The sequence below is a fragment of the Monodelphis domestica genome, chromosome 3, assembly GCF_027887165.1.
Source record: "Monodelphis domestica isolate mMonDom1 chromosome 3, mMonDom1.pri, whole genome shotgun sequence".
Taxonomy (NCBI): domain Eukaryota; kingdom Metazoa; phylum Chordata; class Mammalia; order Didelphimorphia; family Didelphidae; genus Monodelphis; species Monodelphis domestica.
This window is the reverse complement of record NC_077229.1, coordinates 343,826,695-343,898,783: the sequence shown is the minus strand read 5'-3', so window position 1 is coordinate 343,898,783 and position 72,089 is coordinate 343,826,695. Positions and strand designations below refer to the sequence as shown.

Sequence of the window (72,089 nt, the reverse complement as noted above, 5' to 3'; positions counted from 1 at the left end):
ACGAGGCCCTGGTTTCTTTCCACATCCACTTCTTTTTATAGTATTTCCTTCCTCTCCAGGGACCTCTCTGTGAAGAGAGCTTGGACCTGTGTGTGGTCTCTCTCAAAGCTGAAAACCCAATGAATAAGGATCTTTCCTCTCCCAAGCTCTCAACAACCCCAAATAGAACATTTAGTAATTTCCACTGATGGAAATTAGAATAATATTTTGCAATTTGATTTGAGATTTGAATTACATTTCAGTCAGTTGATGCTTTTTGTATGAGAAATGAGAAGGAAAGTAAAGAAATAATCTCTAATTCTATTACCTATTTATGAAAATATGTAAATGTTATGGAATTGAGTAGAAAAGACTTTGACTATTGGAGTACTTCCATGCCAAGAAGAGATACATCTAACATTATCTTTGATGTATCCATCTATTCAACTCTTAAAGATTTCTTAAAGAAGAAAATGTTTAGGGTGACTTCTCACTTCTTTCACTAATATATAATATTCTTTGGAATTGTCTTCTAAGTACCAAGGAACAAGACGCCTACCTATTAATGTCATTCTTCCCTCTTTTACATCCCGAAAACTCACTATTAGTGTCATTCCTTTAGATTAAGCCCTAAAATTTGTGTTTGGGGAAAAGGTAAGGATCCAAGGCTTATTGTTAAAAACACATACACAAGGTATAAATATTTAGCTCTTGGTCATCATAATACAGACAATTTCTTTTATGAGTACAGTTTCCTGCCACCTTGTAAAGCAGAAAAAAAAAACTGGGCCTCATATAATGGAATATAAAAGAACAGTAACTCAAAGGGAAAGCAAAAACTATAAGCCCTGGCTTGTCAGTGAGGGAAAAGGAAAGGCCAGTGGGACCAAGATTCAGTCCAGTGTTTTCTGGCCCCTTTCTCCCTCCAGTCTTTGTTCTTCCTTGCTCTGACATCTTTTCTCATATTCCCTTAAGGAAAGTGGGGCAATTAAGGATAAGGCAAGAAGAATAACAGACATTAAAAAAAATACTCTGATGACTTCAGTTTTGATTAATAAAGGTCATCCAACTTTTAAGTTTTAGTTTTCCCTGCCTCCACAGATGTGTATATTCAGAACCCTCTTACATGTTTTTCAAAGTTAAAACAGTTCAGAGATGTAGTGGATAGAGCATCCGTAGCAGGACTTAGATTCAAATCTGGCCTCTGATACTTCTTAGCACCCTGGGCAATCAATTTGCCTAGCCCTTGCTGCTCTTATCTTAGAATTGATACTAAGAAGTTAAAGGTTAAAAAAAAAAAAGATCAACAGGGGTTGTGCAGGGGCAACTGAGTTGCTCAGTGAATGGAGAGCAGGTCTAGAGATGGGAACTCCTGGGTTCAAATCTAGCCTCAGACACTTCTCAGCTGTGTGACCCTGAGCAAGTCACGTAACCTCCATTGCCTAGCACTCACCATTCTTCTGCCTTGGAACCAATACACAAAAAGTAATGTTTTAAAAATAAATAAAAAATAAAATCTACAATGTGGGTTTGTTATTTTTGTGATGTTTGTTTGGATTTGACTTTTTTGCTTGCCATCCTAAGCACTGGGTGGTGAGCAGAGTGTGTCCTGACCCATCACAACTGTACTTCCTGATATTCTTTAACTGCGTAGAGGCCTCTATCCCTAACTCACTTGGGATGTGACGATCTGGCTTTGTAGAGGGTAAAGAACATTTGTTCTTTACTTCCTTTGGTAGAGGCATACATACCTTTGCTATTTGTGCTGATGTTTCTCTTTTTGTTTCCAAGAAGATCATGTTCAGGGCAAACGAGATGCTAGGGGGCTAGAACACCACATTGCATGGCTTTTCTTTGCAAAGCTTTTTCAGAAGGGTGATGGCGAACATAGCATCTCCTTCAGAAAGAATATCCATGATAGAACCTTGACCAATCGCACAGGGGGATGCATGTGAAACACACGGCGTGGCAGCAGGATGCTTCGCACACAGAAGGAGCTCAACATACATTTCATTTTACACTTGGTTTCTCTGTGTATTCCACACTGGCCAACTTTCAGCCAATGGAAGAGACAAACACCTTGAAGGGAATGTTCCCTTGGTGGACTCTCAAAAACCCTGTAGATGTTTCCAAAGGTAGTTTTACAATAAGTCAAACATGCATGCAGTATTTGAAAACTGTCTATCAGATTTTATAGGATTATAGGTACTCTGTGTATTGTTAATTGTATAAGTTTCAATTATCTCGTGTTCAGTAATGATGATAGATTTGGTAACTACTAAGTTATTATTATATTATATATATTACATATTATTATATATCATATATAATATAATATTATTATAGATATTATATAATATATAAATTATATACTAAGTATATAATTATACATAGGTTTTACTGCTAAATTTTATTGTAGAAATTATTCTAATTCATGGTAAGGGATGAATTTGGCCAGTTTGGTATTAACCTGAAAGGTTATCTCCTACCTACCTTCTTATAAGAGTAATACCATAGTGATAATCTAAACTATTTATTTTATATGTTTAAATAATTTATAATGTGCTAGGTGAAATGCAAATTCTATCCACATGATATTAACTGCAGTAATTAAAATAGTTTGAAATTGTGGAACATTTCATTAATGAGCTGAGATCTAGAACAAAGTGAATTAATGTTTGAGAGAGTTTTAAGAGTAATTGTTAGAAAACCTTCTCATGATTTCATTGTTATTTTAATTCAGAAGGTAATAAGTATACATTTGATTTTTTTCTGGGAACTTCCTTACAATGGTTAATTGTAAGATCTTGCCAGTTCCTGCTTGCAAATTGTGGCATTCTGAGGTCTCATGGTTTGGTCAACTTAAGCCTTCCAGTCATCAGGAAAGATTTTGGGATTCAAGATTGAATTGTCATCTATGGAATTTTGATTTGATATCCTGATGAGTTTGTTAACAATGTGTTCTTATAAATGAAAATAAGACTTGATGAATGTTTTTCTTATTTTGAAAACAGTTAACCAGCCTGCTTATCAGAGATGTGATTAAGGCCATAAAGATAGTTACCAAGCAAGCCTTGTTATCAGCAGAGAGAGGGAATAGTTTGTTTTGAGATCAACAAGCAACTTACAATCCAATAAACAGATGAGAGACAAACTCAAATTAGTGGTGGCCTAATTAGATGCAATAATTTAATAATCCATAATATCAAAAACTTATTATCATCTTTATAGAAAGAAGAAGCAATTAAGCACAAAGATTTTTCACAATCAAGGAAAAGTGCTCGCAAACTCCTTTGCATATATAAAATACTAGCATTAAAAAGGAGGAAGTTTTCAGGGTCAATTTAAGATTTAACATTTGTCAGCTAGTTTGGAATACTATTGAAATATATACTAAGAATGTAGAAGAGAATGAGAGGACTTGGGATTAGAAAAGAAAGAAACAGGTTATTAAGGAACTTTAATCAAAGTCCATTTGAAAATTGAGGTTTTAAATTAAAGTCCATTAGGGGAAATGTAATGTGCAAGGTCTAAGCAACTAGGAACTAGAGGGGGTACAGAAAACTGAAGAAAGTTATAATCTGTTTACAATACTTGAGTAAATTTAGGGTTTGAAAGTAAAAGGTGTGAATATTTTGATACTAATAAGTTTAAGACACAATTATGAAATCATTCTCCCAACTTCCAGCATGGCAGTTTTTATAGATAAACAACTAGGAAATGAAGCCATCCTTAATCATAGGAAGAAAATAAAGATTTCAGATAATGTTAGTGGAAGTTTAACTTCCTGACAAATTATCAACCCTTTTCCTGATTCAATGAAAAAGGGGAGAAGGTGTATGAAAAGGGAAACAACCAAAATATTTATGCTTGTATTAGAGTTTTAATTTGATTATTTCTGTAAGGTAAATGAATCTCCTAAACATTCTGTAATTGTTTAATTGTAATTCAAGAACTGTCTTGCTTCTTAAGTACAAAAATAGAAACTTTTAATAGAGAAAGGAGGGGCAAGCCCAAGGCCCTTAGGAACTTCCAGATAGATGCATCAGAGTGTTATGGGAAAAATCTTATCAGTTAGGTTCATTATTGAGTGGTAAGACACTAAGAACTGGAAAAAAATATTGGAAAAAGAGAAAAGAAAAATTGACAATTGCTCTGTGGAATAACTAAAGGGAAAAAAAACACTTGCAGATTTTCCTTTATCTCTAACTTTTTGGTCTGTGTAAGCAAAGTCACCAGCCCTACAAAACAAAAATCTACTGGGTTATGGAATTTCAAAACAATGGAATTGGATTACTGAGAATGTACAAATCTGTTGATGATACATCAGTGATTTTGAATAATTGATCTTTATACCAGGATGGGTTATAACTTAGGAAGAAGAGAAGAAAATCAAATGAAAGTTTTGAAATGAAACTTCTTCTTTGTATATGAATCCTGACAAATTTCCAGCTGTAAGCTGTGATTGGCAAGATTTGCCATTTGAGGGAATACAACTAATTTTATCTTGAGTTTTGAACTCAGGTATGCTTGTCTTGTAGATTATTGATCAGTAACCCCCCCCCCCACATTCAAGAATAAATAAAAAAAACAATGAGGTACTCAAATGGAATATGATCCAGAACTGTTACAGATGGAGTTCTTGGAGAGATAATCTCCATCTTGCCTCTCAGCCATATTATTCTCTCTCCTAATAAATTTCTCTATTTTATAAGATTCATGCAGTGAGCTTGTAATTCCTTGCATGAGTTAGCTCACCCAAACCAGGTCAGACTTTCTCCCCTGCAACAGACCCAAATGGGGTGGGGGGTGTCACTACTAATTTAGGATTACCAGAGGCTAGCTATTGTGAAGGGTGCTAGCTAGCTCCAGAGTGGCATTTGGGAACAATGGTTTGATAGAACCAAGAACATATCCAAGAACAGAGATGTAGAACTTAATGCTCATGATTAAAAAAAGTACCAAAAAGAAGGTGTGCCAGTCATTACACATTATTTACGGAATCACTGGACTGCCTTGAATTGCAAAGAAAGGGGGAATAAAATGAAGTTGTTGCTGTTAACATTGCTTCATTCCCATTTGCTCTTGGTTTGAGGTCCAGGAGAGAAGGAAGGGAATTTCCTTTGTGCCTATGTTTCTGGTGTGGTGAAAAAAGTTCTGAAGCAAAGTTGGAAGAAAGATAATGGAGTCTAATGTTCTTAATAATACTGCTTGCATAATCTTGGACAAATTATCGAAGTTGCTCTAAAACTTAGGCTTTCCTGATGTGACTTCTAAGAACTCTGACTTCCACACCCCAATGAGACATAGGCATAAGATTTTATTGGGGCTTATCAGGGATCTAGTTGTGGTGTTTAGGCTTCAATGACTCACACTTAGTGTTCCAGGGCAGGGCAATGTCCCTCAATCATTGCAGGGAAGGCTGGATGTGATGTTTAGTGAAGACTCCTAGGCAACCATTAAATGAAGGACAGGTTCATAACTCTGAAAGGGACATCAGAGGTCAACTAGTTCTACTCTCTCACTCCATTTTGCAATTGAAGAAATTGAAGATTGGGGAGATTTAAGTGAATTTGGGTGATAGGATAAAAAAATCTATGGCAATAAAGGATATCAAAGGTTATCTTGCCCAACCCCTTCATTTGATAGGTTTTGCAGATGAGGAAGGTAAGGCCTAGAGAAAGATTATAGACTTGGAAGGAACTTCAGAGACCATCTGGTCCAACAGACTCTTTTTTACAGATAGGGTAAATCCAGGCATATTGATTTACCCAAAGATTACTAAGTGCCAAGGTAGCTAGAGGGTATAGTGGATAGAGCTTGGAATCAGGAAGATCTGAATTTAAATATAGCAACAGATACTAGCTGTGTGGTCATTGGCAAGACACTTAACCCTATTTTCCTCAGTTCCTCATCTGTAAAATGAGGATAAAATGGAAAAGGAAATGGCAAACCACTGCAGTATCTTTGCAAAACAAAAAAAACAAAATAAAACAAACAAACAAACAAAAATAAAAACATTCCATGGTCATAGTCCATGAAGTCATGTTGAGTGGAACACAACTGAACAAGTGTCAGAGGCAGGATTTGAACCTAGGTTTTTTTACTCCAGAGCCAATGCTTTTCTGATGTGGATAGTATGTAAGATAAACTCTATATACTTTATAGAAATCATTATGTCATATAATTAGTCACAGGATTTAGAATTCAGATATATGTTAAAAATCATCTTGTCTAATATGTTTATTTTGCAGATGGGGAACAGGACCTGTAAAACTTAACTATATATATATTTTCAAATGTAGATCCTCCCCATGGTCAAGTGAGCTACTGTTGCTTTAATATGACCCTTGAATAAAAATGTAATTATAATAGGTATCATAATGGGAGTATAAAAATAGAGAAAAGATTTAAAAATCACACAATTATTACATGTCTATAAGATACAGAAGGTTCTATGTTTGGCAGAGAAAAAAATAATGTAAAATCTAAGCTATCATGTCTATAAAAATAAAGTAGAGCTAAAATATTGAGTTATGTTTTGTATGATGTTTGGAAAGAAATGGTTGAAAATAATAGGTTAAAATGTCTAGATTTTGCTTGAATTTCAATCCTGTGTTTTTCAGTGAATGAGAAGCTCTCTCTTCTGCTGTCCACACACCAAAAAACTCATTCTATTATATAATGCAAAAAACCCCATATCTATGCCCACTTAATACAAAAATAAAAATTATTTTCTTATTTTACATTTTTATTCTTGTTTTCCTTTTAATACTAATATAGCATTCAGACCTCTAGAATAGACATTCACATAGTATAGTTATTTCTAAATCAAAGCCAAGTGAAAGGTAAATCAATTATAATTTGTTTCAGTTGCTGTTAAATACAGTATTTTTGAAAGCCAAATGTAACTGTCTCTTGATTTATTTCATTAAACTCTGTCAATTTTCAGAAATAATTTCATCCATGTTTACAGATAGTCCTTTAAATTTGAGAGAAAGAAAACATTTTTCCTATTTCTAATGATGCCTGTATTACAAACTTATGACTACTGGCAGCCTTACATGGAAATTCCATGCACCAACAATATGTGAAATGAAGTTGAATTTGAGGTAGAAGTTGAACAATGTAGTCCATAACTTCTTCACAGAACTTGACATTCCCAGCCACCATCACATCTTTCTAGTTTCTTTGTACATGACAGCCTCAAGTTGTGTAAAATTAGTTATACAAAATTATGTACAAAAAAACAAGACAGGTAGGCTTTTGACATGTTAAAAGAGAATGTATGGTTTTCCTTGATAGATGTCAACATTTATGTTAATAGTAGCCATAAGGAGGCCATTGATTATAACTATAATTTCCATACTGATGATGGTAATAAGGTTCTTGTCAGTGCTGCTGATAATTATTACCCCAGGGTCTTCCATGCCACTGATTAGATCTGTTGTAACTGGGCTAACCCTGCCTGCCATCACTTGCTCGAAATTGTCTTGTTATCTTGCAACCTATTGCCTCTGTTTTTTGGATCACCACTAGATCAACTGTTCCATTCTGACAATCAGAGGGGAGTCTATGGGGCATTTCAAGTATTCTAGGTACTCTGTCTCATTTTCTGTGAATCGGTTGGAAAATATCAATTCAAAATTTGGAACAGCATCAAGAATGTCAGCCATTTTGAAATCTTCCCCCAATGTCTTAGAGTTGTTCCACTGTTGACTTTTTTTGTTGGAAAAAAAAAATCGAAGTCCTCAAGAATCAATCTCTTTCTCAAAGCATGGCTCAGTTTATCCCTGTGCAGTCCTTCAGCACCAAAGAGCCTGCGCCTGTGCCTCCTCTCTTCAAGGTCTGCGTTCTGGGGCCACCAACCTAGCCCAAGTTGTGTTTTAAAGCAAAAGGGGAACTTAGGTTAAGGACAGCATTTTGGGGAATTGGGTACAGACTTTGGGATGGAAGATGGCGTATCCTATGTGAGGAATGGAGAGGACATTTTGCCTACTTCACAAAATCCAGAAGAGGAAGTAATGTACAGTGTGGCTGGAAAGATGAATTAAGGTCAAGTCATTTAGGACTTTTTGAGCTTAACAGAGGAGTTAATATTTGATCCTCCAGGTCAGCTAGTGTTTACTGAATAAGGGAATCATATGGTGGGATGTGAATTTAAAGAAGAATATTTCATGTAGAATGAACTGGAATGATGAGTAAAAGGTTCATATGGTCAGATTCAAGTTGAAGGAAAATTACCCTGTCAGGAGCATGTAGGAAAATTGGAGTGATAAGAGACCCGGACGTAAGAGGATTTAAGAAGCCCTTTAATATTCTAAATGAAAAGTAATTTGGTCTAGAACTTGGGTGTTAAATGGATGACCCGAGAGAATGGTTATGATGCAGGGATCCTTGTTAAGGTAGAAATGGTAAGATTTCACAACTGTTTGGGTAGGTGAGGTAAGGAAGAATAAGGACTTGAGGCTACTACTGAGGTTTTCAATTTGAGAACCTGGAAAAATGGTGGCGCCTTTAAACAGAAACAGGGAAACTTGGTAAATAGGAGAATTTATGGGGAAAGAATGAATTCGGTTGCAGACATGTTGAATTGAAGATAATCTATAGACCATTGTTTGCAAACTTTAAGGTTCTGTAGAAACGGAAGCTATTGTTATCAAAGTGTTTTATAAATATTATCTCATTTTCTCCTAACAACAGCCTTGGAAGGCAGGTGAAATGAAGCTGAAATACTGATAAGGTGTATCAAAAGGTCACTTGATGAACGGATCAGTGAGTGGAGCTGTGTGAGAATGATTTTTTGGTCCATAATGTTAATCATTACCTGATGGTTCCAAAAGAAGAATCTTAACCCTTCACATTCTGATATTTTCTAAAGTTTAAATAAAATGAAACACAAATAAACTACTCTTCTCAAAGTGTCACATGACAAAATAGTGAAATTGGGCTTGGTGAGTTAAGGGACCCAATACAGTTTTTACTTAATGTAATATAGATCATATGATATGTGGAACAATGGAAAGAGCACTGGCTTTGGAGGCTCAGTACAGGAATTCAAGTCTTGATTCTTCTAATTATTACCTTTCTGACGTTAGGTAACTCAGTTACTTTTAACCTTTTATTTCCCACATCTATAAAAAGATGGTGGAGTGGACTAGACCATTTTGAAGGTTCCCTCTGTCACTGATATTCAGTTGAAATTCAAAACTATTCCTATGGCCAAAACTAGTCTTAGGACAAATGGCTTTCTTAATTTTTTTTTTCTTTTTCAATGATCAAGTACCCATTTCCCCTTCGTACCTCCACTCCTTTACCTATACTAAGACAAAAAGAGAGTAAAATAACATTCATAGTTATGCAAAACAAATTTCTATATTAGCTGTTTCCAGAAATGCATATAACATTCTGGACATTCAGTCTATCACCTTTGTATCAGGAAGCGGGTAACACAGTTCTCAATGTTTCCTCTGGAGTCAAGGTTGGTCATTGTGTAGATCAGAGTTCTTAAGTTTTTCAGAGTTGTTCTCTTTACAGTGTTGAGGTTCTTGAATAAATGATTCTCCTAGCTCTAATCATTTCACTCTTCATACAAGTCTTCTAAACTTTCTCTGAAACCACTTCTTTTATCATTTCTTAAGACATCATAGTATTTGTCATGTTTATATACCATAATTTGTTCCCTAAATGATTAATTAAATGATCCATAATTCCCCAAATGATAAGCATCCTAATTTTACTTTCCAGTTGTTTGCCCACATAAAAAAGAATTGTTCTGAGTATTTTTACATATATGCGCTCTTTTCTTCTTTCTTTGATCTCTTTAGGGTAAAATAATCTGCTCTTAAAACAAAATAGGATCCAGTGAGATAAACTGTGGTGCCCTCTTCAGGTACATGTTCATGAGTAAGACTGGGGTATAGGAGAAACCTTGAAAAAACTCCTAAATCCACTTGTCATTTAATTGAAAAGCTCATTTGAAACATACATACACACACACAGACACACAGACACACACACATACACATTTAACAGGAAAATTCTATCGAAATGGAATAAGAGATTGTCTGGATCTAGAAAACTTTTCATGGGACACAGCTTAATTTTAATATGTTTCAATTCTGTTATGTCACCATAATGAGCAATGTTCAGACATTTTCTGAATTTTTTAGACTCTATATATTGAGTGAATTATTTTAATTGCTTTCCTCTCACCTTGTAAGTTCTAAATATTCCCATCCATAGCATGAACAAAACTATTTTTTTTCCTTTTAGTCTATGATAATATTTATCTTGGGACCTATTCACAACCTTAATGTGGAATCTGTGTCCAGTTTTCCCAATAGCTCTTACTCCTACCTTATAATAGCTAAGGTAACCACTAAGAATAGATCATTAGATCAGTTTATAACTAGAAAGAACCTTCAAGAACATTGCATCTAACAATCTCCTTTTCTAGATGAAAGGAACACAGAAATCGAGTGGCTTGCCCAGTGTCACTTACTTAGTGGGATATGAAGCCATTTTCCAAGTCCACTGTTACATCCACTATACCTCCTTGTCCACTTCTCAGGATTGCTATTGGTACTGTGCTCTGTGAAGGAAATAGAAAAGTTATTGTTTAGTCATTTCTCTCTTGTACTATGTGTTGTTACCCCATTTGTGGTTTTCTTGGCAAAGATACTTGGCTACTTTGCCATTTCTTTCTCCAGTCCATTTTGCAGATGAGGAAGGTGAGGCAAACAGGGGTAAGTGACCTGCTCAGGGCCACACAGTGATGAAGTGTCTGAGACCAAATTTGAATTCAGGAAGGTCAGTCTTTCTGACTCCAAGCCTAGCGCTCTACCCTTTGGGCCACCTAGTTGCTCCTTAAGGTTCTTAATAAATGTGTAATGATAATGTAAAGGGATTTACAAAAATAACCAATTCAACTTTTCTAATTTCCTTGAAAGGTAAAATTTCAGAGGTCCTATATACAAACTCTATCAGTCTAATGAGGAGTCTTATCTTTGTCATTGCTATCTATTTAAAGGAAGTGGAATGAACAGTCTGAGAAAACTAACATAAGGGAACAGTCGTTTAAAATCCAAAAGGCAGGGAGAAATGCTCAGGCACATTGTTAACATTATGACAACAACTAACACCTGTGCAGCGCTTTAAAATTTATAAAATACTTTTTGTACTTCATCGTGTCTGTTCTTCATAATAACCCTGTGAGGTAGGTAAGAACAGGGACTGTTACCTTCACTTTATAATCTAGGCAACCAAGGCACTAGGAGGTTAAATGATCTGTCCCAAGTCACCCAATTCCTGAGTATGCAACGCAGAATTAAAAATCTGGGTCTTTCTTTTCTTTGTGTCCTACATATTCCATGCCACAAAGTTAAAAAGGAAAGTGTAAATACATTATATTTATTAAAAATATGGCTGATGGTTAAAACACATATTGCTTAAGAATACACATCAGTGCAGATCAGATATTTTCCTACACACAGTAGAAACAAATATACCCAGTAGTGTTTTGCTCAGCTTTTCTTATGCTTACTAGGGAAAAAATGGAAAAGTGAACTACTGAGGGGAAAGTATCATTTTTATCTTTATAGTTTTTCTTTTTCAAATCTAGTCACAGGATCACATACGGTTAGAAGAGGAAGGATCCATCTAATTCAAAGATCTAGGAAACCACAACCCAAGGGCCAAATCTAGCCTTCTGCCTTTTTTGCCCACGTTCTAGGAACTATGAATGGTTCTTACATTTTAAAAATGAAGTTATAATTCAAAACTTTAGGGTATTAATCCAAGAAATTTGGTTCTTAGTCTAAAGTAGGTTTAACCTGGGTTATGATACTAGATTTCTTAATCCTTCTAGAATTTTATTACCAATATTATCTCTAGGTTCTGGGCCCTTGACTCAGACAACAACATTCCTTTTCTCTTTTTTAGATGCCTCTTTTTTACCCTTCTTTCAGTGGGCTTTCTTCAGCCCTATCTGCAAGACTTTTCCAAGACTGGGTTCAAATCCGGCTTCGGTACTTTCTAGATGTGTGACCCTGGGCAAGTCACTTACCCCCCACTGCCTAGCTTTTTACCATTCTTCTGTCTTAAAACCTTTACACATTGGTTCTAAGGTAGAAGGTAAAGTTTTTTTTTTAAGAGTACACCAGTAATACTAGTACTATAGATATTTTTTGGATGAAGAAATCAAAGCTATATAGAACTATATGAAAAATTCTCTAAATCATTATTGATTAGGAAAATGCAAATCAAAACAACTCTGACATATCCTCTCAAAACTATAAGATGGGCTAAAATGATAAAAGGGCAAAATGATGAATGTTGGAAGGGGTGTAGAAAAATGGGGACACTAATATATTTTTGGTGGAATTGTGGACTGACTCAACCACTTCGGAGAGCAATCTGGAATTATGTCCAAAGAATTCTAAAACTGAATACCCTTTGACCCAGCAATGCCACTTATGGGAGCAATACAAGAAGACCAGGGTTTTTCATGTCCAGGGGAACCCCAGGATGTAAAACTTCTGGGTATAGCATAAGTTAGGGGCTTTGCATTCAGTAAGCCTGTGGAAATAAGCCCACAACACCCCAGAATGCAAGGTCTCTGGGGAAGCCATTAACTTAGAAGCAGTAGACACGTAGTCTTTCCCCTTAGCTTGAACCCAGCCTATTCTTCTTTCTGAATTATCAGATGTCCTGCCAAAAAACCACTAGGGCAAGAACTTCATTAGAAGTTCTTGCTGGGGAGTAAACAATGAAGTTCTGAACCCAGCTGAGCAATCATACATTGACATATTAATCCACTGCATATAGAAAACGTTTGTCTTTAATCACTGAAGTAACCTATGTTCATTATCCTTACCTTGTGAATCATTACCTGTCATCATTTCTATATGAAAATTACCTAATTTTCTTACCTATGTTATTTTCTCTATAAATATCATCCCTTCTCTCAATAAAATTGCCATTGGTCACTTGATACCTACCCTCCCGAGTCCGTCTGCATTCTTGCCCCTTGGGACCCCCAACTAAATGGTCCCCAGTAGGCTTGACAGCCACTATTAAGTTTATTTTGAAAGATGACTAGGAAACAAAGAAAAAAACACTATATTCTAAAACCTTTAGAGAAGCTTTCTTTGTGGTGGCATAGAATTGGAAATTGAAGGAATGTATATCAACTGAAGAATGGATAGCCAAGTTTTGGCATATAGTGATGATGCAATACTATCGTACCATAAGGATTGGGAGCAGATCAATTTAAAAAATCATGGAAAACCTATATGACATTATGAAGACCCAAGAAACAAGAGGGCAGTATATACAGTAACAAAATTATTGTTTGAAGAATGACTTGTGTGTGTTCACCTCCAGAGAAAGATTTGGTAAATAGAAATAAAGCAAGACATAGTTTGGTATATACATATATCTTTTTGACAAATGATGCCTTCTCTAATAGGGAAAGGGGTGGAGGGAGTTAGGAAATTTTCATGTAATGAATAAATAAATTTAAATTAAAAAAAAAAGAGTACACTAAGGTAGATTTAATTCACCAATATCTTATCCAGGAGTGATGGACAAAGATAATGAAATGTACTAAATGGACACGGCAGCCTTCATGTAACTAAGTTTGAATAATATTGTTTTTAATAAAAGAGGGAAAAATGAATTAGCTTTATACCAAATCATACCAAATCTAAAAGAGGGATAATTCCTTTTATGAGTTATCCTTTAAGAATCTTACAGATAAAGATAAGACTCATTATTTCATTGTTATAAATAACTTTCAGGTGAGGAAATTCCCTTTACCAATGCAGATGGACACCCTCCCTGTAACTTAAAGTTTTAGAAAACTACTTAGAACATTGAGAGATTAAGTGACTTACCCAAGGTTATGTAATAAATGTCTCTAAGATAGATCTTAAAATCAACTTTCATTATTTCAATCCTGGCCTCTTTACCCAAGTTGCTATACCATGTTAGTTTTAAGCATTCTTTTTAGCTTCAAAAAATTATTGAGATAGATCTGTACAGCTTTCAAGAAAGGAACATTGGACTGGGGATTATGTTAAAATAAAATTAGTTTCTCTACTAAAAGTATTATATTTAGACGTTTATTAAAGATTATTAGAAATCAAGGATAAAGAAAAACAAAATAAGAAAGCACGTGTCTAGGAGGGCTGAAAAGCCCATTCACAGCCACTTACTCTACATCTTGAGAGACATATGTGCTTAGAAGAGGAAGCAGAGAGAGCAAGTAGGTGGTACAGTCAGTTTAAATTTTGTTCTCGGCCCAGGTGGATATCTCCATTGATATTATAGGGCATTCTGGGATGTGCCAAAGACTTCTGGAGATTGAAGTCTGAGGTTCAAATCTCCATTTTTAAAATTATGAGGCTTAGATTTTCGTTTCAGTTGCACAATTTATTATGTGACAGTAGATGAGTAACTTAAAATTAATAGGTCTCAATTTCCTGGGCTATAGAAAGGACTATAATTAGTTTCTCTCAAGTAGTTTCAGGGCTAAAATTATTTAATTTACTAATTTTTGTCCTGAACATGTATTGTGGTCACCAGTTATATATCTTTATGTAAATTTTTATGCCTGGAATGCTCTTCACCCCGTTTCTATCCCTTCCAAATCTGACCATGGGAATCCTAGCCAACTTCCAAGGCTTGGCTCAAATGGTACTTCCTTAGGTTCTGCCAGTCATAAGTCACCTATCTCCTTCTTGGCTTCATGATATTTTCTATTACTGTATTATATTAGAGTCCTTTTATAAAAAAGATATTTTACTTTACCAATCACAGGTAATAATAATTTCCCACATGTTTTCTGAAGTTATAAGATCCAAATTATTTCCCTCCTTTCCTTCCTTCCCCCTTCCTGGAGATGGTAAGCAATTTGATCTAGGTTATACACATGTTATCATGCAAAACCAATCTCAATATTGTTCATTGTTGTAAGATAATACTCATGTTAAACCAAACCTCCCCAAATAAAAACCTAAATAAACTAAAGTGAAAAATAGTATAGTTTGATCTCCATACTGACTCCAACAGGTCTTTCTCTGGAGGTGGATAGATAGCATTCTTTGTCATAAGTCCTTCAGAATTATCCTGGATCATTGTATTGCTGAGAGGAGTGAAGTCTTTCACAGTTGATCATCCCACAATATTGCTATCACTTTGTATACTGTTCTGGTTCTGCTTATTTCACTCTGGATCAGTTCATGTAATTCTTTCCAGCTCTTTCTGAAATCATCTTGTTTATCATTCCTTACAGCATAATAGTCACCATTACCATCATCTACCACAATTTGTTCAGCCATTCCTCAATTGATGAACATCCTCTCAATTTCCAATTCTTTGCCATCACAAAAAGGGCTGCTATAAATATTTTTGTAGAAATAGATATTTTTTCTTATTTTATTTTTATCATCAGGGTCTTTTAATTAGGGTTATTTGTATGTTCTTTCCCCTACCATACTGTGAGATTCATGATGAGGCTTTATATATTTTTGTATATTTCACACTGTGGAATAGGAGGAATACTACAAATATGTTGGCAAGAGTTGCTTACATAATGATTATAAATTTGGGAGCAAAATTAGTTCCCTGATTCAGGAATTGAAATGAAACTGACTGAAGCTGAGACAAATCTGCAAAATGATAGAGTAGTTGTTTTCCTCCAATCTCTCCAAGCCAAAAACTTCAGAAAGAGATAATGAACCAGATATAGAGTGACTCAGGCTGCATACGGAAGATAAGACAGAAGCATTGCATAATATAATAAACAGCATGAAATAATATTAGATGTGCCCCATAATATTCATAAATGCAGCTTAAGCTTAAACTTATAACTGTCCTCCCAAATACAACCCTCTTGCTTTTTCTATTGAAAATATTCCAATCTTACTCATCAACTGGGATCATAACCTAACACTCATCCTTCCTCATCCCACAAATGCAATCAATTCTCACTGGATAGATTTTACCTTCACATTCTCATTCATCCTCTCCTCTCCTCTGACAGAACCACCACAGTAATTTAGACCCTCATCACCTCTTGCCTGGACTAATGCAAAAGCCTCTTAATTGGTCTCCCTAAACCAAGTCTGGCCACATCACAAATTTTTTCCCCATATAGCTGAAAAAGTAAATTTCCCTAAAGCACAGATTGGACAATATCAAGCATATGATACACTCAAACTATAAGGACTCCTTATTACCTCTAGGGTCAAATGAAAACATCTGTGTTTAGGATTTAAATCCCTTCACAATCTATCTCCAACCTAATTTTTCAGATTTATTACATTCTGTTTTAATCTCTGCCACACGCTAAGACCCAGCCAAATAAGTGTTCTTGCAAATTTTTACCTATAACATTCTATCTTCCCAATTGCCCTCCCTGTTTATTTCTCTTTTAAAATCCCTAGTTTCCTTCAATGTGTAGCTCAAACTCTATCTCTTATATTAGGCTTTTGCTTATTCTCCTAAATCCAACTTATCATTCCACTCAAAATTTACCTCTTAATTATTTTGTATGCAGCATAGTGGATTACTTCACTTCAAGTCCTGCCTCAGATATGTATTGTCTATGTGATCCTGAGTATGACACTTTTCCATTGTATTCTGTTTCCTCCTCTTTAAAAATGAGGATAATGCTATCTCATTTACATGGCTGTTAGGAAGAGAAAATGAAATCAAATACATAAAATGTTTTACATAAAATAATTACTCAAGTCAGAATGACTTTTTATGGTAGTTTATTTACAAAAAGAGAGAGAGTAAAAGTAAAGGGAACCTGAAAGAGGATAGAGTAAGATATCAAACCAAACCCACTAAGCATTTTTTTCCCTGGCCCCAGGCTCAACCCAGGCATGCCATCATGGAAGTCTGAGTACAAATGCAAGTGTAATTTTTTTCTCTTCATATCTATTACTTTTTAAAAAACATATGGCTAATATAGAAATGTTTGGTAGAATTTGACAGGAATAACACATTGCTTGCCTCTGTAGTGGATGTGATGGGAGTGGGAAGAAGAGAATGTGGAACTCAAATGTTTTGAAGAATGTTAAAAATAAAAAAAAATGAACTGAAATGTTAAAAAAAAGTACAATAACTGGAATATGCCATCAAATAAGTTGGTAGAAAATATCAACACAGCGATGACATCAGAGAAGCTTACAGTGCTATTTCATGTTATGGTTTATTTTAAAGATTAGATGGCACTAAACATAGAAGATGCACTCTTAAGCCACAACTGTAAAAGGTATTATTCTGAAATGTACTCAGATGGGCATTAAAAGAAGTACCACCACAGAGGTCACTCTGGGGATCAAGATAGGGGATGGGGTCTTTGTGCCTGGTCTAGAAATATCAGTTCACACTGCTGTCTAGTGTAGCCAAAAGCTGAGGAGAAGCTGCTTTAATCTGAGTCACTCTCTTCCTGCTTTGCAGGTTCCAGGTCATCTTCTTGGACTCCTAGTCTTTCTCGTATGAGCTCTGCAATGGTTCTCTATATCCTCTTCTCTGGCTTTTCCAGTTTCTTGGCCAAGTCTCTTTTTAAGTCCCAGTCTGGCTTTCTGGGGCCAAGATTGGCTAAATCCACTTTCTCAGTGATGGGCTGGGGCTTTGCTGCTTCCAGCTGCTCTTTCACTTTCTCTTTCACTGAAGATGGTTTAGCCTGAGTCATCTTCCTCTTCTTGAGCTCTTCATCTTCTGGGACATAGTTTTGAAATTTGAGTTTCCTGTGTTTCTCACCTCCTCCTTTGACGTGTTTCTTTTTTGGTTCTTTTTTGGTTTGGTTTTGATTGGTGTCCCGAGTCTGAATGCCATGGAGGCAGCACAGATTTTTATAGCCTTGTTTTTGTCCACTTGGCAAACAAGTTTTTATCTGCATAACATTCTTTAATACATTACTCATATAATTCTTTGCTTATAGTTTTCCTCTTATGAAAGAGGTCAAAAATCTTGTTTTCTGATGATGAATCCTGAAGATTGGCCAAAGAGATTGCACTTTTCTCTTTCCTTCATGAGGTTCAGTTTCAGCTTCTCTCATCTTCTGATCTAATTCATCCAATGTTGGTTCAATAAGTTCCCAGCCATCCAGAGGAGCTTTACGGCTTCTTTTTACCTTTGGCATCTTTGACTACAGGACTGACCACCAGTCTGGCTTCCAACAATATGTTAAGTGTATAATATATACTGGAAAGATGAAAATGAGTGGTTGGCCAATAATTTTATAAAATTATGTTGTAACCAATATTATATTTCCAGAAACTGGGAGAGGAGTCAGCCTTTCACTCACTGCACAAAGTAGACCAGGAGTCAAAGTCCAAGTTGAAATAGAGCTCCAAGCCTCAGGTTTCAGCTAAGCTCCCTCTAAGGCCCTCTCCCTCTCCCTCTTCCTCTCCCTCTTCCTCTCCCTCTCCCTCTCCCTCTCCCTCTCCCTCTCCCTCTCCCTCTCCCTCTCCCTCTCTCTCTCTCTCTCTCTTTCTATTTCTCTCTCTCTAGTCAGGAGAGTATCTCCACAAGAGTGACTCAAGTCCCAGGATCCTTGGCTTTTTATGGTGCTTTCTTGTCCCTGCCCCTCTTCACAGGGGCCAATCACAGTTTTCAAACTGTCTAGCACTGAGTGCTTGAGTGAACCAGTTCTCCCCTTCTGGAGGGGTGGCTATTCGTCAAGAGGGTTCACACCTTTCTGGCTGACTAGGTTTCTGAAGGTGTGAACTCTGCTCAGAGGATGCACAAGTTTGGCACTGACTTAGTAGGGTGCAGCTCTAAGTGACTTGGGACTTCTCCATTACCTTGGTAGCTTGTCACCCAGGACTAGGGAGGGTCTTCAATCTCTTGCTGATTCCCTTCCAAAGTAGACAAAGGAGAGTTGATCCCTTCTTCACAATGTAAGCAGGGCTACCTCAGTTAGGTTAACTCAGAAGAGGCAAAGGGAAGAAAGGATTCCTTTTCACAAGTGTAAATTCAGAGAGACCAAAGTGTTCCCTTTAAAAGTGTCAAACAGGATGGCTCTGTTGGGCCAAGGTTTGCCATTGACCACCCCCCAGGAACTTGATTCAGCTAGAAGAGCACAGGAAGAACCTGGCCTCACTTAGATGCTAAAATACAGACAACTTGGAGTTTTGTACTGGGGTTCACAATGAAATCTTAACTCAACCAAGGAGAATATCTTGACTCAATGTCTGCTCTTTGTAATTTCTGCCCAAAGGACTGGGAAGGTCTATTGTGGCCACATAAGTCTTTTCACCAATTTCAAGTCTTACACATAAGCTGTACATGAAGTCAAACATGTGTATTTCATGAAATGGTAGTTGGGGCATGAGGCTACATATACTAATGCTTAATCTTTATATTTGTAAAGTCTCTCTTGAATTTTTTCTAGAACCAGTGTGATCTTCAGCTGTGGGAGGGATACAGAGAAGGGCTAAAGCAGAGATGACTTGTCAGTGGGTTAGATGAAATACAGCCTAATGTTCTTGCACTGACTGGGGATGGACTGCTGTTTCTTGCTGATATCCTAACCTTTTCTCTGAGACTCCTATAAATGACTTAAAGTATTCTATGCACAGCTCCTGGCATAGAAAGTTACCATGAGTTTGTCTTGGATCATATAAGGAACAGCAATCGGCTTTAATGGTTTTGGGGCCAACAGACATGGGTATAATTGTGGAGCTGCCTGGTGATAGCTGAGATAAAGATTACTCATAGAGCACTAGACCTGCAGACAGTGGGTATTGGGTTCAAATTAGGCCTCAGTTCCTATGTATATGACCCTGGGCATGACATTTTGATTTCAATTACCTGCCCTTTACTCTATTCTGCCTTGGAATAAATCTTTAATATTGATTCTAAAACAGAATCTAAGTGGTTTGTTTGTTTTTAAATCCTGATATCCTCTGGGTATCTTCCCTAGAGTTGATCTTTCAATAAGATATCTTTAATGCTACTTATGGAGATCTAGTAGAGGCCTGAGATCCTATCATTCAAATGGTTCCCTTGGGTCCACTATCTCCTAGACTTTACATGACACTGTGGACCTTCATTGTGTATACTAGAAATGTAAAATAGCCTACTGGGTCTTTTTTCTTTCTGTGACATATTGTTCCCATAGTCTTGTATTAGCCTGGAGCCAGGGGGATGCTGGGAACATAAGTTATGTGGCCCCATGTGTACACAATACCCAATTATAATTTTAAGAAATTATTTTCCTCATTGAGCTTTTGCACCTTTTCCATTTGCCCAATTCTAGATTTTCCTCAGTGAATTTTTGTATCTTTTACCAAGCTATCACCTCTGTAATTTCTTTTCGTAATTTTTTAATTCTGCTTCTCAGGTATTTTTAAAATATCTTTTAAAGTTTTTTTAGAAGTTCTTTTTGGACCTGACACTTTCATACTTTGAGTCTTCACATGTTTGTATTTTGGAATCATTGTCCTCTTCTGAGTTTGAATTTTGATCCTCGCTTTCCCTACAGTAGCTTTCTAACAAGGTTTGTTTTGTTCCCCTCTGTCATTTGCTCATTTTTAGACTATTTCATGATTTTACTAAGATATAGAAGTTAAGCACAGTGTCTGAGGTACAGAGGATACTACTGTGCCATGCTTCTTTTACTGCAATGTGCTTTGACTGTAGTGATTTGACTGGCCTACTGAGGGGAGGCCTACAGCTGTTTAGCCCAGATATTGCCTGATCTAGATTGAGCTGTAATTGCTGTCCCAAATCCTGACTTGCCCAGACACCTTCTGATCTGGATCACACTTCCCTCCTACCACAGTGTGATCTTCACTATTGATCCTCTATTCTGTCTTGCATGGAAAAACTGTTTCACCTCCTCCTTTTGTTGAGTTTGCTGCTCTACAATTCAAATTCTCCGCATTTTTTTTTTGTAGTTGTTTGAAGATTACTTTTGGCACACTAAATGTTCCTTTTCTTACTTCATTAACTTGCCTCCCAAAAGTGGAAGTCCTCAAACACATAGAAGACAATGCTTGAGTCCTAGTAGTTACTGCAAAATCCTGATAGACTGCAGAGGTCATATCTCACTGCTGAATAAGGAGGCAATAATTGTCTTCCAAACTTTCACCCAAATGGGTCCCTGAATTGAAAACTACACAAAAGTGGTTGGTCTCTTCCCTATGGGTATTAATGGCATCTAAGTAAAGGTGACAGCCTGTGCATCATCACCATTCTTTGATTTAGGAGTAGGGCAGAGTTCAGAACCATATAGTTCTGAGAGATGTACCTTGATTAATTTTCATGTGATGCACTAGCATATCTTTTTATTTGTACCAGGACAAGACAAGAACAAACTAGAAATCAGAGTGGAGTATGTTAGATGTGTGGAGGACACAAACATTATATAGTACAATCATCTCAGACAAGCCCGATTGTCTAGGATATCTTCTTTCCTATCCTTTTCATGATGAGATTGCTCTTCAATTCTTTAATTGGTTGTCAATTTTGCATTTTGGAGATGCAAGTGATGGTTAAAAAATAACCTGTGAATGTCTCCCCACCAATATACCCCCCAAAACTTAATATGATACAGACTCAACATGCAGGGGACTGATATCTGGGTGCCTGCTTGCTTTTAGGTTTAGTGAGTAGAGAAATTCCTTCCGTTTTCTTCCTCTTCTAAGTGTTTTCTGATGGGAATTTCTCTGAAGTACACCAATAATTACCTCTTCTCTTCTATAGTATAGCTCTGAGCTTTGTGTTAACTCCAAGAATACCAAAGACAAGAGATTGCATCTTGATGTACAATAGGTGATAGCTTCCATTTTTCTCCCTTTAATTTGTAAATCAGAGATAATAAAGGAGGAAATATGCGATATTTAACTCCTCCTGTGTTATGTTACATTTTTCTATGAATGACCAATACTCTAGTTTGGCTTATGCTTTTCCCAAGATTTTTGGGATGTCAGCATTTCTACCCATGGCCATGTCCCTTGTTGACTTCCCACACTTTTTATAATGTTAATTAATTCCTTTTTTGGCAAAAACACATGTTTCTACTGATATAGCCATGTGATATAGCCAACATTGAAGAGGAAATGTCCTTTGTTATACAGGTTACTTGAATGTGTTCAGTGTGAACACAAATTAGTAGCACATCTCTGATATATGCTGATGAATGTAAACATGGGCACCTCATGGTTGGAAGGATGTTCCAATAATTGCAATGGCAACATCTAGAATACTGTATCCTCTTTTCAGATTTTTGTTCTTCTGTGAAGCTATTGAAGCATTGAAAGCAATTTTCATTGAATATTTTTTGATACCTCTGGATTTCTCTGAATATATATTTCTGTTTTGTGATATACTAAGGATACCTGAGAGCATCATAGGAATTTCACTGAAATTTAGGCCTCTGAATCCCTATGATATATATTAATCACATCTCCAGGAAACTTTTTTTACTTCTGATGACTAGAGGTCTGGTCAGTGAACCCCTTGACACAATAAGCATCTGGTTTGAATTCCTAGTCCTTTACTTTTTCTTAGGCTTACCTAGTTTAAAGCTTCAGAATGCCTTTTTTTCCCCTACTTTAGCCTGAAGGCTATACAGACTTTAATCTTCTATGGAAATGCTAGTTATTAGGAATTTCCCAAGTTCATGTCTATATATAAGTATTTTGGTTTGGATTTTACTCCTTCATTCTGTTTTATCAGCATTTGTCTTTTCTTTAGTCCTCAATACTATCCAAAGCATCTTCAGCAGCATATCTGAATTGTAAAGATTAAAATTTAGGAATATGGGGAGACTGAGGCAGGTAGAAATTAGTTTCTCTCTGCAAGGAGTATTATATTTTTTAGAGGTTTATTAAAGATTAAAGATTAAAGAAAATACAGAATAAGAAAAAACACGTGCCTAGGCCAGAGGCCTAGGCCAGATAACCTCACATCACGGAAGAGATGCATCTGCTCCAAAATGGAAGTCCAAAAGAAAAGCCAAAAACCTTTGCCACCAGCTTAAATCCTTCCTCGATCTCAGTCCACCTCAGAATTCCCGAGAGATTACAAAGCATTTTGGGGAAGTGGAGCAAAGGCTTGTGGGGATTGTAGTCCTGTATTCAAGTCTATTTTTTACATTCCTTCATTGGATCATTTGAAAAAAAATTTTTCCAAAGGATCATGAAAACATAATCAATTTAAAGATTACAATAATTTGAGGATAAGAGAGAGAAAAAAAGAATAAAACCAATAATTGCTGGACGCATTGACAAAAAGCCAGTTAGGGGGCAGTCCCCTTTGGCATGAAAGTATACATACAAATAAATGTTCAATCAACCACACCCAAAGTTCAATTTTGTGCAACTTGTGGTCTGGAGGCTTCTTCATGGTGGCTTCTCCAACAGTTCAGTTCTGGATTCAGAGAGGTAGTATCTTCTTAACCTAAAATTCTTCTTAAAAGGAATTTAAACTTTGCAATTTAAATAATGATATTTTTTACATTTCCCCCGTTAAGAGGGTGATTGACAAATACAGGATCACTTAGGGATGCATGGCTGAGGTATGAGGTATATGAATCAATTGGTAAGAGAAATGAACAAAAACATCAGAAAAATCCAAAAGAAATGAAAAAGTTCTGAATGAAAATATAGACTATCAAAGTCTTATGTGTAAAAATTCCAAGTGAAAGAAAAATAAATCTATAACTGGTCCTTCAATCAGGGCCCAATCAAAATGATCTAAGCAATGATGCATTTACCCAGTCAATAGCCAGAACTACAGAAAGGTTACCATACTATGAGAGGCAGAAAAGAAAGGGACCAGATCATAGGAGCCAAGGTTTTGGGGTTACTGATCTGTGAGTATCTTCAGGGTGAGTGTAGACACAAGGAAAGCCTGTCTAGCAATGATAAACATAGTAACCTTGAGTCTTTACACTAGGTTCAAGACCTTTGTATTGGCCTAGACGTGCATCAATCCATCCTGGATTGGCCTTTCTTTGGCTCTGTGCAATGGCTCTTGTGTGTATATCTTGTCCTAGAATCAGACAGAATCATTAAGCAAAGTCCCATAATTTTTAAAATAATTAGTGGCATCGTTTTTATAGTCTCTAGCTTTTTTGGGCATGCATGAGTGAATGCATCTTAAACTTGTAGTGCTGAAAATTAAAAGGTTAAAGAAAATCTTAATACTGGTGACACGTGCTTCAAATATAAAAAAGAGAGAAAAATATATAAAAAAACTGAAATAGTATATTGCACATGCAAGAAAATATAATAATAAAAGAGCTTAAAAATTTTAAAAATATAGCTTATAATCATTGACTCTTTGTGTCAAGTTAAGAAAATATAAAATACAAGGCTTTCTCACCAAAAATGAGATCCATTTCCTCTTAATATCTGGCCATGATCACTGTGAGTAGAAGGCAAATGAATTGAAAGAGGTAACATTTTTTCATTTTTAAAAATACAGTAGTGCAAATATGTAGTTATCAAAATCCCCAAAATTCTCAATAGCCCCAATCAATTACAATAGCAAACAAACATACTTTCATATTTCACATAAGTTGTATGACATTTAAAAGCCTATGAATTGATGGATATTTGTCACAATTTTTACAAACGTAGCAATCTTTCAACCTTGGTAATAAACATATTTTTAAACAAAGTAAAACTCATCTTGGGTTAAGAAATTAATCAAGAAATCTATATATCATTCTGGTAGAAGTAAAATAGTGAGCTGAAGAGTATAAATAAAGGGATGCTCCTTTTTCTTGGAGGCTTATAGGGATACAAATGCCCTGAGATTAACTGCCCAACTTCCATTCACATATTTAGAAATGTGGGAAGGTTGGGGGTTATAAAATGTATTTCACTTCAGCTACTATTGGCCTTACCTCGCAGTAGCGGTAGGCAAAAATAACCAGAGACTGTTAAAAAAAAATTACAAAAATCATATTTTAAAGAACCCTTAAAATCATTTGAGATATTTAGCACATTAAATTTTCCAAAGGTTGTTATACAATTATAACCAGTTCTGATGAAGTCCATCTATCCTCGGCAAAATAGAAAAAAGCTGTTTTTTCATATATGGGTTTATTCACAATAATATTTGTTCAATAGTTATAGGGGGAAAACAACAGAATTTTTAAAACTAAGTACATTCAAAATAAATTCAATCAACCATCAGTTCAAGGAGAATAATATTGAATCCAGTAATATATGAACTTAAAATCACAAAGTTAAACCTTAAACAAAAAATGCAATAGAATACAGAGATTTTTATAAACCATTGGAGTCTGAAATGCCTTAGAATATAGCCTTTAGTCTTTAAAGTTCCTTAGGTGTGTTTATCCATTTAAATGTCTATTGTCCGAAGGCAGACTAGTAAGGGCTAGGCAATGGGGGTTAAGGGGTCTGCTCAGGGCCCCATAGCTGGGAAGTATCTGAGGCCAGATTTTAACCCAGGACTGCATGTCTTTATGTCTGGCTATCAGTTTGCTGAGCCACCCATTTGACTCCCCAAAGTTGAATCTTTGGGCTGAATCTTTCTTCTGGCATGCAGGTGAAATCAATGAAATTACCAGAAGAGTCAAAAGGTATCCTTTTAAACAGCCCATTGCTATTAAGTTTCTGTTTGAAAAATCTGTTTCTTCTCCTCTCCCTTTTCTCTCTCCCCTGCTCTGATACCTCCTCCTGCCCCAGTCCACGTGGAGTCCAGGCCCCCCACGTGGAGTCAATACCCCCGTCCACTTGGAGGCTTAGCCTAAGGGAAAATTGCCAGTTCTCCTTTCCCTCTCCTCTCTCCCCTCAGCCCACGTGACCAATACTGTTAGCAGCTGGTCAAAATGAGTCCTGAGTGATCTGCTCCAAGGATCTGGGTGATGAGCTGTCTGGGTCGGAGGCCAGATGGGTGAGAGACAGACCGCCGGGGTGGGCAGGGCCTTAATTTACCCCAGTAGAAGCTTGGATCTTGAGCTTGGAAATATAGCTCAAAGCTTTTTTGAATTTCCCTCAGAATCTGGGGTAAAGAAATTCATCTATAAAATATCGTTAATATTCCGTTTCTTTTTAACTGAAGCTGGTTTAGCCTGAGGCACCTTCCACTCCTTGAGCTCTTCATCTTCAGGGACATAGTTCTGAAATTTGAGTTCTAGATGCCTCTCACCTCCTCCTCTTTTGTCTTCTTTGAAGTATTTATTTTTTGGTTCTTCATCTTCCTTATTCTTGTGCCTGCTCTTTTCTCTAAGCACCTTGAGCTTCTCCTTCCTCCTTACAGCATCCTGCTCCAGAAATCCCACAATAGGGATTGGTGTGGCCATCTTGTTTCTCTATTCTTTAGCAATATATTCTTTTTTTTCATTTTTTAAAAAAGTCTTTAATACATCCTTTTTACAACTCAGAAGTCACTCCCTACTTTGCCATATCGATCAGACTTTGGAGGGATGTTGGCACCCAAGTCTTTGCCCCTTGCACAAACAGAACACCCTGGTCAATGTAGACTACAATCCGCCCAAAAGTGTAGAGTTGTTTCCCTTCATGCCTTTTCCCAACAACAGGCAGGAAAACAATGTTATGTTCTTCAGCCTTTGTTTGAATGAGGTCTTTGAAGTTCATAGGCACAGAGCTGGCTGCCATGCCTATGCCCCTCTGAGCCATGTTCTCTGCTTCTCGGCAGTGCTGCATGGCCTCATACTGGAAGCCTTTCCTCCTCTCTGTGTGAGTAAGATAGGCAATGTTCTCCCGAGCTCCTGGCTGCATATATGCCCCGACATTGGAAGAAACAGCCCTGTTCATGATATCAAGTGCTTCATTAAATTTGTCCTTGATAGATGGATGTGCCAAAACCTGGTCTGTAAACATGGACTTCCAGCCCAAATACCATTTGGTGATCTCTTCATAATTTGGACTATTACTGAGCCAGGAGCAGAGAACGTGAAGCCACTGAGGAAAGAAATGCTTCTTGAGGAGTCCTACTAGGCTGGAAACTGAGATCATTCCTTCCCAGTCAATCACCCAATAGAAAGCATCCATGTGCTGCTGGTGAGGGTTAATGATGAATTCATTAAGACACATTCCTAATTTGGGCACAATATTTTTGACCATGAAGGCCTCCCAGGAGCCAGGGGTAAACACATCCTTCCAGGGCTGCAGGATAAGCTTGGCTGAGGAATCCCTGGGATGCCATTTCTGCAGAGCCCTGGATAACTTGTTCCGGATCAGAGAGTACAAAGGCTCTAAGGGAGACTGCATAAGGGGAAGCCAGGGATGTATCCATGAGTGGATGGGAACCATGTCCGTCAGAGGGTTCCAGCTTTCAACCTCCTTTTGCAGTTTGGGGAAGATGAGCTGGTCCAGTATGTGATCCAGGATCCACACAGGAATAATATGGACCCAGCTATCCAAAAAGTCCACCATTGGGTCACAGTTCCTCGGCTGCCACTGAGGTACAGTATTTCGAACAAAAGGCATCCATATTTCCCAGATCATCCTGTGGAAAGCATCTGCTGCAAGATCTTGGCCCCCATGAGACAGGATCTGATCATTGGTCAAAAGGCTTTTCCACTTGGCAATGATGCCAGTGCCATAAGTGCAGTCCTTGAGGGGATCCCAGGCCTTGAAGTAATCTTTCACGAGTGGGTAGACAATAGCCACGGCCAGGTCCACGCGGTCAGACATGCGGTATTCCTCATAGTACTTCTCTTGGAGAGTCTCAAATATTCTGGCACACTCATCCAGTGTGAGAGGATCGCTGCAGTCTGGCTGCGTCCTTCTCTCACACTCCTCCACCATCTCCAGGACCTTCCTGAGGTTGGTGATCACTGTCTCTTCATGGGACAGAACCTCAGACATTTTCCCCAGCTCGTGGGACAGATTGTGGACCTTGTCTGACTCCTCCTGCAGCTGCCGGTCATTCTGAATGATCTCCTGCTCAGTGATATCAATGAGCAACTGGAGGTTGTGCTCCAGCTCAGGCAGGGCAAAGGCCTGTGGCTTGGCATCTTTGCCAGACAGTGGCAGCTGCTGCTGCTGAAGTCCATCCTCTGGTATGTTGTGCTTGTGGCTAATTTGGCTGTAACCGTAATAGACCTTTTGTTCCCGGCCTGTCATGTCGATAACCTTAACCTGGGAAAGCTCCTTCTGGGGAGCAGAGAGTTTCTTTCCAATTCTACCCTTTGCCTTCAATTCTTCAACTGTCTGAGAGGAGTATTTTGGTTTCTTCCTGCCCCCACTCAGGTCTTTCCACCCCTGGCTGAGCTCCTTCTGAACCTCCTCTTCTTGGGAGTCAAGCCCAGGGAAATCTTGCACTGACTGAGCGGTCCCTTCTGAGCCAGAGGCTCCCCCAGCAGCCTGGCCTTTTCTCCCCTTAGCTTCAATTGGATGAATGATACCTTGTGCCTTCTTCCCAAGCCCCTTCCCTGGAACATAACCCATCTTCTGCAAAAGCTTCTGCCCAATTCCTTTGGTGTGCCTTTCCCAGCTGCCCAAGCCTGTGAAAGATTTGGCTCCTCCCACCCAGCCTTTCTGGCTGGGTTTAAAATTGCCACCTGTTTGTAACTTCTTTGGGCCAAAATCTTTAGGAAAATCCAGCTGCTTAATAGGCTTCTTGTCCTCATTGGAATCCTCCTCGTCTGCTTTCTTCAGGCCAGCACTAATGAAATTTACAGGAGCCAAAAAGTCTCGGGAGCGTTTGCCTCCATAACCGGGCTGCTCATCTTCCCGTTCATGCTCAGCCCATACTCCATATGTGGCCTCCTCCTTGGTCTGCCAATGATATTGCCGGTTTGGGTTGAATTCATTCTGGAGGTCCCAATCAGTGATCTCAAAGTTCTCCATCTCATCTTCTTCCTCATCAATGGCTCCTTTACCCTCTCGGTAGAGATGGGACAGCGACATGGTGGCAAACTCTCTGGGGGGCTTCAAAGGGACCTCGCTGACAACTGTGCTACCGCTGGCACCCCCGAGCTTCTGCCTCACCTAGAAATGCTTCTTTGGCTTCTTCAGGGTCCTTCTTTAGCAATATATTCTTAAAGTATATAATGTCTCTATAAAGGTGAAAATTAGCAGTTAATCAATAATTTTATGAAATTATGTTGTTGCCGATATTCTATCTCAAGTCAAAAATTTCTTTACAAAATAGAGGAAACATTAAAGTAGAAAAATGTGAAGAAGATAGAAAAGTTATTTATCCTGTCTTAATCCAGGCAGAAATTGCTCACTATTGGCCTTCCTGGATGAGAGAATTAATCATGTGGCCTCCTCCAAGATGGAAGCTAGGTGTCTCCAGAAACTAGGAAAGGAGTCAGCCTTTCAATCACCCAACAAAGTAGTCCAGGAGTCAAAGTCCAAATTGAAACAGAGCTCCAGGCTTCAGGCTTCAGGCTTCAGGCTTCAGGCTTCAGGCTTCAGGCTTCAGGCTTCAGGCTTCAGGCTTCAGGCTTCAGGCTTCAGGCTTCAGGCTTCAGGCTTCAGGCTTCAGGCTTCAGGCTTCAGGCTTCAGGCTTCAGGCTTCAGGCTTCAGGCAAGCTCCCTCTAAGGCCCTCTCCCTCTCTAGTCAGGAGAGTATCTCCACAAGAGTGACTCAAGTCCCAGGATCCTTGGCTTTTTATGGTGCTTTTTTGTCCCCGCCCCTCTTCACAGGGGCCAATCACAGTTTTCAAACTGTCTAGCCCTGCCCAGAGGGCAGTGCTTGTGGGAACCAGTTCTCCCCTTCTGGAGGGGTGGCTACTCATCAAGAAAGTTCACACCTTCCTGGCTGCCTGGGTTTCTGAAGGTGTGAACTCTGCTCAGAGGATTCACAAGTTTGGGACTGACTTAATAGGGTGCAGCTCTAAGTAAGTGACTTGGGATTTCTCTAATACCTTGCTAGCTTCTCACCCAGGATTAGGGAGGGTCTTCAATCTTTTGTTGATTCAATTCAAAAGTAGACAAAGGAAAGTTGATCCCTTCTTCACGATGTAAGCAGGGCTACTTTTGTTAGTATTAACTGAGAATAGACATAGGAAAGAAAGGATTCCCTTTCCCAAGTGTAAACTCAGAGAGACCAAAGTGTTCCCTTTAAAAGTGTCAAACAGGATGGCTCTGTTGGGCCAAGGTTTGCCATTGACCACCCCCCAGGAACTTGATTCAGCTAGAAGAGCACAGGAAGAACCTGGCCTCACTCTTCTGCCTCAGCCCAAGATGTCCAGGTTTTCTGAAAAAAAAAAAATTCAATATTTGGGGGTGACAGAATTTGGAGGACTGCATGGGCTTTGCTTTAGATGGAAAGAGTTGGTGTTTTTCAGCCTAAGGACTTGTGTGGTGCTGGGTAAAGCCCTTTCCTTCCACTCTTCTGGCCTTTGAGTCTTTTCTGACTATTTTCCTGGAGGAGAATTGTAGAGACCTCGTATGTCTCTAGTAGGCCTGGTGCTAGCACAGCAAGCATGCCAAGACAAACATTTAACATTTCAAGGTTGTCTCCTGAACAGCTGACTTGGTGAGTCTCTGTCAGGGTAAACTCCTATGGCTGCTTCCCCTGTTGGCCCCCTTGATCATTCTGGGATGACTGTAACAGAGTTCAGCTTAAAATCTAGTCCTCTCTCATGTATTGGAGGCTGATGAGAATCACTGCAAGCCTTCAAAAGTCAGTAGGTTTGGAAGGGGAAAGAATACTTTGTATGTTCAGAGGCAAATCAGAAGGAAGAGACCAGCTCTTCTCTTCCCCAATCCTACCAGTAAGCAAGAGACAATGATTCTCTGTAGTGCTGCTGAGTATTGAGGAAGACAGCCAGCAGTCCCCCCAAGAAAGGAAAGATAGGAGTTTATCGCTTGGGGGAAAGGATCTGAAGTTGGGAGGGATGGAAGAAAGAGTCAGACACTGAATCATAAGTGATAATTGAGCGGCACAGATAGCTCAGCCAGCCCCTCATGTCCCAAGGACAGGAGACCATGAGGTGACTATAAAACAACCCATGGGAATCAGAACTGTGTTCGGAGATCCCTAAAGAGGAAAGCCAGTCCCATAAAGCCTTGCTTTAAGTATGGACTGTTACAGCTCCTGTTTGGGGGTTAGAGCAGGAAAGGTGCCTTAGAGAGACAAAAGAAACTACCTAAGAAAAGCAGAGCCTGGCTGGAGGCTGAGCTCCAAGAGAGATAAGTGGAAGGAGTGAAAGGAAGGAAGGAAGAAAGGAAAGTGAGTGGGCTGGTCCTGTGTGGCTCATCTTTTATTAATATTCATATGCAAAAATACCTAATGCATATTAATTGGAGACATAGTGGATTGTCATTGGTACAGATGTAAATCCTGACAAGATCTGGGCAGAGTTTTCTCAGCCTGGTGAGAACAAAGAAACCTGGTTTCCCGCCTAAACCTCTGGAATGCTGAGATCAAAGGTCAATGCCTTTCTTGCAGGACTGAGTATGTTCTCTCCTAAGACAATCTTTACAGATCAGTTATTTCCCTAGTGCATTGTGGACTGCTACAAGTATTAATGGCCCAAGTTGGAAAAGGGATGCAGAGTAATCTCTTTAGCCCACTGCCCAATCCTCATGGGTAACTAAACTATCAACAACCATCTGAATCAGGAAACCTTTCCAATAATTATACATTTCATGACTTTTGTCCTTGGAGACAGACTAAATACCCCACGTTCACATGTTTAGTAAAGCCTCCTCAGCACTGAGTCTAACAGGAATAAATTCAAGGCTGGCTTTTCTTGCCCACAAGGGGCTAGAGAATCCCACAGATTAGCATAGAACCCTTTCCAGAAAAAGTTGTCACCTATGAGGCAATGAGGACAGCAAGTAGTTAACTGGGAATGGAGAGAACCACACTGATTATCTTGTGACTCAATTCTGGAGCTGGACTTTGTTGAGGTTCAAATGGGATGTCTAAAGGTGCGATGCAAACTTTAAAGCTGTATGGAAATGCTAGTTATTAGAATTTTCCCAAGTCCATATTAAAAAATAAAACCTTTACCTTCAGTCTTGGAATCAATCCTGGTGTTTGGTTCCAAGGCAGAAGAGTGGTAATGGCTAGCAATGGGGGTTAAGTGACTTGCCCAGAGTCACATAGCTAGGGAGTATCTGAGGACAGATTTGAACCCAGGACCTCCCATCTCTGGGTGTGGCTCTCAATCCACTGAGCAAGGCAGCTGCACCCTCCAAGTCCATGTCTAGACATAATTATTTTGGTTTTGGATTTACTCCTTCATTCTATTTTATCAGCATTTGTCTTTTCTTTAGTCCTCAATACTATTCAAAGCATCTTCAACAGCATATCTGATTTAGAGATGGTTTCTTAGTCTATGCAATCATTTAGTATAAGTAAAGCACTTTATTGCCTCTATCAGGAAAGAAAACACAATTATAAAAATTATTAAAAGTAGCACACAATTATATTTTAGACAAGTTAGATCACTTCTATATTCTGAATTTCACATGAAATTTCAGATTTTCTTTTAGAATGGTGAGAACAATTCTAGATAAAATTTTCCTTGATATCTTTGCTATAACATAGAAGAAATCATCCCTTTGAACTGAGATGTGTCCTGCTTTGTGGTCAGAGAGTAGGACATACAACTGGAAGACATGAATCTGAATCCCAAAGTGTTCCAAATAACATTAACTCCCTTTGACAGACCAGGAAAATGCTTAGGAGACTGGATTGGCTTTGTACTGTTTTTCCTCTCTAAGTTTGAGATAAGATTTTACCATAATATATTATGCTGCTTTAGTATCATTCCTGAACGTATTTATAATCAAGATTTTTTAGTGAAAATTGGCATCACAACCATTAATTTTGAGAAACCACACAAGCATGTGCCTAGTCTCTATCTTTTTATAGCAGGCTGGAATAACTCTCTCTTCCAGGAAGTATTCTTCTCATGGAGATAGGAAGCAAGAGAGGCTACTAAGTGACACAAATGGATTGACTGGTGGTCTTAGCCTTCTTATTGTTTCAAATCATCTATGATTTTATGTCTCATCGTTTATTGTTTGATATAAAAAACCCAAGCTATAGGGACACAGGATGGCCCATGCTGTGGGGGATTTTATTTAGGTATAGTATGAATGCTACATTTTATAACTCCAAGGAAGACTTCAATGTTCATTTATGTGGAGATCCAGGAGAAGAAGCCTCGGGCTGGTGCTCACTCTTTTGTTGCCCAGTCGCTGAGAGGAATACTGGATTCAGATTATTTTTTACACATGACATATTTTCAGACTTTTGAGATCCAATACCTTTTGAGAGAGTGGGGTTAGAAAAAAGCCACAATACCTGGTTGCTTCAGGCAGGAAGTAGTCCTGTCCCGGACTTGGAAAGGGCACAATTAGGTGACTCTGCCATCTTAGTTTCTTTGCCACTAAACAGAAAACTGGAGCATGGGCAAACATTTATCAAGCAAGTAGTACAACAGTAATTGGGGAAGCCATACAGATGAAATTAGATGCTAGAATACACACAACTTGGAGTTTTCTACTGGGGTTCACAATGAAATCTTAACCAAGGAGAATATCTTGACTCAATGTCTGCTCTTTGAAATTTCTGCCCAAAGGACTGGGAAGATCTCTTGTCACCACATAAGTCTTTTCACCAATTTCAAGTCTTACACATAAGCTATATATGAAGTCAAATGTGTATTTAAAGAAATGGTAGTTGGGGCATGAGGCTACATAGACCAACACTCAATCTTTAGATTTTTAAAGTCTCTCTTGAATTTTTTCTAGAACCAGTGTGATCTCCAGCTGTGGGAGGGATGCAGTGAAGGGCTAAAGCAGAGATGACTTGTCAGTGGGTTAGATGAAATACAGCCTAATGTTCTTGCACTGACTGGGGATGGACTGCTGTTTCTTGCTGATATCCTAACCCTATTCTTTCTGACGCCTGTAAATGACTTAAAGCATTCTATGCACAGCTCCTGATATAGAAAGTTACCATGAATTTGTCTTGGATCATATCAGGAACAGCAATCATCTTTAATGGTTTGGGGGACAACAGACATGGGTATAACTGTGGAGCTGCCTAGTGATAGTTAAGATATCTTTCATTGAAATTGCTGGTAGGAGGCTAGATTACTCAGTGGATAGAGCACTAGGTCTGCAGACAGTAGGTAATGGGTTCAAATCTGGCCTCAGATACTTCCTAGGTATATGACCCTGGGCATGATATTTTGACTTCAATTACCTGCCCTTTACTCTCTTCTGCCTTGGAATCAATCTATAATATCAATTCTAAAACAGAAGGTGTTTTCTTTTAATTCTTGATATCCTCTCGGTGGCTTCCCTAGTGTCCATGTTTCAATAAGACATTTTAATGTTATTTATGGAGGTCTAATAGACGACTGAAAGCCCAACATTCAAATGGTTCCCTTGGGTACACTATCTCCTAGATTTTACATGACACTGTGGATCTTCATAGTGTATACTAGAAATGCAAAATCGCATACTGTATCTTTTTTTCTTCCTGTTACATATTGTTGGCATTGTCCTGCATTTGCCTGGAGCAAGGGGGATACTGGGAACATAAGTTGTGGCCCCATGTGTACTCAATGAAATCATGCTACTGTATGTTAGCAATTAGATAACCTGGGGAACTAAGTGTGGAATAACTGGATGTCCCAGGAAAGATTTCCCCAAAGCTTCAGAAGGAATTAGGATGAGGCTAGATTTCAGACATAGTTGAATATCTGAACATCGTTTAGCTCCAATTTGTTGTCATTCTTATACAGAGCTAGAAAGGTTTGTTGTTTATGATCTTAGTAGAAAACATCTGGATAAAAGTCTAAAGCTGAACCATCACTATTTCATTTGTTTAATTTTTGTGTCAATTTTTTTTCTTACCTAAATTTTCCCAAGACTTCTTTTCTATTGAGAATTCTTTGAAGGCAACGGGTCCCTTAAACCACCCACAATATAATCAATACAAGGTACTTTGCTTTTCTCCTCTCCTCCCCAAGTAGGGTACTAACAATTTCACTCTGCCTCCCAAAGATCACTCTAAAGCTTTATGATAAGCAATTATAGAGTGTCATTCTAAAAGCCACAGGGAATAAGTGCCTAAGGAGTAAGTAGTGAAAGTATCATTCTTTGTAGAATACAAGCGAAGACTATTATGGTATCTTCTATGTTTTATTTCTTCATTCCCAGTTCTCACAATCTCAGTTTATCTGTGTGTGTGTATGTATGTATGTATATATATATATATATATATATATATGTATATATGTGTATATAATGAGACAATATCATCACTTTCCCAATACGTTAGACAATAGGCATATTTCTTTCTTTTAATATAATATAACACTAGATTTTCTATGAATTGATAAACAGAACATTGAGTTGGATATAGCCTAGTTTGTCTTAGCTTTAATTAATGGTGGGGATTACATTTCTCTTCGATTCTCAAGAAAATAAAAAAAAAACTAGGAATGCTTTTGATTTGTCAAATTTTTTCATTACTTTGGATGAAAAGAAAAATCAGGGGAGTGAGGAGGAAAAGGGGCAAGGTGAGCAACAGGTATTTTACATCTGGATAGGGAACAAATGTATTGTCTGATTACTACCTCCCCTAATTTACCCTTCCCTCATTTCTTATTACCCTCCCCTCCTATATCCCAATAGGTAAGAAACTTCTAGACCTAACTGAGTGTGGATGCTATTCCCTCTTTGAGCCAAATCCAAGGAGTGCAAGATTCAAGCATTGCCTACTATGAATTGATCTCATCTTCTCCTCTATTGTTTTAATTCTTATCTCCTCATGTGAGAATTTACTGGCTTCTAGCTCTCCTTTATCTCCCAGGGTATTCCTCTTGCCTACCCTTAGTTGACTTTTTTTCATGCATAAGATCTCATCTTATTCAATTCCATGGTTTCTGTCTTAAACACTCCTCTCCTAATAATGAAAGTTCTTCAGATAATTTTGATATGGAAGAGATAGCAACTTTCCAAATAATAATCAAAATATTTAGTCTTATTGAATCCTTTGAATTTTTCTGTTTATTTATACTTCAGTGGAAAACTTGATCATTAAATTTTCTGTTCAATTATAGTTTGTTTTTTTTAAAATCAGGAATGTTTTAAAATTTTCTATTTCATGAAATATCCATTCTTTCCCTTCAAGGATTTTGCTCAAAATCTCTGAATAAGTGATTATTTGTTGCAATCCTAAAATATTTGCCTTGCAGAATACTTTTCAAGTCCTCTAATCCTTTAATTTAGAAGGTACTAGGCCTTGAATGATTTTGAGTGGTTCCATGATATTTTAAATATTTCTTTTTGTGTGTGCCATCAGTATTTTTTTGCTGGTCTGAGAATTCTGGAATTTGGATACCATACTCCTGGGAGTTTTTATTTTGGAACTGCAAGATGGGAATGGTGGATCCTTTAAATTTCTCTCATTCAAGAATATTAGGACAGTTCTCCTTGAACATTTTTTATAATATGGTGTTCAGACACTTTTTTTTATCATGACTTTCAGTTTCTCCAAAAATTCTTAGATTGTCTCCTGGATCTATATTCCATATCAATTGTTTTTCCAGTGAGGAGTGAGTTTATTCTACTTTTTCATTTTATTTTCATTTTTTTTAATCTTATGGAGTCATTAGCTTCTAGTTGCCCAATTATAATTTTAAGGAATTATTTTTCTCATTGAGCTTTTGCACCTTTTCCATTTTCCCAATTTTAGCTTTTTTCAGTGATTTTTTGTATCTTTTACAAAGCTATTCTCTTTCATTTCTTTTCCTAATTTTTTCTTCTGGTTCTTACTTGTTTTTTAAAATATCTTTAAAGTGTTTTTAGAAGTTCTCTTTGGACCTGAAATTTTCATATTTTGAGACCTCACATGTTTCTATTTTGGCATTGTTGTACTCTTCTGAGTTTGTATTTTGATTGTCCCTTTCCCTAAAGACGCTTTCTAAAGAGGTTTGTTTTATTCCCCTCTATTTTTTCCTCATTTTTAGTATATTTCTTGATTTTGGCTTATACGTAAAAGTTCAGCTTAGTTTCTGGGGTAGAAGGGATAGTACTGTGTCATGCTTCTTTTACTTGGGGCTGCAATGTGTTTTGGCTGTGGTGACTTGACTGGCCTGCTGTGGGAAGGCCTGCAGCTGTTTAGCCCAGATGCTGCCTACTCTAGTTTGAGCTATAATTGCTGTCCCAAATCCCGACTTGCCCAAACACCTTCTGATCTGGATCACAATTCCCACCTACCTCAGTGTGACCTTCACTCTTGACCTTCTATGCTGTCTTGCATGGAAAAACTATTTCATCTCCTCCTTTTCTTGAGCTTGCTGCTCTATAATTCAAATTCCTAGCATTTTTTTTTAGTTGTTTGGAGATTACTTTTGGCACACTCTAAGTGTTATTTTTTCTTACTTCAATATCTTGGTTCCCAAAAGTGGAATTCCTCAAACACATAGAAGACAATGCTTGAGTCCTAGTAGTTACTGCAAAATCCTGATAGACTGCAGAGGTCATATCTCACTGCTAAATGAGGAGGCAATAATTGTCTTCCAAACTTTCCCCCAAATGGGTTCCTGAATTGAAAACTACACAAAAGTGGTTGGTCTCTTCCCTATGGGTATTAATGGATCTGTGTAAAGGTGACAGCCTGTGCATCATCACCATTCTTTGATTTAGGAGTAGGGCAGAGTTCAGAACCATATAGTTCTGTGAGATGTACCTTGATTAATTTTCATGTGATGCACTAGCATATCTTTTTATTTGTACCAGGACAAGACAAGAACAAATTAGAAATCAAAGTAGAGTATTTTAGATGTGTGGCAGATACAAACATTATATAGTACAATTATTTGAGACAATCCCAATTATCCACGGTATCTTCTTTCCTATCCCTTTTATGATGAAGATTGCTCTTCAATTCTCCAGTTGGTTGTCAATTTTGCATTTTGGAGATGCAAGTGATGGTTAAAAAATAACCTATGAGTGTCCCTCCAACAAAATACCTCCCCAAACTGATATTTCCTCATTGTCTATACTACTTTTGATCAGAATATAATTATCTTCCCTATCTCTTTTAATCAGATCTATTTTAACTTTGACATTGCGAGATATCATGATTGTGACTCCTGCTTTCTTTTTCTCAGTTGATGCCCAATAGATTTGGCTCCATCTGCTTACTTTTACCCTATCTGTATATCTCCCTCATGTGTGTTTCTTGTAGACAACATATGGTAGAATTTTAGTTTCTAATCCACTCTGGTATTTGCTTGTGTTATATGGGTGCATTCATTCCATTTACATTCAGAGTTATGATTACCAGCTCTGTATTTTAATAGGTGGACACCTGATAAAGATTGGAAAGTGAGGGAAAATGAATAGAGGAGAGAGAGATTGAGTGTGACAATGGAATAAACACTCAGAGACAAGGAGTGTAAAGGGTGAATATGTTGGTCGAGACTGAAAAAATATAAATATAAATGGTTGCCAAGGGAAATCCCAAATAATAAAATATCCAAGTCAGCTGCCAAATTTTTATGGTGATTTAATTACAACAGGAGGAAGAAAATATTAGAGGGAGAGAGAGAGGGAGAGAAGAAAAAGAGTTTAACTCGGAGCCACTCTGACTCAGGCTGAGCCAAAGTGGGCGTTAAGGCCTTGGAAAGTGAAGGCAAAGGAAGGGGTCAGTCCTTATCATTCACATGACTGGTCTGAAGGAAAGCTGTCTGTGGGGCTCCTCCAAGCTCAAGCTCTAGGATCAAACTGAACCCTAGCCCTCTCCACAGGAAGTCAGGAGAACTCCCGAGTCTGTTATCTACCTCACTTCCTGCGTCTCACATGTGCCAATGGTGGATCAAGCTTGACTTAGGACAACCCAGAGGTCTACATTTAGTAACATTTAGTAAATGTACTGAATGTAGGAGAGTCTTCAGACTACAATGAATGGGGAAAAATTAACTTGGATTTCTTTTCTTAAATACCCAAATCCAGATGAAATTTGTCAGTGACTATGATGTTGTTTGTGATGTGAGTAAAATAAAAGGTTGTAGTTGCAGGTAATTTTACCACCATTAGACTGCTGCTAATCATACAGTTTCAAGTATCATTGTACTTTAGTTCTGTGTGTAGAAAAATGGCCACTTTTTTTAAAATTTGGAAGACTACTTGCCCTGAGGCCAAACCCTCAGGAAAGGGGGTGGGCAATATGGAGTGTCTGTGATTGGACTGCCTTCTCTGAGCTTCTCCCCCAACTTCCTCTATGTTGCCTGTGTTCAAAACCCTGAGCCAGGCATAGCTGTGCAAGTAAGATACTCCCTCTAGACTAGCACTCTTGCTGGCCCAGGGATTCCAGTCAGTGCTGGAGGCTCAATACTGCAATTGGGGGAGGGGTCCTGGGACCTACCTTTTTCCTTTCCCTTAAACCTACTAGAATTCAGGTTCTAGAATTCAGGTTTTGGTGGGTCATACCTTTTAAGTTGGGTCCAGGAGGAGGGTTCCCTAGCTCTGGCCTATTGTTAGATTTGCTTTTCAGTCCCCTAGAAGCATTTATGTTTTAATCAGTGAGGAAGTATTTTCAGAGGTCTGAACTTTTGCTTCCTCTATGCTGACATCTGGACTCCACCTCCCAGCAAGGTTCTTTTCTTGATGTTCCTCACAGATTTATGATCTGGGAAGGCTAGCCTTGGTCAGCTGTAATGCTAAATAGCAATTGGTATTCCAACTTTCACTTGAGACCTTTCATTGAAGAACTAAACAGCACTTAAGAAATCCTTTTCCACTTTTAGAAATTGTGTAATTAGAAACTACTCCACAGGACTTCATTTCCCAGCATCCTACTTTCCTTCTCACATTAGGTGCTGATGTGGGAAGGATATAAGTTTTGTGTAGCTCCATCTCTCACTCTCTCTTCTTGTGAATGCATTTGGTGGAGGTGGTGTGAGGTGAACTGGCAGGAGAACTCTCACGTGGTCTTAATTTTTTTTTAATAATATTTTATTTGATCATTTCCAAATTTAGAGGGGGTTCACTTATCTACCCTCTTATTTTGATACTCTTTTAATGCTCCTAAACATTTAATGGAATTTTGCAAAAATAAGAGTGAAAATTAATCCCGTGTGACACATAAGCAGATATGTCTGGATTTTGCCAGGGGTTTTTTACCAAAGGAGCGTGGACAGATCCTGAGCCTCAGGTATGTATTCACTCTCCATTCATAGTGGCAAGTGGGGTGTGGCTGTGAAAAAGACCATCTAATCTTTCCAAATAGAGAACAGAATTTTGCTAGGTGATCCAGTTGCAACCATTTTTCTTATCTGGGTTGGGTTTTACAAGGCTTATTGGCCAGGACAAAGTGCTTCGTTTCCCCCATAGTCCTTGTTTTAGCTCGTTGCTTATATATATATATATATATATGGGATAAGTATATCTTTCTTACACACAAAAGAAATGCATTGACTAAAGCTGTTGACAGGGTAACTAAAATAAGCACAGCTATATTGATGCTCTCCCCAGAGGTCTATTCAAACACCAGCAGAACATAAAACAACTTATATTTGATCATATGATATTACCTCGGTTCTTCACTGTCCAAATAACTATCAAGTTTCTTTCAATAAAAGCAAGGGATCTGACCGATACATTTGATAGTCACTTTTTCCCCATGAACAATATCAGCTAGTACTCACATAATATTCTGGGGGTTGTAGAGGACTTTACAAATACTTTCCTTTCAATGTTGCCCAAGGAATTCTCTATTCACCATTTAGCCGCAACATAATTCAGGATTTCTGCACATCTTATACTCCTCAAGCTGTCTCCAGTTTGGAATCCATCTCTTAAGATACTTATTCTAAAATCTTATTGAAAGGAAACTGTAGGAGTGAAATCTTTTTAAATACCCAGCAAAAGGAAGTTTACTTAGCCATAATGAAAGATTCTTCTGTAATATAGCATTATCTAAAGGTCTTCTGTATGCCATGAGTGCTGTTGAGAATAGGGTTGGATACCATCTCTCCCAGGCCAAGTAATTCTTTTTTAACAATTCAATTTTTCTTAATTTGCAGCTCTGAATACTATGCATTCCATTTTCCTCTCCCTTCCACATTGAGAAAGCAAGGGAAACCAAACTATTAAGGTATGAATATTTAAAACAAATTTCTACATTAGTCTCCAAGTCTGTTTACCCCTTGGATCCCTCACCACTATCTAGAGCTTTGTGGAAACAGTTGGTGTAAGTGGTTCCATTTTGTTAAGAGTTAGTCTTTCAAAGTTGTTTCCCTTTAAAATATTCTACAACTTGCTCCCTGCTTTCTCCCTTTGCTTTCATCAGTCCATACAAGCCTTTATATTTTTTTCTGAAGTCTTTTAGGTGGGGGTAGGGGAATCTTTTATATGATTTGTTGACTCTTACTTGGTATTCAGGCATCCTTGCATTCCAATATAGATCCTAATTGGTTATAATGGCTTGTTTGCTAAATGCATTGGACAATCTATCTTCTACCAGTCATGCTTTTTAAATTTTTTGTTCTCTGCTATTCCTGTCATTTGAAAAAGAAAACCTTCATTAAAAATGTCAAGTGCAGAAAAACAAATCGACAGTGGCTATGCCCCCAAAATGTAAGTCTCATTCTTAATTTGAAGTACATCACTTCTTTGGCAGGAGGCAGGTGGCATGCTTGAGTCCTCTGGAATTATGGTCTATCCTATTGATCAGTCTTCTAAATTTTCGGTGTTGCTGTATATATTTCTGGTTGTACTCAATTCAGTGCCTACCATTTCATAGAGATCTGTCCAATTTCTTCTGAAACTGGCCATTTTTTCATTTTCACAATAGCTAGTAAATTTTTTTTTTTGCATTTTTACAGCATGGGGTTTAAACTATTCCCCACTAGGAGGACAGCCTCTTGGTTTCTAGTCTGGGACTACAGGCCTCCTTTCCAGATTGCTGGAGTGTCATCCCCTTGCAACCTGGAAAATCATGTAAAGGTTTTGGTGTTCTCCTGGTACCAGAGAAGTACAAAATGTTTATAGTAAAAGATTTTATTATATTAAAAGAGAAAATATGGATGTGTTATACATATATTTCATGCATTTGAGTTTATAAGCTTTTTCTGTTATTTGCTTGCCTTTTGAAATCTGTAGCTTGTGCAAAACTCCAAAAAATCCCATTTAATTTCTTGTGCTGACTTACAATATTGTAATATGAAAGGAGTTGCTATAAATACTCTGAATATATACATCATTCTCTTTTCTTTTATTCTCTCAGGAAGAAGGTAGAGAGGCCTTTCTTTTTAACTACAGAACAAGAAATGGTCTTCATCTTGGGGGTGTCAGAATGTCTCTAAAGAGTTCTTGGACCTGAGTATGCTAACCAACCAAGTCATCCCATGAGCTAGTAGTGTGGTCTTTGAATACTTGATTGCTGGCCTCTCTATGGGAATGTACCCAGTGCAGCAGCTGATACTTTCCTGCCTCTTTTTAGGATCCCCCATTTCTCCCTCATCCCTACTTTTCAGCTTATGTGTTCTTTTCCCTCATTAGATCAGGAGCTCCTGGAGGGCAGGGACTATTTTTTGCTTTTCTTTTTACCTGAGTGCTTATGTCAGAGCTTGACACAAGGTAGGTTCCTAATAAGTGTTTGCTATTAAATGGCCACCTTTCTGGCAGTCCTTTTTAGGGGTGTAATGAGGCCATGCCCACAGAAGTAATGGAGATCAATTGTCTAGATGTGTTGGCATGTCTTTAGATTGCATATTCTGAATATCTCAGATCAGATTGTCAGAAGGTCCTCATGGAAAGGTCTTCTGTCAATGCCAGAGTGCTGTTCAGATAAGACAACTTAAATGTTTACACATTGGCACTCCCTGTTTCTTCCCTTAATCCTTTTAGAAGAGGGTGTGATCATAGTGGAAAAGGTTAGTTTTCTGAATTCTGTCACAGTCTTAGTATTGGAAAGGACTTTTCTAGTCCGGGTCTCTTCATGAAAGCACTCTCCATCCTAATTTACCCGAGTGTCCATTCATTTGTTAAGACTGGATGACGGGACACAATCTCTGGGGACCACAAGGCTAAAATGCCACCTGACCCAACAGCTTGAGGAAGGCTTTTAGAAAGATACCTGGAGGTCAGTATGGTTTTCTCTTCCATACAAAATCCTTTCTTCACCTCCAAGGAATGCAGTTCTCCCTTGATTTCCCTGGACTATGATGCCTGTCTTCATGTTTCATCCAACAGCCCATATAATCAGAAGGGACTGGAACCAATGAAGAGGCCTGACCAACTAAGGCATAGCTCAGCTGTAGGATCATATGACAAAGGATCCATACAACCCCATCACCTTAGCCTCTTAACGTCCTTCTTTGACAAACCTCTTCTGATTCTTCCTGATGTTTAGTACTCTTTCTCTCCTCAAAATGGCTTGGATTCACTATTCTCTTCATAGACTCTATACTTCCAAGAGAATGGAGGCTCCATGAGGGCAGGAACCTCTTTTTTTTTTATTTTGTCATATCCCCAATGCCTAGCACAGTTTGTTCTACCTAGGAAATTCCTAATAAATATTTTTGATGAATCTGGGAAAAAATTCAATGATGCAATAAAAAATAGATTAATATTAATTATAATTAGTATAAATATTGGATGCTAGTGAATGATGAGATATGCAAAAGATTAACAGAAGTGAGAAATGAGATTATATTTCACATAGAGAAGTAGGCCAGCATAAATTTCTTGTTGGAATAGAAGAAATGGTTTGGCTGGTGATCATATTGTTACCTATCTAAACTCTCAACTGTAAAAATGGGGTGATATATGCACTACTCATATGAAATCCTGTGAGGATAACATACGCAAATTAATAAAAATGATAAAGCTGGAGTTTCCCAAGTAAAATGAAACAGCATAGAAGCCCTATATCATAGGTTTGTGTCGGGTAGAAAGAAGACTGATAAAGAGGGCTTGAAAGATAATGAGAGAGTTTAGGCACCTGGCTTATGTGATAAGACTGGGTGGCAGATTGCAGAACTGATATGAAATGGGGTAGCAGCATATTCATAGTATAGAGCTAGATATCTGCCAGTTCTTATTGGTTTTGTTAAAATGAAGTATTTTCTTCAGAGTAACAATTGAGCAAGAATCTATCACTTTTTCTCTCACAATGCAGTTATTTATTGAGAGAGAGAAACCTGGAGAAAAGTCCCTCCCATTTTTGTCCTGCTACATTCTTGATCAGAACCTCCTCTCCAACTCCCCAGATTCAAGTAGAGGTTCTAATTTAAGCACACAGAATCAGTTGGAACACTCTGGTCAGGGTTAGGTTACAGGTTCCAGTCTGCACATTCACTCAGGAGGCAGGTAGAGAGATGGTCTATGGGGTGAGGTTTACAGAAACTGGGAGAAAGCACAAACTTAACATTTTAAAATATAAACTTAAAGGATTCATCCTAAAACACTTTGTATAGTCAAGATATCGCTTGCTTCTGATGATAGACATAAGTTGTTTATCTCACTGAGGCCAAAGGTATTTAAGAGGCCTTTGTGTTGTGAAGGGGTTGAGGCAATCCTAGGAGAGACTCATTTTACTGGGCTCCTTGACATACTCATTTTGGATATATTAATTACTGTCACCTTGAAAATAACACACTAATTTCCCACTTCACACAGGATGAGGACAAAGTTGATGCAAGGGACCTCAGCTAAATGTTAGTTATGATTATTATTGAAGACAAACACCTGAAGAATTTTATTAACTAATCACATCAAAGTAGAGGATTTCTATTTCTCAAGTTACTCAGGAATTCATTTTTTACCCTCTCTCAAAAGATGATCCAGATGTCCCATGGAAGCAACTAGATATCCCAGGAAGGCAGTCAGATATTGGGGAATGGGGGAATGTTGAAGGGGAACAGCAAGATGTCCCTGGGTGGCAGCCAGGCATTCATGGGAGAAAGTCAGATTTTCCTGGGGAAAAAGCTAGAGGTTCTAATGGGGGAGGCAGGTCTTCTGCATCAGAGAAAAATAGTGACAATTTAACCATAGCAGTCATCTGGGATAGACTGAGGGATTGTAATTGAATTATTCCCTTTTAACCAGGAAAAACATGTTCTTCCTCCATGAATGGAGAGGGTTGAATCTAGCCCTGTGGCTTTGGTAGAGGCAGACATAATGGGCCACCTGCTATATCTGGGAAGTGGGGGACTGGGACACTGAGGGCAGCAGAGCTAGTGATTGCTGGGGTTGTGACTGCTGTGATTGGCCTGGAGGATCTGGTCCAAACTGGAAAGGCAGTGAGTGATGGTTTGAGTACAGCTGACTCAATGTCTATTCTTGCTCTTGGCCAAGAAGTGGTGTGCTTGCTCCTCCAAGAAAGGAGGTGTGTGTTGTAAGGGTTAAAACTTAAAGGTTGGACTAAATGTATGAGAAATGTGGTTGCTAAATTAATTACTCAAGTAAGAATGACATTTATAGTAGTTTATTTACAAAAGGAGAGACAGTAAAAGTAAAGAGAACATGAAAGAGGATAGAGTAAGATATCAAACCAAACCCACTAAACATTTTTGTTCTGCCCCAGGCTCAACCAGGGCATGACATCATGGAAGTCTGAGTACAAATGAAAGTGTAATTTTCTCACTTTATTTTTCTTTTTAGAAAACATATCGCTAATATCGAAATGTTTGGTAGGATTTCACAGGAATAACACATTGCTTGCCTCCTCAGTGGATACGAAGGGAGTGGGAAGAAGAGAATGTGGAACTCAAATGTTTTGAAGAATGTTAAAAATAAAAAATGAACTGAAATGTTAAAAAAAAGTACAATAATTAGAATATGCCATCAAATGAGTTTGTAGAAAATGTAAATACACCGATGACATCAGAGAAGCTTACAGTGCTGTCTCATGGTATGGTTCATTTTAAAGATTAAATGGCAGTAACCAAAGAAGATGTACTCTTAAGCCACAACTCTAAAATGTATTATTCTAAAATGTACTCAGATGGGCATTAAAAGAAGTACCACAGCAGAGGTCACTCTGGAGGTCAAGATAGTGGATGGGGTCTTTGTGCCCTGCCTAGAAATATCAGTTCACACTGCTGTCTGGTGTGGCCAAAGTTTGAGGAGAAGCTGCTTTAATCTGAGTCACTCTTTCTGCTTTGCAGGTTCCAGGTCCTCTTCTTGGCTCTGCAGTGGTTCTCTGTGTCCTCTTCTCTAGTTTTTCCAGCTTCTTTGCCGAGTCACTTTTTAAGTCCCAGTCTGGCTTTCTGGGGACAAGATTGGCCAAATCCACTTCCACAATGATGGCTGGGGCTTTGGTGCTCCCAGCTGGTCTTTCCCTTTCTCATTCACTAAGCTGGTTTAGCCTGAGGCACCTTCCACTCCTTGAGCTCTTCATCTTCAGGGACATAGTTCTGAAATTTGAGTTCTAGATGCCTCTCACCTCCTCCTCTTTTGTCTTCTTTGAAGTGTTTCTTTTTTGGTTCCTCATCTTCCTTATTCTTGTGCCTGCTCTTTTCTCTAAGCACCTTGAGCTTCTCCTTCCTCCTTACAGCATCCTGCTCCAGAAATCCCACAATAGGGATTGGTGTGGCCATCTTGTTTCTCTATTCTTTAGCAATATATTCTTTTTTTTTCATTTTTTAAAAAAGTCTTTAATGCATCCTTTTTACAACTCAGAAGTCACTCCCTACTTTGCCATATCGATCAGACTTTGGAGGGATGTTGGCACCCAAGTCTTTGCCCCTTGCACAAACAGAACACCCTGGTCAATGTAGACTACAATCCACCCAAAAGTGTAGAGTTGTTTCCCTTCATGCCTTTTCCCAACAACAGGCAGGAAAACAATGTTATGTTCTTCAGCCTGTTTGAATGAGGTCTTTGAAGTTCATAGGCACAGAGCTGGCCGCCATGCCTATGCCCCTCTGGGCCATGTTCTCTGCTTCTCGGCAGTGCTGCATGGCCTCATACTGGAAGCCTTTCCTCCTCTCTGTGTGAGTAAGATAGGCAATGTTCTCCCGAGCTCCTGGCTGCATATATGCCCCGACATTGGAAGAAACAGCCCTGTTCATGATATCAAGTGCTTCATTAAATTTGTCCTTGATAGATGGATGTGCCAAAACCTGGTCTGTAAACATGGACTTCCAGCCCAAATACCATTTGGTGATCTCTTCATAATTTGGACTATTACTGAGCCAGGAGCAGAGAACGTGAAGCCACTGAGGAAAGAAATGCTTCTTGAGGAGTCCTACTAGGCTGGAAACTGAGATCATTCCTTCCCAGTCAATCACCCAATAGAAAGCATCCATGTGCTGCTGGTGAGGGTCAATGATTAATTCATTAAGACACATTCCTAATTTGGGCACAATATTTTTGACCATGAAGGCCTCCCAGGAGCCAGGGGTAAACACATCCTTCCAGGGCTGCAGGATAAGCTTGGCTGAGGAATCCCTGGGATGCCATTTCTGCAGAGCCCTGGATAACTTGTTCCGGATCAGAGAGTACAAAGGCTCTAAGCGTGACTGCATAAGGGGAAGCCAGGGATGTATCCATGAGTGGATGGGAACCATGTCCGTCAGAGGGTTCCAGCTTTCAACCTCCTTTTGCAGTTTGGGGAAGTTGAGCTGGTCCAGTATGTGATCCAGGATCCACACAGGAATAACATGGACCCAGCTATCCAAAAAGTCCACCATTGGGTCACAGTTCCTCGGCTGCCACTGAGGTACAGTATTTCGAACAAAAGGCATCCACATTTCCCAGATCATCCTGTGGAAAGCATCTGCTGCAAGGTCTTGGCCCCCATGAGACAGGATCTGATCATTGTCCAAAAGGCTTTTCCACTTGGCAATGATGCCAGTGCCATAAGTGCAGTCCTTGAGGGGATCCCAGGCCTTGAAGTAATCTTTCACGAGTGGGTAGACAACACAGCTCAGCTGTGATAACACCAGGGTTCACTCAACCTGAACCTCTGGGAGGCTGGGGGGGGGGAAGGGAAAGGAAACTTAGTTAGGCAGGGACCTCCTTTCACCTCTTTCCTCTACACCCTGAAACCCTCTAGCCATTTCCCCTGTTTAACCTTGACCCACTTAATTATTAGAATAAAGACTGTTATCTACCATCCAAACTCCAGTGTGAGTGAAGAACACTAGCTCAGCTGAGGGGAGAGAAACTGATTTCTCTCTCTTCTAGGGAAGAAGAATATTTCAAATCACAGTTATGAGAAGAAAGGGAACGGACAGGTTTAGTGAGGAGACAGATCTGAAGAGGACTGAAGGAGGGAACAAACCCATCCTCCTCCCTTCCCCTTCTACCTCCTGGGGCAAAATAACATCTACTTCTCACATCCCTTGTCCTTACCTGGAGGGGTTCCATTCTCTCTCTCAATACCATCCAGTAGTTGCTACTGGCTCTCTTATATTGAGTGATTTAGAACTCAGAGATAGGGGAAAGCCTGAATGCACCAAAAGAAGGAAGAACGGAGATTCTAAGGCAAAGAGACCAGCTGACACTGGATTGAGAGGACCCCACTCATCAGTTGGTGCTGTTAGTTTTGTGGCTAAAATCTCTTCTTGGAATGTATTTTAATTTTAAATCAACATTCTACATTTTGGATGGATTCTTATAGGGGAATTAAGATGACAAATGGCCAAAGTAGTCAGTCAGATATTGACAAAGGTACTAGGTAGGGAGCAAAATAAGCCAGACAGTCATTAAGAAATTGTTTAAGGCTAGAACTGGTCTGCTTGATTGAAGAACTTTGGTTCAGAGTTCACAAGTTACGTAAGCTCTTCATTTTCCAGGATGGTATAAACTAAAGTCAAACCCAATGCAGATAACTGAGTCTATGTAAGGATTCTCACTAGTAGAATTCCTACATCTGGATGATAGGCATAAAATTGTTTCCTACCCACTGGATTTATAAATCCTTGCTAAGATTAAATGTCCACTGGGCTCAATGGAGGGGTGGTTGTAATATTTATTTTGAAAGGAAATAGGATTGGGAAAAATGGGAAAAATGGGGAATAATGGGAGGTTTGTATAGGGGTAAGGAAGAGTTAAAGGGAGAGAGGGAATATTGCTTGGTGAGGCAAGGGAGGGAGATGCCCCCTGCTGAGAGGAAACAGCAGGGGTCCAATAAGGATGGTTTGTCTTTGAATGACTGAAACTGAAGTTCAGCTCCCTCTATGACCAGAAAAGATAGTCCACTTATCTGACTGTGAATTCAAATAACATAAAGTTTAATAACTAGTTGGGATTGGAGTTTTTCTCAGCTTCAGACCTGAGGCCAGGCCCCAGAGGCTGGCGGAGAATTTGTCCCACTCCCATCTACTCTCGTTGTTCTAATTCAGAATCCTAGCAGTACACAGAAAGCAAACAAGAACAAATCTGACCTTCAGAGGCCCCCAAACTGCCAGTCTTGTTTCCTTTCCACATGATGGAGCTACATAACCACTGGTATAAATGCTACACATGTTTTGTGGTTGAGCTTCCTAGAACTCTTATCTCACCATAGTCAGAAAATAGTCTGTATGTGTCACCTAATGGTGTGAACCAATGCCTCTTTTTATATACTCATGTTTTTTCATTCTTTCTTCTCCGTAGCTGAACTGCAACCAGAAAATTATTAAAAGGCCAGTATAATTAGCCCAACCTTGTGATCTTCAAGGAGGAAATGGTCCCATCCCCAAAGCAAACTGAACTCTCCCTTTGTGAAGCAGTGGAAGGTGCACTAGATTACACAGCTAGATTACATGGATTCAAATTCTACCACTACTCCTTATAGTAATCACCTCCTCCATAAGGTGAGTCACTCAAATCTTTGAAAGCCTTCGTTTTCTCATCTATTAGTAAATGAAAGAATTAGGCTGGAAAAATGTCTAAACTCATGATCCCCAGTACCTGCATGCTTCCTGAACTGCTTGGCTGTGGTTGCCTCCAAATAAAAGACTTCCTGGACATTCCATTTGTCATGTAAATATAAACCTGAGCCCTTACCTGTGAAGTTTCCCTTCTGTCCTTTTAGTTTTACTGAGAAACCCTTTCTCTGAGGTAAAGGGGAAGAGTTGCTGTTAAATAGTCAAGTGTAGGTTTGGCAGGTGAAGGGTATCATTGGAATTAGAGGTCCTCAAGCTCTCCTCATTGTTTGCAGCTGATTAAGACTTCCTCATCCTTTCTTTTTTTTTTCCTGTGTGGAGTTCTTGTTAACTCCTTTTAATCATTTGTGATTCTCATGGCAGCTCTGTATGGTTCTGTGGTTTGATGCTGTCACTTAGGAAAACACCTATAAATATGGAGAAGTTCTGGTTGAGTTAGAAGAAATATTTATTAAATGGTAAAATAGTTATAGATATAATTATATAATTGTATATACATACACACACATACACCAGGAATATCCTCAGTCCCAGAATCAAAATGGAACCCTCAGGGCAAGATGGGTAGGGATAATTCATATTTGCAAAAGGAAATGTTGCCATGTGGAAAATGGGCAGCCTTTTCCAGGGACAGATAGAACACAGAAGCAGATGTTTCAGAATGTTTGGCAGCAAAGACTGACCACAAGGCTGGTTTAAGCCAGCTTCGGCTGCTTCCAGCAGAGTTTGTGATCAGCAAGATCATCTGGTAGTGAGCAAGATTTCTGACTCATTCTGGGCTCCTAAATAACTCTTTACTGCAAACAGGCTTACTGTAGCTCATGAAAAACAGAATACTTGTTTCAAGAGTCTTTCCACAATGCAAGGAGCACAATGGCATCTACAAACGGGATATTTGGAGGATTTGGGAGGATGTAGAGTCCTTAACTATTGCTTGGACTCTGAAGTTCACACCCTTCTTGATAATGGTAAATATTTTTGATGACCTTATGTATCACTGTTGTAGGCCAAACAGAGTACAATCCTCTCAAGAGGGCTCAGACCAGACTAAATGTAATTGGGAAATATTTAACAAACAACAAATATATCAAAATATAGCTAATGGTAATAATATATGGTTTTATAGGTCAATATATGGCGACAGGGATGTTTATTTGTCTAGAGGTGGAAGACCAATGGAAGACAACATTGACACCACTGCTATAAAGAGTATGAGAATTCAAGTGAATCCCCCGTGGTTTTTCTCTCTTGCTCTCTCCAACCCCACACACTCTTCCCTCTCTTTGCCTTACCTCCAGGCTGCCATTTTCTATCTCTGACATTAGTGTTTTTTTTACATTTTGTATAGAACCAAATGCATTTAAACAAACTTATTATTATATCTATATTTTTATACAAAATATATATATATGGAGAAGGTCCCTACCTTTCCTTTTCCCACCCCTAACCCCAGCTGCACTTCCCCAGTAGGGGGCCAGCCTAAGCCCCCCACGCCCTGCCCTCCCATCAGTGCCCCCGTGGGGCAGACCCTGTTGGCCTATAGGTCTCTCCAGATCTCGTGTACTCAGTACACAGCTGTGACCCTGTCTCTCCTGGTGGTGCCTGTGGCCCCGTTGGTGAGCCCTGGATTGGGGGAGAGGGAGGAGACTTGTGGCACCTGAGGTGGGAATCTTCCCTACTTCACTGCATTCCAGGTGTAACTTATTTTGTGGCATTGCTTGGAAAGGGACCATGTCCACTGTCCTGAGCTTTAGAGGAAAACACTGGCCCGCCGGGGGTTGGGGCAGTCATTGTTTCCCCCCAAATCTGTACCTTTTACTAAAGTCCTTATGTAAATATGGGGTAGAGGGTCTCCCCTGCTCCTTGCACTGCCCAGGGCTGCCCTGGCCCCCTGCATCAGAAATAGAAGGATTTTAGGCTATTTTTGTAAAGTGTCCCATCCTGCACTCACTGCCTATGGAGCTGAGGCTCCCCTCTCTCCCCCACCCCCACTCTAGAGACCCCCCCTTTTCTCCCACCTAATAAAAGTGTAGTTATCACCCCCCCCAAAAAAATGTCAGGTCTTACATGTTTCTGCTTTGGGTAATAAGACCATAATAATGGGCTATTTGCAGGTTTAAACAATTATGAAAATGTGAATTGGCCCATTTGTAACTCATAAAAGCAAATATAAAGAAGCATTTGCATTTATTGACTCCTTTAGGAAGTATTAACAAGTTCTAAAAACTTGATGGGAACATAAAGCAGTTAATCATTAGCTGCTTGGTCACACTTCTAGTGGCTTTTATCTAGTGGCTTTTAAAAAGCCAGCCAGGTTTGCATCCAAGTCATCCTTTGAGATGTCAGAGGAGCTCTGCCAGTCAAGAGATTCCTCCCATCAAGGAGAAGGAAACTAGCCATGGGAGAAGAACTAACTCTTTTTTTTTTTAACCCTTACCTTCCATCTTGGAATCATTTACTGTGTATTGGTTTCAAGGCAGAAGAGTGGTAAGGGCTAGGCAATGGGGGTCAAGTGGCTTGCCCAGAGTCACACAGCTGGGAAGTGTCTCAGCCACATTTGAACCCAGGACCTCCCATCTCTAAGCCTGGCTCTCATCCACTGAGCCACCCAGTTGTCCCCAGAAGAACTTAACTCTTGAGGGGGAGTCACTCCTTATCTTTTCCCTTATAATTATTCTAGTCTAGTGGAGGGTTTGGAGAATGGAAAGTGAACTAAGGAACTTCTCTCCTCCCTACCTATCTCCTCTAATCTCAATAATGTCACTTGGTCTTAGTCCAGTTTGACCAGTAGGGGGACACCATGCTGAACAAACAGACAGCAAGCTCAGACATCAATTGTGAATTTAATGACTGACTACCAAGGGCTATAATTCTGCCCCAGAATCCTTTCTCAGAACCCTTAGAATCTGCACTCCTCACACTTACAGTATGATTTAAATTATATATACATTATCCTCCTCTATCATGAATTTCTATCATAGAGGGGGTGGTTCTTTGGTGTCCAAAGTTCCCGCCATTTCTAGGTCAGAAACTGTTCCCTTTCAAGTCTGAAACATTGCTTATCCTTATTGCTTCCGACATTGTTTTAGGGATGAAACGAATATCGAGGCAAATCATAGCTTTATCACTTGAGCTTTTTGGTAGAGAGAGTACTCCAAAAGATACTGAGTTTCACAGTCCCCCATCACTCCATCATCATGCATCTGTGACAAGTTCGAGAACCAGTTCCCAACTCATCCTTTGGTGTGAGGTCCAGGAAGGAAGGAAAGGTATTTCCTCAGGGTGAGTCCTGATTAAAACTGAAGGAGGTTGAGTAGGGAATAAAGTGGTGCTACCCTGGATAAGTTGCTGGCCTCCAATTTACTATGTTTGTGATGTTGGGGAAGTCATTTTATAATTTTAATTTTATGGCTTGCCAAGAGTTTACCTATGCCATCTCATTTGGTCTTCACAGCAACTCCGTAATGTAAGTGCTATTATTACTTCATTTTACATAAAAGGAAATTGAAGCTGTGAAAAGTTAAGTAACTTGTTTAAAAGTCACACTTTGTAAGAGATGGGATTCGAATTCAAAATTTCCTGACATGAAGTCCAACACTCTACCCTATTTATTGCCCTTGGGCTTCACTTTCCCCATATGTAACCTAAGCAAGTTGACTGGATATTCTCTTCAGTTACTTTTCCTTTCTAAATCTGTGATCTGAACCTGTCTCTCAATTTTGAATTGGATAGTCAGGGAAACTGAGGCAATGTCCTATTTACTACTTGTTGGGGTGGTTATTTTTATTTCATCCTTTCTGGAAATAGGGATCTTGGGGTTGAAGACCTGTAATGAAATGTGGGAAACCTAGAAATTCCAAGGGACACTTGAGCTTCTGACCTCAGGAATGCAGTATGGTCAGAGCACATTGCCCCTAGTATACACTGATAAGAGAACAAAGATGTCTTGTATGTTCCAAATGTTTGAGATTTGCAGATCTCACGGATAGACAACATTTCAAACCTCATGTGTACCCGCCTACCAGTTTTCTGTCCTCATATGTCACATAGTTCCCCTTGTGTGTCATGTAGCCATCTTTGTCTGTAGAGATATATAAGCTTGACTCTCCTATCTCCATCTTGCCTCTGGGCTATATTATCCTCTCTTCTAATACATTTCTCTATTTTATAAGATTCATTCATTGAGCCTGTAATTCCTTGGATGAGTCATCCCACTGAACCAAGTTAGATCCCCTTCTTCACCCAACGCCACCCTGCCCCCACAATATTTTGTGTCTGAAACCTAGGATCCACCTATCCCGTAAAGCGGGCAGCTCACTTGGCTCTTTGATTCCCCAGGTGAGGTGTACACTGTGCATTCTTCTCTGCCAGGAGCCCTAGTCAAGTTGAGTGGGCACCCACACTCCAGGTCCAAGGTCAGACCAATGTTCAGATTTCCAGGAGATATCCTGACTTGAGAGATGCCTCTCATTTGATTTTTTTTCCTCAGCATCCCACTTGGATGCAAGTACAGCCACCTCTCAGTGGGATCTAGGCCAAACCACCACAATAGGACAGGGACACAGCATACTGTGTGACACCCCATCCTACTCGGATATGTGCTCATGAATTGGAAAACAATTGGACTTAAGGGATTTGAAAAAGAAACAAATGATTTTCTGTTGTAACACCAAATGACTAACTAGCAATTATTGCAGGAGAGAGGGGGAAACCAAAACCATGCTTATATCCTCACCCTCTCCTGGCATCCCACCTCCTCAATACCCCAGACTACTCCTCCTCCCCAAAACCTGAGCTGGGACTTTTCACCCAGGGAATGAATGTACCACATACCTGGTCCTTCTCCCAATCCCCTAACCCACCTCCCCACCCAGTGCTCCTAGCACTCCAGCCTCAGATTGTGGTCTCCCTACATCCCCATTTCCCTCTGCACCAGCAGAGCAATACTTTCCCCCCACAAAGAAATAATCCTCTCAACTAAACAAAGAAATAATGTTCCAAATAGTTTCTTAGAGAAATGAAAGAGATAAAAATTGCCTGGAATCCTCAAAGTTCAGAGTTCTTATACAAAAGGATATTTATCTGTTCTATGTGTCTGTTTCTCTGTAAGTTTATTTAGATAGTAAATCAGGCAAATAGGATTGGGAGAATATTAACTGCTTCATGTCCTTTGTAAATTTGTATTTTGGTCTGTTCACATATCCCGGGTAGGCTTTTAGAAAGAAAGTCTCTGTATTTTGTGATTGGTTTCATTCTCTCCTTCACATGCCTGAATGCTGAGGATGTTTGGAGAACAAGAGAGTAAGAGCAAGATAAGGGGTTAAATGGAACTTAGGTGTGAAGCCATAAATCCCTGAATTGTCTTTTAAATGGGTTTCAAGTTTTAAATTGCTGTTTCTTGGACCCTTAAAAAAGAAACTAGATTAACAAGTGAACATGGAGTATTCATTAGTCTTAGTCTCTAGTTTGATCTTATTAGCCAAAGCAGAAGCATGTAAGAATGGAAGTAAAAATACTGTGTGTCTTCTTTCCTTTTTTTCAATGCTGGTTACATTGAAGGAGACTGGAAACAAAGGATAGAAATGAAATAATTGGAAAGTAATCATTGCAAAGAGAGAAATATTAATTTTTCAAATGTATTTTCTAAATTGTGTTTATTACAAAATTAGAATATATGTATATGTAGTTTTGAAAATAACATCTTAATTCTTTTACTAAACTTAGAAAATTTTCAGATTCTGAATATGAAGTCAGGATTCAGTATTTGAAAACTGTCTATCAGATTTTATAGGATTATAGGTACTCTGTGTATTGTTAATTGTATAAGTTTCAATTATCTCGTGTTCAGTAATGATGATAGATTTGGTAACTACTAAGTATATAATTATACATAGGTTTTACTGCTAAATTTTATTGTAGAAATTATTCTAATTCATGGTACGGGATGAATTTGGCCAGTTTGATATTAACCTGAAAGGTTATCTCCTACCTACCTTCTTATAAGAGTAATACTATAGTGATAATCTAAACTATTTATTTTATATGTTTAAGTAATTTATAATGTGCTAGGTGAAATGCAAATTCTATCCACATGATATTAACTGCAGTAATTAAAATAGTTTGAAATTGTGGAACATTTCATTAATGAGCTGAGATCTAGAACAAAGTGAATTAATGTTTGAGAGAGTTTTAAGAGTAATTGTTAGAAAACCTTCTCATGATTTCATTGTTATTTTAATTCAGAAGGTAATAAGTATACATTTGATTTTTTTCTGGGAACTTCCTTACAATGGTTAATTGTAAGATCTTGCCAGTTCCTGCTTGCAAATTGTGGCATTCTGAGGTCTCATGGTTTGGTCAACTTAAGCCTTCCAGTCATCAGGAAAGATTTTGGGATTCAAGATTGAATTGTCATCTATGGAATTTTGATTTGATATCCTGATGAGTTTGCTAACAATGTGTTCTTATAAATGAAAATAAGACTTGATGAATGTTTTTCTTATTTTGAAAACAGTTAACCAGCCTGCTTATCAAAGATGTGATTAAGGCCATAAAGATAGTTACCAAGCAAGCCTTGTTATCAGCAGAGAGAGGGAAAAGTTTGTTTTGAGATCAACAAGCAACTTACAAACCAATAAACAGATGAGAGACAAACTCAAATTAGTGGTGGCCTAATTAGATGCAATAATTTAATAATCCATAATATCAAAAACTTATTATCATCTTTATAGAAAGAAGAAGCAATTAAGCACAAAGATTTTTCACAATCAAGGAAAAGTGCTCACAAACTCCTTTGCATATATAAAATACTAGCATTAAAAAGGAGGAAGTTTTCAGGGTCAATTAAGATTTAACATTTGTCAGCTAGTTTGGAATACTATTGAAATATATACTAAGAATGTAGAAGAGAATGAGAGGATTTGGGATTAGAAAAGAAAGAAACAGGTTGTTAAGGAACTTTAATCAAAGTCCATTTGAAAATTGAGGTTTTAAATTAAAGTCCATTAGGGGAAATGTAATGTGCAAGGTCTAAGCAACTAGGAACTAGAGGGGGTACAGAAAACTGAAGAAAGTTATAATCTGTTTACAATACTTGAGTAAATTTAGGGTTTGAAAGTAAAAGGTGTGAATATTTTGATACTAATAAGTTTAAGACACAATTATGAAATCATTCTCCCAACTTCCAGCATGGCAGTTTTACAGTTAAACAACTAGGAAATGAAGCCATCCTTAATCATAGAAAGAAAATAAAGATTTCAGATAACATTAGTGGAAGTTTAACTTCCTGACAAATTATCAACCCTTTTCCTGATTCAATGAAAAAGGGGAGAAGGTGTATGAAAAGGGAAACAACCAAAATGTTTATGCTTCTATTAGAGTTTTAATTTGATTATTTCTGTAAGGTAGATGAATCTCCTAAACATTCTGTAATTGTTTAATTGGAATTCAAGAATTGTCTTGCTTCTTAAGTACAAAAAGAGAAACTTTTAATGGAGAAAGGAGGGGCAAGCCCAAGGCCCTTAGGAACTTCCAGATAGATACATCAGAGTGTTATGGGAAAAATCTTATCAGTTAGGTTCATTATTGAGTGATATGACACTAAGAACTGGAAAAATACTGGAAAAAGAGAAAAGAAGAAAAATTGATAATAGCTCTGTGGAATAACTAAAGGGGAAAAAAAAAACACTTGCAGATTTTCCTTTATCTCTAACTTTTTGGTCTGTGTAAGCAAAGTCACCAGCCCTACAAAACAAAAATCTACTGGGTTATGGAATTTCAAAACAATGGAATTGGATTACTGAGAATGTACAAATCTGTTGATGATACATCAGTGATTTTGAATAATTGATCTTTATACCAGGATGGGTTATAACTTAGGAAGAAGAGAAGAAAATCAAATAAAAGTTTTGAAATGAAACTTCTTCTTTGTATATGAATCCTGATAAATTTCCAGCTGTAAGCTGTGATTGGCAAGATTTGCCATTTGAGGGAATACAACTAATTTTATCTTGAGTTTTGAACTCAGGTATACTTGTCTTGTGGATTATTGATCAGTAACCCCCCACCCCCACATTCAAGAATAAATAAAAAAAACAATGAGGTACTCAAATGGAATATGATCCAGAACTGTAACAGATGGAGTTCTTGGAGAGATAATCTCCATCTTGCCTCTCAGCCATATTATTCTCTCTTCTAATAAATTTCTCTATTTTATAAGATTCATGCAGTGAGCTTGTAATTCCTTGCATGAGTTAGCTCACCCAAACCAGGTCAGACTTTCTTCTCTGCAATAGACCCAAATGGGGGGGGGGGGGGTGTGTCACTACTAATTTAGGATTACCAGAGGCTAGCTATTGTGAAGGGTGCTAGCTAGCTCCAGAGTGGCATTTGGGAACAATGGTTTGATAGAACCAAGAACATATCCAAGAACAGAGATGTAGAACTTAATGCTCATGATTAAAAAAAGTACCAAAAAGAAGGTGTGCCAGTCATTACACATTATTTACGGAATCACTGGACTGCCTTGAATTGCAAAGAAAGGGGGAATAAAATGAAGTTGTTGCTGTTAACATTGCTTCATTCCCATTTGCTCTTGGTTTGAGGTCCAGGAGAGAAGGAAGGGAATTTCCTTTGTGTCTATGTTTCTGGTGTGGTGAAAAAAGTTCTGAAGCAAAGTTGGAAGAAAGATAATGGAGTCTAATGTTCTTAATAATACTGCTTGCATAATCTTGGACAAATTATCAAAGTTGCTCTAAAACTTAGGCTTTCCTGATGTGACTTCTAAGAACTCTGACTTCCACACCCCAATGAGACATAGGCATAAGATTTTATTGGGGCATATCAGGGATCTAGTTGTGGTATTTAGGCTTCAATGACTCACACTTAGTGTTCCAGGGCAGGGCAATGTCCCTCAATCATTGCAGGGAAGGCTGGATGTGATGTTTAGTGAAGACTCCTAGGCAACCATTAAATGAAGGACAGGTTCATAACTCTGAAAGGGACATCAGAGGTCAACTAGTTCTACTCTCTCACTCCATTTTGCAATTGAAGAAATTGAAGATCGGGGAGATTTAAGTGAATTTGGGTGATAGGATAAAAAAATCTATTGCAATAAAGGTTATCAAAGGTTATCTTGCCCAACCCCTTCATTTGATAAGTTTTACAGATGAGGAAGGTAAGGCCTAGAGAAGTTAGGTGACTTAAGATTATAGGCTTGGAAGGAACTTCGGAGACCATCTGGTCCAACAGACTCTTTTTTACAGATAAGTTAAACCCAGGCATATTGATTTACCCAAAGATTACTAAGTGCCAAGGTAGCTAGAGGGTATAGTGGATAAAGCCTGTAATCAGGAAGTTTTAGAAATTCATAGATGCTAAGCAGAAAATAAATATAATCCGGAATCGTGACAACCAATAAGTCAAAAAACATATAAAAGAAATATGCAATCCAGGCAATCCCCAGAAGTCCTTGCTCTAGCTCCCATGATGCCCTCTAATATCACTGAGATTCCCACCTGGGCGAGATCAAAAATTTCTATTTAAACTGGCTGTAAAGCCTACTGAGTCTCTCTTCCTACTTCAGCTTCGGAGCACATGCGGGTCTCTACCTAGCTGGCAAGATGTGAGTGGTTGTGAATGGGCTCTCTGGGCCTAGACACGTGCTTCCTTATTTTGTATTTTCTTTACTTCTTAATCTTTAATAAACCTCAAAAAATATAATACTTTTAGCAGAGAAACTAATTTTAACTGCTACAAGTTTGGCCAACCACTTCAGGAAAATGAAATACCCTCAATCTTCTGATCTACTGTAACTAAGTTCAGCCTTTAATAGCTAGTGCCTAGTTTGTTGTTGTTGTTGTTGTTTTTTAAGCCACATTTCTCCAAGATGCTTTTTTAGAAAACCATCTTGATCAGCTCTGGCCTGCAGCCAGCTTTCTTGAGCCCTTCCCGCTGGCCTGGCTGGCTTAGCTCCTGTTCCCAGTGTCCGGACCTGTTTAACCCAGCTCTCGCTCACCTGGTCACTACCTGCTGGCCCAGCAAACTCTAGCCTCAGAGCAGACCACTCATCGCTCCAGGCCCAGCCCTGGCCCACCTGCTGTGCTGCCTGCAATCCTGACCCAGATGAACTGCCTGGCCCAGCAATTCAGACTCATCACCCCAGGCCCAGGACTCATTTCTATCAGCTGGTAAAAATGGGGGTAATTTTCTCTTAGGCTATGATTAGCCTCCACGTGGACTGGGGGCAGGGAATCACAGGAGGGCAGGTAAGAAAAGGAAAGAAGGAAGAGACTTTTCCAAACAGGAATTTACAAGCAATGGGCTATTTAAAAGGATATCTTTAGACTGTTCTGGTAATTTCATTTATTTCACCTGTGTTCCAGGAGGAAAATTCAGCTTCCTACAACTCTTTAGCCAACTTTGAAATTCCTAATATCCACTCTTACTATGGGGAGGAAACTCAATGGCTCAATGAATTGAGAGCCAGGCCTAGAGATGGGAGGTCCTGGGTTGGAATCTGGCCTCAGACTCTTGCTGGTGTTGTGGCCCTAAGCAGGTCGCTTAAACCCCATTGCCTAGCCCATACCAATTTTCTGCCTTCTGACAATAGGTATCTAAATGTATAAAAACCCAAGGAACTTTAAAGAGACTGGAGGTTATATTTTTAAGGCATTTCAGACTCCAATGGTTTATAAAAATCTCTTTATTCTACTGCATCTTGCTGATTGTTTTGTTTAAGGTTTAACTTTGTGATTTTAAGTTCATATATTACTGCATTCCATACTATTCTGTTATACTGAATCATTTTAATGTACCTAGTTTTAATTACTGTTATATCCTGTTGCTTTTCCCCATAACCATTCTGAACAAATATTGTTGAATAATCCCATATAAAAACAGCTTTTCTATTTTTGACTTTGTAAATTGTCACATAGAGAATAGATGGACTCCATCAGAAAATTGCTACAATTGTATAACACCCTTTAGAAAATTTAAAGAACTAATTATCTCAAATCAATTTTTAGGGTTCTTTAGACATGATTTTTAGAATTTTTCTTAACAATCTCTGGTCATTTTTGCCTGCCCCTAACACAAGGTGTAAGACCCATTCTAGTAGCTGAAGTGAAATACAATTATAACCCCCAACCTTCCCGCGTTTCTAAAAATGTGAATGGAAGTTGGGCAGTTAATCCTAGGGCATGTACCCCTAGAAGCCTCCAAAAAGGAGCACCCCTCATTTATAACTCTTCAGCTCACTACTTAACTTCCACCAGAATGATATCTAGATTTCTTGATGATGTTCAAAATCCAAAATAAGTTTTACTTTGTTTAAAAATATGTTTGCCAAGGTCGAAAGATTTGCTATGTTTGTAAAAATTGTGACAAATATCCCTCAGTTCATAGGCTTTTTAAATGCCATACAGCAACTGATGTGAAATATGATAGTGTGTTTGTTTGCTCTTGTACTTAATTGGGCTATTGAGAATTTTGGGGATACTGATATCTACATATTTATACTACAGTTCTTTGGATCATGGCCAGATATGAAGAGGAAATGGATCACATTTTTGGTGAGAAACCTTGCATTCTATATTTTCTTAGCTGACACCGTGTATCAATGATTATGAGGCGAGAGACTGGCCAGCAGCCCTCGCACACAAGAGGAAAGATAGATAGAGGTTTATCTCTGGGGGAAACCAGGATCTAAAGCTGGGAGGGATGGCAAGAAAGAGAGCAGACATCCAATCATATATAAATCGAGCTCCACAGACTTTAGCTCCGGCCTTCCACTTCATAGATATATGAGACGGTGAGAAGACCACAACATAACATCATGTGCATCAGAAATGAACTTAGAGATCAGGAGAGACAAAGCCCAGTCCTCAGAGCTGAGTGACTGTTACGGCTTAATGATAGGGTTAGAGCAGTATGGGTGAAGGAGTGAGCATGGCCAGAGGCCTGCTCCCTGAGAGAGAGAGATAGTAGTTAGGAAGAAAGATGAGTGGGTAAAGCTGGGCTGGACCTGTGGGCTCGTCTATTTATTGATTATCATATGCAAAGATACATAATGCATAGTAATTAATGACATAGGGGATTATCATTGGTAGAAAGGTAAATTGTCATAAGATAAGGGCGGATCCTTCTTCAGCCTGGGGAGAACAAAGAAACCTACTTTCTCGCCCAAACTAGTTGGGATCAAAGTTCATTGCCTTACTGGCCATGTGCAGGACAGAGAATGCGCTCTTCTCAGGCCTAATTTTATGACTTAATTATCTGTCTTGAGTAAACACAGCTGTGGACTGCTACAGATTATAAGCTATATTTTTGAATTTTTAAACTCTTATTATATTTTTCTTGCATGTGCAATATACTATTTCAGTCTTATTTTTTCTCTCCTTTTTATATTTGAAGCACATGTCACCAGCCTTAAGGTTTTCTTTAACTTTTTTATTCTGCAGTAATATAAATTTAAAATACATTTGCTAATGCATGCCCTAAAAGCTCGAGACTATAAAAATGATGATGCCACTAATTGTTTAAAAAAATTATGGGACTTTGCTTAATGATTCTGTCTGATTCCAGGACACGATATACACAAAAGAGACATTGCATAGGGCCAAAGATAAACCAATCCAGGTTGGATTGATGCACTTCTAAGCCAATACAAAGGTCTTGAACCTAGTGTGAAGACTCATGGTTGCTATGTTTAACATTTGCTACGACATAGGCCTTCCTTGTGTCCACACTCACTCTGAAAATACAGATGAGTATACCTAACTTGGCTCCTACTTGGCTCCTATAATCTGGTCCCTTTTCTGTCTTTCATAGTGTGGCAAACTTTCTGTAGTCTTGGCTACTGACTGGATAAATGCATCATTGCTTAGAACATTTTAATTAGGCCCTGATTTAAGGACCTGTTATAGATTTACTTTTCCTTTACTTAGAATTTTTACACATAAGACTTTGATAGTCTATATTTTCATCCAGTATTTTTTTTATTTGGATTTTTCTGATGTCTTTTTAATTTCTCTTACCAATTGGTTCATATACCTCATAACTCAGCCATGCATCCCTAAGTGATCCTGTATTTTTTCAATCACCCTTTTAATGGGGAAATATAAAAATATTATTATTTTAAATTGCAAAGTTTAAATTCCTTTTAAGAAGAATTTTAGGTTAAGAAACATGATACCTCTCTGAATCCAGAAACTGAACTGTTGGAGAAGAAACCATGAAGAAGTCTCTAGACCACAAGCTTCACAAGATCAAGAATGAACTTTGGGTGTGGTTGATTGAACATTTATTTGTATGTATACTTTCATGCCAAAGGGGACTGCCCCTAACTGGCTTTTTGTCAATGTGTCTAGCAATTATTGGTTTTGTTCTTTTTTTCCCTCTTATCCTCAAATTATTGTAATCCTTAAGTTGATTATGTCTTCATGACCCTTTGGGGAAAATCTTTTTCCCAAACACTCAAACAGGGAAATGTAAAAATGGAGATTTGAACCTTGGACTTCAATCCCCAGAAGTCCTTGCTTTAGTTCCCAGGATGCCCTCTAATATCACTGAGATTCACACCTGGGTGAGATAAAAATTTCTATGTAAAGCCTACTGAGACTCTCTTTCTACTTCCGCTTCGGAGCACACACGGTTCTTTACCTAGCAGGCAAGATGTGAGTGGTTGTGAATGGGCTCTCTGGGCCTAGACACGTGCTTTCTTATTTTGTATTTTCTTTATTTCTTAATCTTTAATAAACCTCAAAAAATATAATACTTTTAGCAGAGAAACTAATTTTAACTGTTACAGATGTGATATGAAATAAAAGGCATCAATAAATACAATAAAGAATTTTTTTAGGAAAATTGTATTGAAATGAAATATCATGACCCTTTGTTTCATTTTGCTTTAAGAAAGGAATGAAAGGGAATTTGGAACATGGGAATTTGGAAGGTTTCAAAAAGGAATTTAGGGTAACACTGAAGATAAATTTTGCATAGTTTGAATTTATTTTTCTTATCTGGAATGTTATAGTGGGAAGAATACATATTTTGGAGTCAGAGTACTTAGTAAAAAAATTAAAATCCCTTACACTCCAGAATCTTACATTTTTCCATGGAAGACACATATTCATGTATAGGTATATATAAAATAGATACATTTTTTGAGGGAGAATGCATTAGCCCTGGGGAGAAGGGAGAAATCAGGAAAAGTCTCAGGGAAAAGGTAGCAATTGAGTCTTATAGGAAATAGGATTTTAAGCATTAGAGATAAAGAAAGAATACATTCTAGATATGCAAGATAACTAGTATGTTACAATTTAAATTATTTCCAGAGATTGATTTTGTATAAGAAATGCTGGGGGCCATCAGTCCACGATGCCTTGACAGAGTCACACATGGTAGCTGGGGAGACCACAGAGTGGGCCTTGGCAAGATTTGACTTTCCACTCTGTCCCCCTTGCATGACCTCTTTCATCAATGCCCCTTACCTATGAATTGACATGATTATTATTCCCCCTAGACTCAAAAGAAATAATATAAGAGCAAAACACCTGTAACCTAATTCTCTAAAACATCACCAAAAAGATCAGACCCTCAAACCCAATCCCAAAAGACTATCATGGGTTAACTTTTCCTTAGGTACATAATTCCCATCAAAACCACAGCTACAGGCCAAACCCAAAACTTTCTCATGAAGTTAGCACACAAATCAATCATAGAGGCCCAAGCAATAAGTACAAGTACATCAAGCTTTATTATGCCTCAGTGAATCAGTAACTTCCTAGAAGTCACCAGTCTAAATTTGGATTGTGTTCCCAGACCCCTCAGCCCCTATGGTATGATTGTTGAATTATATTCTAAGAACTGCTGATTAATTATTCCATTTTATTAAAAGCAATAAGTAATTTTCCTTGATTGTTTGTAAGCTCAAAACTTCTCACAGGGTAATGAAAAAATTAAGCCACCTGTGACAAAATCATTTATCTTGTGTGCAACCTTTATTCTGTCTATAATCACAATACAAAAATATAGAATGTTAATCAAGTGATTTGTCAAAAATTAATGTACAAGGGGGCAGCTGGGTAGCTCAGTGGATTGAGAGCTAGGCTTAGAGAAGGGAGGTCCTAGGTTCAAATCTGGCCTCAGACACTTCCCAGCTGTGTGACCCTGGGCAAGTCACTTGACCCCCATTGCCTAGCCCTTACCACTCTTCTGCCTTGGAGCCAATACACAGTATTGACTGCAAGACGGAAGGTAAGGGTTTAAAAAAAAAAGTTAATGTATCACTTTTCCAATTATCTCTCTTTGAACATGTGTGTTAGGTAATGTAATCTGCATGCCAAGAAAATGGGTTTAAAAATAAAGATCAAACATTGGGATAGTGGAGCAGCTGAGATGCAAGGAAACCCCATGGCAGTTATGATTAAACTGTCTTCCATTTGTTATTTATTTTATTTTATTTATTTTGACTGATTGTTCACCACCTTTTGGGAGCCCTGGAGTCGCGAGTGGGGTTGGACCCTGACCGCGGCAAGAAATATCAGTTTTTTGATTATATAAGCTCATTATATAAGCATCATAACTAATAAAGAGACATAGGTCAATGGCCTTCTCTCATGACCCCAAAGCTTGGTCAGGCACATCAATAGACTTTTAGGAACTTATTATTTGGACCCTCTCTTGAATAACCCTGTGTCTAAAGCACTAATCAAATCTCTGATTTGGTAAATAGCCAGTTAGGAGGTGGTTCATCAAACTACCTATTCCCACCTTTCCCTGGGTCACAGTGAACTTGCACACAGGAAAACATCTCTTCTTCCCTTCATTTAGTAACCTAGTTTTGTTAAAAGGGACACATTCCTGGGGATTCCTAAGAACAAAGAAAATGCAAAAAGCAGCAGACTGGATAAAATTTCTGGCTTAGATCCCAGAGACAAAAATATAAAGCAATTCTCTATAATATAGAGGAATTGATTGGGGCCCTTTTAATCTAAAATCCTATTATAGGAAATAATACTGTATATAAAAACAAATTCTCATAAGTAAAAAGACATGCAGACTGGGAGATAGAGAACTGTACATAAGGAACAGCACGAATGTCGATCTGGTTTGGCTATTTGTTATGTGAACAATGGTAATATGCAATAAAACTGGAAGGACAAGTTGGGGGAAAGTTGCGAATTTCTCTGAATGCCAAGTGACTTTAGTTTTGACCCAAGAGGTAGTATAGAGCTGCTGGTATTTATTGAGTGACATTGTCACACTTTAGCAGCCCTGTAGATGATGGATTGGAGAGGAGAGGGATTGGGAAATCAATTAGGAAGCTATTGCAAAAGTAATGATAGAGGTTAAAAGAGCCCGAATCAGAGTAGTTGCTGTGTCAATAAGTTGAAGAAGACCAAATCCAAAAGTCCTATGGAAGTAGAAATAGCAAAATTTAACAACTGTTTGAGTAAGTGGGGTGAGACACAAGGAGGCACCAATTCAGACACCAAGGCTAGGAAACTAGGAGTCTAGAACAATGATCCTCTGACTAGATGATTGCTAAGATCCATTTCAATTCATGATCCTTGTTCATGATCCTTGGATGCTGCATGAAATATCTCCAATTATGTGAACTGAAATTGTGTGAATCTTGTAGGAAGAGAATGATTCCATGGCTTAGACCTTGGACTTTTTTTTTTAATACCACAAGAGTGATAGTTAAATTGTGATATTTCATATAATATCCATTGAATTCAGGTATTCATTAAATTCCTAGTATGTCTAAGTCCAAATTGCCTAAGAGAAAGCCAGTATACTCTTTATTTGTTAAAACCATTGTCCATTCTTGGTGTCTGTCCCAGGTACTCAAAGGTTTGCTTATGATTTTGACATAGACAAGGTTCTTTTCATGAAATCAAATCCACCATGAAATAAAGACTCATTTTAAAAATATCAGTATTCTGACAAATTAAAGAATGAAAAGGCATTTACTAAGTGCCAGGCATTGTGCAAAATGCTGGGAATGGAATAGAAAAAGTGACATATCTCTTTTTTCAAGGAGCTTCATACTTTAATTGAGGGAGGCAACTTGTAAAAGAAAATTCAGATTTGCAGTCGAAGGAAAGGCAGAGGGGTCCTTAGGTTACATCAGCAGCTCAGACTACAGTCCCAGGGGTCTGCAGGACTTAGAAGAAAAAGAGGTGGTAAGACCTAGAGAACCTTTGGAGGTCGCGACAAAGCAGTTGATGTAGAGGAAGTTGATGGATTTAATAATCACGATTTTGATGAAATGTTCTCCTCAGACAAGGTAATCCCAGTATCTCCTCCCAAAAAGAATCAGGGGGTTATGTAAATATAGGCTGTACTTTATTTCCCTCCTTACTGGCAATAACAGGATAAGCCTCATTGATTCTATCTTACACACACACACACACACACCTTATTTTCTACTAGGGAGAAAAGGCAAAGGCTAGGCAAACAGGGTTAAGTGAGACTTGCCCAGGGTCATACAATCAGGAAGTGTCTGAAGCCAAATTTAAACCCAGGACCTCCTGACTCCAAGTCTGGCACTCTTCCACTGAGCCACCTACCTGTCTCTACTGATTCTATCTTGAAGGAGGCCTTCACCATCTTAGATTTTTACTGCCAATCCAGACTTCATGGTAGGTGAGACTCTCTTTGGATTCTCATGGAACCCAGCCTGAGAAATTCTCATGATGATGGTTAAGAATGCCTGGTGTTAGGGGCAGCTAGAAATGGAAACTCCTGGACTCAAATCTTATCTCAGATACTTCCTAGCTCTGTGACCCTGAGCAAGTCACTTAACCCCTATTGCCTAGCCCTTACCACTCTTCTGCCTTGAAATTTTGTAGAGATTCTAAGACAGAAGTGTGACAGTTTTTAAAACATGGTCTTCTGCCTTACTGAAAGAAATAAAGTTGGTGACTCTCCTCTCATCCAAGCCACATAAGCTATCAAACAGTCCACCTGGGTTCTGAATGGCCCAGCAATATACAGTGTTCTAAAAAGTAAAATTATTAGTCACTCAGAGACATGATGGATAAACATAAGGTAGATATGAACATGGTACAATATATAACCACAAAGATATTTGAGCAGACTAGAAGCTGGTCTGGTTATGTGGGGAAAGATGGAGGAAAACCAGAAAGATAACTGGCTCATTGACTACTGGTATTTTCACAGTGTCAAGATAACTAGATCTTTCAACAGATATAGAAGATGTATGAGAAGACACTATCTTCTTGAGATGCTTATAGGAAGAGTCATCACTGTACCTAGTAAAACCAGTGTCTCATCCTAGAAATATTTCTTTGACACCATTTTTCTTTCTCTTTCTTTCTTTCTTTCTTTCTTTCTTTCTTTCTTTCTTTCTTATTTTATTGAATCTTGAGGTAAAATAGAATTTAGATATCACTTGGTTCCAAGTACACAAAAGATAGCATGAGTCCTTCTGCCCCTTCCTGGTCACTTAGAGGGATAATCTTTCTAATTCACACCACTAAGTCTCAGACCCATCCAAAGTTAAGTGCTCATTATGCTCCAAGGGCAGTAGCCCCAAAGACAAAAGCAACCAAACTTACTGGTACATGGGAGTTTCTATCACCTGATCTTTATCTTTGAGTGCTGCTTTTCTCTTCTCCTGTCTCTTATCCAAGAAAACATAAGAAATCAATGTGTTGTATAAGCAGAATTGGATGTGGAGACAGAAGATCCAGCTAAGCTCAGCTTCTTACACTGTCCATAACCTTAATTTCTTTGGGTCTCAACTTCCTCATTAGTAAAATGAAGTGAGTTAGATGACTGCTAACTCTACTGATACCTTTCACCTGCCACATTTACTCTTGATGACTTAAAAACACACCTTTTCAGTTACCTGAGTGAAAATGGCTTCCCAGTAAAAAAGAAAGGAACAAAGTGGAAATTTCTCAGGTAAGTAAAATTTTGTGTCTTTATGCATACAGCAAACTGAAGGTGTTTGGGAGCTCTCATGTATGAGACACTTTAGTCATGCAGATAGGAAGGAGCTGAACATTATGCCATTTGAAACTTAAGGTTCCCTATATTGTTCAAACCTCTCACTTTAGAGATGAGTAACTAAGGCCTATTCCAGGTAAATAACTTGCCCAAAAGTACATAGGTAAAAAAAAAATCAGTAGCACAGTGTTTTGAATCTGGGACATCTGTCTTCAAAACTGGTGTTTTTTTGTGTTTTTTTTTTCTATTATTCCAAGGCACACATGAGGCAGGGTTGGGGTGTTCCCCTTTGCTTTAGGAATTCTGTGTTCTACTCCTGGAAGATACTGAAGTTAGGATGAACTACAATGACCTCAACTCTTTTTCTCTAGTTCCATTTCAGCTTGGGGGTGGTGGTGGAAATCAGCAGCAATTATTGAGTCACCCCATTTATAGATAGTGTAATGCCTCTCTCCAGACTATTTCTAAGTCTGAGGCCATTGAAAAAAGAGAAAGTGTGAAAGGATCCAAAGCACAAATGTTTTCCAAAGCATTTATACTAGATAAAATATTTTAGCAAACAACTAACCATTGTTATATAGCCCTCAGAAGCCCAAGGGTATTCACACTTAACTAGGATTTAGAAATAAAGTGAATAAGTAGATCCATTGTATATTTGAAATGTGAAAACTATATTAAGCTTGGGAGGACCCTTATATAATCCAAAAAGTTTTATCACTTTGGTTTGATTTTGGTCACCCTCCACATGGAAAATAATTTACCTTATATAAAGTGTGACTCAAAATCTCAAGTTTTTACTCTAAGACTAGGTCTAACTAAAGTCTCCTTAATTATTCTGTGACTTATTTCTTTTCTATCTCAAAAACATTTGAGTTGGTTTGTTTCCCTCCATTAGGGGTTTTTAGCTTCTTTGAAAGCATCCCTCTAAAGGGAAGAACATAACACATTTATTCAAATACATAGTTTGATTCACAAAACTCATGGTTCCGGTTAATCAAGTCTCTGGTGTGTGTGTTCTCTGGGGATGTGTCCTAGGGTCAACTATCTTCCACCTCTCTGAGCTTCCTCCTTCCATTTGCTCTGGTGCTTTTTCTTGGTCTGTATTCCCATTTCTCAGCTCTTGTTCTCATAGCTATGATAGTCAGTAGTTGCTGCTTTACAGCTGACTGCCATTCTATACATTAATAACCCAGAAAGCTCCTTCTTCTCACCCTCCCACTCTGGGCGTAGTTTTCTGTTTATTTGTCCATTTTATGTGATGCAAGCTAGAGCTTTTCTTCCTTCCCGTGCATGTGGAGGTGAAAATAAAATGGGTTGGGCCCATTCTTTCAGAATATTACATTCTGTTCAGATACTTTTGACATAAATCAGAGGATCATATAGATCTATAACTGGGAAGGACCTTAGAAATCATCTAGCTTAGCTTCATCATTGTGCCCTTGAGAAAACTGAGGCCAAGAGAGGCTAAGAGACTTTCCTTAGGTTCCACTGGAAGCAGATGGCAGAGGCAGACTTAGAATATAGGTGACCTCTCCTCTTGGAATGTACTCATTGCACTTAGAGCAAATGCCCTTACGCTACTTCAGGGCTTGGCAGCCAACCAGGATAAAAAAATCCTTCTCCTTTAAGGTGTAAATATTTTCTGTAGGCTGGAAGTTGGGCAATGGTAACTGAAAAGAGAAATGGTGTGAAAATGAAATGTGTATTGAGCTTTCATCATGGGAAAAAAGCATTCTGTTCCTAAACTTTGTGTTTATCTTGCACCTGTCTGTGTGATTGGTCAAGGTTCCATCATGAATTCTCTCACCAGAGCAATCAATATACTTGCCTTTAATCTACTGAAAAGGCTCTGTGAAGAAAACCTAGAAAATGTGATATTTTCTCCCCCAAGCATCTCACTTGTCCTGGCCATGGTTCTCCAGGGAGCAAAGAATGACACTGCAATCCAAATAACACAAGTAAGTGTATGACTTACAAAGTAGGGAAAGAACCAGTGTATCAGCTTCCAAATGAATTGGTGATTAAGCCTTTTACCAATGATTTGTTGATTATGGTACTAGAACATCATGGAACAGCCTGGAACACACACATTGACCACCCTGTAGCTGGGATGTAAAACAAAAAGCAAAAAATAAAACCCAAATCTCGTACATGTAAAAAACTAAAACCACTGATTGAAAAAAGAAAGCACTGAATAGTTGTTTTCAAACCTTTAAGAGAGGCTTCTGAAAATATAACCTGTGGAGACACACAAGGATGGCAGAGATAACTAAAGCTTCAGGGTCATGTGACTTTGCAAATCAAAACTGTTAAGCCACTGATTCACTATCTTTTGATCCCTAGTATTTGGGGTGCATTTTCCTGACTGTTCCATGATTGAGGAGCTTTTTCTATTCTCCCTTTTCTTCCACCTACAACTCAGAGCTATACTCACCCTAAGACTTAAAGTTTCAGACTTTTACCTTCCTACCAAGTTGCTGGTTTTTATATATTCCCTTCTATTTGACCTGTCCTCTCTGGTGATACTGATACATGGATTTATGTTGGTATGATGATGGCTCTCAGCTATAGGCAGGGACCACCTGTCTCCAGAATGTATGTGTGTTTCACCTCTTGAGTCCTTCCCTCTGTACTAGGCCCAAATTTTAGGAGCTAATGTAAATGATGATCCTAATGTGATGGGGAGTTTTTAGGGTGAATGGAAAGGGGAAATGAGACCAGGGGGCCAAGAGGGCTTTTTGAGTCTACTTTAGGTCATGCTCTGCTTCCTTAGGAGACCAGTTCCAAAGAACATTATTATTGATGATTGGATTAAGAAACTTTCTAAAATATGGATCTCCTTTTCTAAAGATCTTTAAAACCTGAATGAATAGAAATGTCAATGAGATTGATAGGTATAGCCCTAATTGGCAATGAAGAAGTCCAGTTATGGAAAACATTTCTTCAGTAACATTTCTAGATTTTCATGAAGAGGTCCTTGGTGACTAATTTAGGGTTTTATTAGCAGAGATGCAATGGTTTGTCATTTTCTTCTCCAGCTCATTTTATGGATGAGGAAACTGAGGCAAACAGGGTTGAGTAATTTGCCCAGCATTTCACAGGTATTAAGTATCTGAGGTCATATTTCTTGTTATAGATAGTCTTAGCCTTCCTCATTGGACTGCAAGCCTCTTGAAGGAAGGGACTGGTTTTGTCTTTCTTCTTATTCCTAACATTTAGCACGATGCCTGATACACAATAGGTACCTTGTACATATTGGTTGACTTGACAACAACAGTTATTAAAAGGGAGAACAAAATTTCCAATCATAAGTCTTTGAAGTCCAAATTCTAAAATGTACTTTATC

General features: G+C 38.5%; 2 protein-coding genes and 2 pseudogenes across 2 annotated transcripts in view; 1 reads left to right on the top strand and 3 right to left on the bottom strand.

The window, feature by feature from the left end:
* Window positions 1–7,299: 7,299 nt before the first annotated feature.
* LOC100617227 (RNA guanine-N7 methyltransferase-activating subunit-like protein) lies at window positions 7,300–7,655 on the bottom strand (annotated as a pseudogene).
* An 18,665-nt stretch (window positions 7,656–26,320) lies between these two features.
* Window positions 26,321–29,019, bottom strand: LOC100017285 (tuftelin-interacting protein 11-like). Its single transcript, XM_056824221.1, has one exon. It carries the CDS (start codon window positions 28,857–28,859, stop codon window positions 26,376–26,378), a length of 2,484 nt encoding a protein of 827 aa, XP_056680199.1. The 5' UTR covers window positions 28,860–29,019; the 3' UTR covers window positions 26,321–26,375.
* Window positions 29,020–45,356: 16,337 nt separating this feature from the next.
* LOC130458457 (coiled-coil domain-containing protein 12-like) lies at window positions 45,357–49,991 on the bottom strand (annotated as a pseudogene).
* An 18,615-nt stretch (window positions 49,992–68,606) lies between these two features.
* The window catches only part of LOC103103126 (serpin B8-like), an 11,419-nt gene continuing 7,936 nt past the window's right edge, over window positions 68,607–72,089 (top strand). The window contains exons 1-2 of the mRNA XM_007486878.3: window positions 68,607–68,698; window positions 70,635–70,701. Of these exons, the coding sequence (XP_007486940.1) occupies window positions 70,654–70,701 (48 nt within the window). The 5' untranslated portion in view covers window positions 68,607–68,698; window positions 70,635–70,653. The remainder of the gene's footprint in view (window positions 68,699–70,634; window positions 70,702–72,089) is intronic.

Coding starts and splice junctions, on each gene's coding strand:
- LOC100017285 (XM_056824221.1), bottom strand. CDS start 28,859: ATGTCGCTGTCCCATCTCTACCGAGAGGGTAAAGGAGCCATTGATGAG.